Source organism: Oryzias latipes, chromosome 4 (genome assembly GCF_053564925.1).
Source record: "Oryzias latipes strain Hd-rR chromosome 4, Olatipes_Hd-rR_3.1".
Lineage (NCBI taxonomy): Eukaryota > Metazoa > Chordata > Actinopteri > Beloniformes > Adrianichthyidae > Oryzias > Oryzias latipes.
This window is the reverse complement of record NC_136240.1, coordinates 9,679,965-9,740,912: the sequence shown is the minus strand read 5'-3', so window position 1 is coordinate 9,740,912 and position 60,948 is coordinate 9,679,965. Positions and strand designations below refer to the sequence as shown.

The 60,948-nt window shown below is 42.6% G+C and overlaps 6 protein-coding genes and 1 long non-coding RNA gene across 10 annotated transcripts; 1 reads left to right on the top strand and 6 right to left on the bottom strand.

The window, feature by feature from the left end:
• Positions 1–13,310: 13,310 nt before the first annotated feature.
• On the bottom strand, positions 13,311–18,705 carry hsd11b1la (hydroxysteroid (11-beta) dehydrogenase 1-like a). The gene is given in 6 exon segments (NM_001104791.1): positions 13,311–13,696; positions 13,762–13,927; positions 14,199–14,292; positions 14,357–14,560; positions 15,380–15,510; positions 18,536–18,705. Coding segments are annotated over 6 exon segments (858 nt in total). The 5' UTR covers positions 18,618–18,705; the 3' UTR covers positions 13,311–13,515.
• Positions 18,706–18,949: 244 nt separating this feature from the next.
• Positions 18,950–21,302, top strand: micos13 (mitochondrial contact site and cristae organizing system subunit 13). Of its 2 annotated transcripts, none has more exons than XM_004067690.5 (4): positions 18,950–19,123; positions 19,466–19,622; positions 19,790–19,850; positions 20,689–21,302. In XM_004067690.5, exons 1-4 carry the CDS (start codon positions 19,095–19,097, stop codon positions 20,784–20,786), a joined length of 345 nt encoding a protein of 114 aa, XP_004067738.1. In that variant the 5' UTR covers positions 18,950–19,094; the 3' UTR covers positions 20,787–21,302. The 2 variants fall into 2 exon arrangements, with proteins under 2 accessions (XP_004067738.1, XP_011472140.1); XM_011473838.4 differs by having other exon boundaries at positions 18,963–19,123; positions 19,793–19,850.
• LOC100049409 (spindlin protein B) lies at positions 21,139–25,665 on the bottom strand. Of its 3 annotated transcripts, none has more exons than XM_011473284.3 (5): positions 25,526–25,665; positions 25,029–25,071; positions 24,065–24,312; positions 23,749–23,982; positions 21,139–22,464 (listed from the first exon to the last, which is right to left on the bottom strand). In XM_011473284.3, exons 2-5 carry the CDS (start codon positions 25,046–25,048, stop codon positions 22,259–22,261), a joined length of 708 nt encoding a protein of 235 aa, XP_011471586.1. In that variant the 5' UTR covers positions 25,049–25,071; positions 25,526–25,665; the 3' UTR covers positions 21,139–22,258.
• Positions 25,666–28,322: 2,657 nt separating this feature from the next.
• On the bottom strand, positions 28,323–33,870 carry LOC144981187 (hydroxysteroid 11-beta-dehydrogenase 1-like protein). The gene is made up of 6 exons (XM_020701389.3): positions 33,665–33,870; positions 32,345–32,475; positions 31,767–31,970; positions 31,609–31,702; positions 29,303–29,468; positions 28,323–29,189 (listed from the first exon to the last, which is right to left on the bottom strand). Exons 1-6 carry the CDS (start codon positions 33,747–33,749, stop codon positions 29,009–29,011), a joined length of 861 nt encoding a protein of 286 aa, XP_020557048.1. The 5' UTR covers positions 33,750–33,870; the 3' UTR covers positions 28,323–29,008.
• A 2,049-nt stretch (positions 33,871–35,919) lies between these two features.
• LOC101164468 (duodenase-1) lies at positions 35,920–38,620 on the bottom strand. The gene is made up of 5 exons (XM_004067831.5): positions 38,465–38,620; positions 38,239–38,392; positions 37,303–37,432; positions 36,975–37,229; positions 35,920–36,885 (listed from the first exon to the last, which is right to left on the bottom strand). The coding sequence occupies exons 1-5, from the start codon at positions 38,508–38,510 to the stop codon at positions 36,733–36,735; spliced, it is 738 nt and encodes a 245-aa protein (XP_004067879.2). The 5' UTR covers positions 38,511–38,620; the 3' UTR covers positions 35,920–36,732.
• A 3,087-nt stretch (positions 38,621–41,707) lies between these two features.
• Positions 41,708–43,786, bottom strand: LOC101163727 (kallikrein-7). Its single transcript, XM_020702235.3, has 6 exons — positions 43,639–43,786; positions 43,323–43,556; positions 43,110–43,254; positions 42,880–43,012; positions 42,450–42,704; positions 41,708–42,375 (listed from the first exon to the last, which is right to left on the bottom strand). The coding sequence occupies exons 2-6, from the start codon at positions 43,378–43,380 to the stop codon at positions 42,208–42,210; spliced, it is 759 nt and encodes a 252-aa protein (XP_020557894.1). The 5' UTR covers positions 43,381–43,556; positions 43,639–43,786; the 3' UTR covers positions 41,708–42,207.
• A 6,981-nt stretch (positions 43,787–50,767) lies between these two features.
• On the bottom strand, positions 50,768–52,345 carry LOC111947350 (uncharacterized). Its single transcript, XR_013655717.1, has 4 exons — positions 52,168–52,345; positions 51,930–52,077; positions 51,660–51,769; positions 50,768–51,341 (listed from the first exon to the last, which is right to left on the bottom strand). It is a non-coding gene; the product is annotated as an uncharacterized LOC111947350 (long non-coding RNA).
• Positions 52,346–60,948: the final 8,603 nt, after the last annotated feature.

Below are 60,948 nucleotides of genomic sequence, written 5' to 3'. Positions count from 1 at the left end.
GTGTAAACAGTGCCAATCCTCCCCTCACTACTTTAGCGGAGAGATTCCTTCAAGAGCCACATATTTGCACACATAGGCAGGATTTGTTGTTGTGTCGTTTATATTTTTATATTTATTTATCAAATGGTCACCAATGTGTCTGCAGCTCACCGCTCCCCCAGCGGTCAAATGTGGGGAACACATTTCACACACCTAGATGTGTATTAACTAATGGAACTATAACTTTTAATTTTAATACAGAGTTGCTTTTTTTTACCTTTTTTACTAGTGACTCTTTAATTTTATTTCTACATTTATTTTAAATATATATATTTGTGGTGCTGTTTTTTGTTACATTGTAGTAGCTTTTTATTTTTTATTTTTTATTTTGCACCGGTTACTGTTTCCTTATTATTACTGTAGCATGCTATTATTAATTTACATGTTCTGTATTTGATGTGTGTTCAGTTCATGTTGTTGTAATTAGTTAACAAACATTTTTATTTTGCAGAAAGTTTCTGTCCTGTATTAGCTCTGTCCCTTAATGAAGGGTGACTAGTTGTTAAAGACATTCCTTGGGGTCTTTATTTAAAAGTGTGTGTTCCAGGATAAAAGTGACTTAGTGAAGTGTAAGTTTTACACATTTTCTGATCAGCTCCATAACTATCATAGCTGCTACTTTTTAGGGCATTCAGCAGCAGTCTTTGTTACACAATGAACGACAGTTTTATTTATACTCTTGTAATGTAAACTCTACTTCTATTTTTTAAACTTTTTAATGCTACTAATGTGTTTGTGATTTTTTTTTACCTGTTTGTAATAGACAATGGGCTTCTTCCTGCGTTTTTTTAACTTGTCCTTTCCAGAGCTGAGGCCCACAAGTGGTGGTCGGATGTCACTGTTACAGTAGGGGGTTATGCCGCTTTAGACACACCAGGTGCATATTTGTATAAACTCATTTTGTATTTCAGCCTAAACTTTATTTATTTGATTAATTATTTTGACTTGTCTTGTCCAACAGCTGAGCAAACAGAGCTGGAGGCATCTTGTATTGGACATATTTTACTGTTTCAGCATGTGGTTAGGAATATTCTGACACATGAGGTGTATATTTGTATAAACCCCTTTTGTAATTTAGGGTAAACTCAATTTACTGGTGTATTGATTAAAATTGTTGTCAGGGTTATGAATTTTTCTTTAATAAAGATTAGAACCACACAGGAGATGAGAATTTTTTCTAGACTTCTGCAGAAGGAGAATCGGTCTATCACAGCGCGAACTGTACAGAGGAGGTCTGCCTTCCTAGTGCATGGAGCCTCTTTTTATTGAAAACTGAAGGTTGCAGACATGAACGTGGGTCATTTGATCAGAAAAAACAGGAACATCATATTCAGGTCATTGTTTTCTTACTGAAAGATAGAACTGAGACAATCACATTATGGTGATAATAGTGTGTAAGCAAATGATAATAACATAACTCTAACATTTGTATCCGTTTTTTGATTAAATTTGTAGCCAGGAGCCCCCGGACACCCGCATGGTATAGCAGATAGAGGAAATCGGGCAATCACGTGCCAGCCAGACCAGGGTCAGCAGGACCGCCACAGAGGCCCCCGATGCTTAGAGAGCAGGGCGCCACAGGAGCAAAGTAAGCTCCTACCCAGCCAGAAGAATAGCAGCCCCCCCACCCAGCTAGGGCCCCAGCACGGGGCTCTGCCCCTGAGACCAACATGACCAAGAGCTTGTGCAGTTGTATTGCTATAATACATTAAAACAACAAAAATGTCAAAATGAAATTAAAGGGTACAGACATACGCATGCCAAGCATATTTACCTCCTGCACAAATGCAAACATCTTGTTTGCGCAAATGTGAGGAATTCCCTGAGCTCAGGTGACTACATGTTTACTACGGAGGAGGATCATGTCACAGAATCTAAAAAAAAATGTAGATGGGGGGTCCTTCAGCCCCACACCAAGCCAGGTCGTAGTGAAAACTTACACAGCATGTTAGGGTAAGTCAGAGAGTAAGTGTCATGGTGCCTGGCAGTTCTCCTCCCCCTCCCCTTCACCTGAAGATTGGAACCAGCTGTGGACACTCAGCTCATCTACCTCACCGCCTTCTTAAGGAGATCCAGCCCAGCATTCATCGCCAGTCCGTTACCTACCTCGGTTTATTTAGACTCCTCTGTCGTTCTGGCTAAGTCTATGTTCTGACTAGTACTTACCTTGCCTGTCGATCCATCTCCAGGTTCTGCATCCACGAGTGTTCACCTGGAAGATCTTCCTCACGATCCGCAATCGGCTTAAGGCCTGTTCACACCGGGACGAATTTCGCCGGCGATTTTCGCCGACGTTTAACGCCTCGTGACTAAACAAAGGGCACCAATGAGAGTGTGCACACCGACGCGAAAAAACGCTACGCGACAAAGCGTCAAAAAAAAAAAACGCCTCGGGTTCGTTTTTTTTTTTCGACGCGTCGCGTCGAAATCTATTCGACCAATGAGAATGGCGCTTTTGCACACGTGTCTGGAGCTTCTGAAGTTACAGTAAAACACAACTTGGGGGCGCTCAACCACAAAACTGCCTTGCTGAGCACACATACCAGCGAAGAAGATAGACGGCAAGTAGCGTCAACACTGCCGCAAAGAAATAATGACGGACATTCTTAAATATCCCCTTACCAAGTACCAGTTGGAGCTACTGATGCTTGAAATATTCATGTTTTCTTTGTATTATTCTGACAAGCGCGTATATACTTGCTATCTTCTTCTGAGTGAAAAGCGACTTTAAGAAGCGTAAAGTTGCGCAGCGCCACCTTGTGTACAGGAGTATTTCTGTTTACATTAAGCGCCATCTAATGTCAGGGAATGAAATTGCATGTTCGCTCGGCTCACCGTCAGCGAAAATCGCCTGGGTGTGAACACAAAAAACGTGGCGAAAAACGCTGGCGAATAACGCCTGGCGAATATTCGTCCCGGTGTGTACGGGCCTTAAGCCTCACGTCTCGTCACGCTCCATCCTCGCCTCGGCTCCATTTCCCCTCTCGGCGAGACTCGCCCCGCTCCAGCCGCGCCTCGTTTCCTGCTACGAGCCCAAGACTCCACGAGCAGCGGCTATGCTCCAAGCTAACGAATTTTTACTGCTTGAACTTTGGTTTCCTGCCTGGGAAAATTAAAGACTCTCTGTTACACGCTATTTGCCTGAGTTTCTTTCCGGGTTTCAGCATCTGGGTCTGTCTCGTCATACACACCATGACAGTAAGTCCTGTACAAGTTTGCCCATTTTTCACCCGCAGACAGCCCATATCCAGCCACAAGGTTAGTTGTAACTTAAGCTTTACTGACGACTAGAGTGTGGCGTAAGGACGCCGTATGACAGCATCACCTGTGTGTTACCAGTGTGTTCAACTTCCATTATCCTTACAAATACTTCACGTTACACTTACCACACCCACAACAATGGTACATTCCATTTTCATAATGTCCCTTGAGGTAGTTGTCCGAGCTTCAAAGGAACTGAAAGACAGACTTGTGCTCTCCTTAAGATGCAGCCACTCCTCTCTATGACCCTCCACGGACCTGGACAACCAAAAAACCCACAGCACCTGTATGGGTGTACCCTTAGGATGGTTGCATGTGACTATACCCCCCATGACAACAATTACCTTTCTCTTTACATTTGACACGATATTCTTTTTGTATGTTCAGGTTTTAGTCTTCTGTGGCGTCTTTCCTTGAAGGAAAAGCGGATGGCAGCAGTCGCAGTGGCTTTGAAGCCCACCACCCCCATAAACAAGAACATGGCGGCCATATCCAGATGTTGATGTTCTCATTCCTCTGCAAATGTCAGTGGAGCTCTCCTACTAGGACGTAATGAGGAGCAGATAACTCCTCTGCTCCTCCTCAGCCTGGCCTGCTCGGCTCTCACACCGGTGTCTGTTTCCTTTGTGGTCGCTCACAGATGGATTGTGGGATACATTCCTAATTGATGTGTATGATTGCAAACCCAACCTGTTCCGGTTGAGATGTCAGCCCTATTGGGTTTTTCCTGCAGATGCGTGTGGAGGTGTGACTGTGGAGGTGGTCATCGTGGCAGTGTGTTTGTTTTTGAGCAACTGTCTGAAGTGAACCGACCCAAAGGAGCAGAAAGAAGCCCAGATGAGAGCTGCCTCTGTCTGTTCTATTCTCTGAAAATGCTGCTCTGTGATGATCACTCCCACAGGGGCAATACTGCATGTAATCACTTCCATTTGCAGGCTCTTTTACTCTCACTGCAGGTGACACACTGTCTCCCTCTAACTTCTCCTCGCCACAGTGAACTCATCCATCACTTTTCAGCACAGAAACGTCCAAATTGTGGAGGAAATCCTTCCTGTTCAGATGGATGGAAAATCATGATAACGCCTTCCTGACATCACCATGTTTCTAGAGGAATTCCTTTAGGAGTCAAGGTGTCCAGCTTTAATTAGTGTCATGTGCATCGAATCAACATCAAAAACCAGGAAATCAATGTGTGAAATTCATGAATCCAGTTCTTCTGTCCTAATTTTGAGCTCAGTCATCTCATCTTTTCCAACCCCCAGCTGCCAGCCCCCACTCCCTCGCTCTTACTCATCCATCCATCCTTTTTTTTTCCAGACAGACAACAAGTTTTTCCATGGTTGACCTGCAGTTCACCCTGACCTCCACAACATCCCAAACCACAGACAGTCAGGATCCGGGGCACTGCAGCCTGCCTGTGTCCTGGTCCAGAGAGGGGGTCCCACACCGCTGGTGGAGAGTGTCAGCTCTTTCAGCTCTTTCCTACTCTGAACTCATGTGGTCCCACAAACTCCGCAGACATTCCTGCTGCACAAGTAAAGTTAGAGACATCTCCTCTGCTTTTCTCACGACCCCTATTGGACACAGACACATCTCCGCCTGCCTCTGTCATGCAGCAGCAGAAATTAGAGCTGACTTAAGTCAGATGTCACAGGGACCGGTTTGATCAGAGCAGCACCACCTGTTTTTTAATCAATCTTCAGATAAAAAGGATATGCTGCAGCCTGATCAAATGTCTGTAAATAGGGATATCCAAATCCCTGTCCAGGAAGGTTTTTGCAGACCAATTCTTCATCTGATGCCTCAAGGCTTAACTTCCACTGAGCTGCACTCCACTTAACTTCAGCAAATCCCAGAAATCTGGATTTAAAGCCGAAGTCACATGTTTCTCCAGATGACTTCCCACAGGAGGACCCTGAAGTCAGAGGGTGGAGCCCTCACCGGTGGAGCCATGAACCGTGTCAGGCCATGTCAGCTTTCCTTACTTCAATGTAAATAAAGCTGGTCTGGCATGGCTCCACATCAGCACTGCCTCTCTTTGTCAGAGCCAGCTTTCCTCACAGGAAGACCTTTTATAGTCCCACTCCAGTCATCTTCTGATCTGTTCTCAAAATGTTCCCAGTGGTCTTTCAACCCTTGTGTTATCCTAGGCACTTTAACGTTGGGAGTTGGGTCATCTAGACCCAATAGACAGCGCTGAACCTTTTTTCTTCAATGATTTGTGATCTTCACTGGTGTCCATGGATTACATGAAATCTTTCCACCTTTATCCACCTTTGTCATGGTAGGGAGAACACGTCAATGCAAGGGTGGGGTCCTCTAAGATAGCACAAGGGTTAATTATGATGATGTCATTTTCTAGGACAAAGTTTCTGCAGAACAGCAGGTGTTTATTAGAAATTCAACTCTGAGTCATGATCGGCACCTCCCCTACCTGTTTCTGAGAGCTTTCTGTTTACATGCTCTCCTGCCAGCTTACAGCCCCAGGCTAACATTAGCAGTGCAACAAAAATGGCAAGCAATGTTGGAGCTATCCAGCCTTACAGTTTAAATCCAGATTCCAGCTCAGACGAGGAAAAGAAAAACATTCATGGATCTATTTGTCTGCAGGTGGATGCATCAGAATGGGGCGGAGCCGGAAGACTTAGAACTTTGTGTTTTAGTGAGAACCGAATGTTTCCAAACTGACCTCAGGGATCCGCCTTTAACCCTTGTGCTATCTTAGATGACCCCATCCTTACATTGACGTGTTCTCCCTACCATGACAAAGGTGGATAAAGGTGGAAAGATTTCATGTAACTTTAACATTGGGAGTTGGGTCATCTAGACCCACTAGACAGTGCTCTGAACCTTTTTTCTTCAATGATTTCACTGGTGTCCATGGATTACATGAAATCTTTCCACCTTTATCCACCTTTGTCATGGTGGGGAGAACACGTCAATGTAAGGATGGGGTCATCTAAGATAGCACAAGGGTTACAAATGTGTCTCATTCGGTTCAGAAAGTCAAAGACAGATCATCCTCCAACAACATGCTTATCAGCTCCTCCTGGATGATCCATATTCACCAATCATTTCATTTAACTTCTAGAGTCTTCATGCAAGAGGAGGAAGCTCAAATCACTTCATTTGAATTTGTTTCCTCTCTGCTCTGTCTGAGAGCGTTCCCAAAGTCATAACTGTGGTTTCACTGGAGTCCCCATGAAGGTTTAGTGCCACCAAAATGAAGCCGATTCCCAAAATCAGTTTTTGTTTATTACTAACAGGATTTGAAGTCCAACTTTAATTTACAAAACACTTTAGACATTTCTGTCAACCCAAAGTGCAGAACGATTACATGAAATCTGATAAAAAAGAATTTTCCTAAGGAGTGATGGCGGTGTTGGTGCCTTTGGGAAATCCAGTACCCGGGTTCAGCGAATAGCATGAGGCGGATCAGAACACGGTGGGGTGGGGGGGGGCACTGTGGAGCAGCTGAGGCTTCTGCAGAGTCTTTCTATTACAGCTCATACTCATGAAAGAGAAACACAAGCATTCAGTCAGTAAAACACGCAGTATTTCTGAGATTTTTTTTCACTCTCTGCTAAAAATAAAACGTGTTAAAAAAAGACACCCGCTCCAACAAAAGCAAAGTCCAGGTGAAGCTTGGTGAAAGGAGAAGACAGGTGAAAAGTACATTTCTGGCCCCCTGTGGTTGTAAAATGTGGACCAGTTTTGGATTTGTCTGAGATAATTGGAGGATAAACGGGCCGCAGAAATGTCTTGGTTTCCCGTCGGACCTGAAGGTCTGAATCTTCCTTCTCGCTGATGAAACTCAAGGGAACAGGAAAAGGTTGTTCTGAAACCTTTTGGTAACAGAAACGTCAGCTGAAAGACATAAACAACCCAAAACTCAACGGCACCGTTTATTTTTCATGACCCTCCCACTCTGGTTCCTCCCCGCTCCCACTTTCTGCCCCGCTCATCCCAGCGCAGCCCCTCTGCAGAAAGTTCTCTGGAAAGTCATTTTCCATCACCCTTTGACTGTGCGCTGAACTGTAAAGCCACCCCATTGGAAACCAAATAAAAGGATGGGGGGGGGGGGGGGGGGGGCAAGAAGGAGAATTCTAATTCTCTGCAGGCCTTTGGTATTAACCCAAACACCAGAGCTGTCAGCAGTTCAGAGAGGGAGGTGCGAGGGGCAAACATTCAGTGTTAATTGGCACTTTGTAAGCTCTGAGCTCTGCCTTTGTGAGGGGGTGGAGGACAGAGCGTGGAGGGGGGGGGGCTCTCATTCTTGCAGGTTTGATGGCCTTGTTGAGGGTGTTTACGGTTCACTTCTTATCCTTTGTAAATGAAAAAAAAGAAGAACTTGTCTGTCCCACCACACATGCTCTCAGTCACCCCCACCTACTAGAAAGAGGACCAACAAAAGTACAGAGTCCATGGGGGGGGGGTCAATGTTCCACTGGTGTCCACAGAAATGATGAGGAACAGAGAAACACAACCAAAACTTTATGAACACTTTAGTGTCTCAGTGGGATAAAAATGGACTTTTTTGGTTTTTCGTAATGCCACCATTTAAAGAATAAGGAAAGTGTCGTTCATTTACTCAACTTCAGTTCAGATTTGTTCAACGTCATTATAATGAAAATGTGAAAATTAAAAAAAATCATTTATTTATGTTCAAAACATTGAAAATGTTCTGTGCTACTTCAGCTCTAGTACAAAAAAAGTCACTTTTTATAATATTTAGTAAATAACAAAAACTTAATAAACAGTTTGGGAATTGTGTTCTCCACCACACCTCCCACTCCACCGCCCCCGCCCCGTTCATAGAGATACAGCCGAGCGTGAATGTCAGATCGGGAGGTGGAGGATGTAAAAACACAGACTGTCCTCTTTGTGGATCCTCCGCTGTGTTTACGGTTATCAAGAACAATTAGTGAGAGACAAGTTAGCTCACACAAGTACACACACACACACATGTGCACACATACACACACTCCTTATGACTATGGTAACAAGCAGAATTGACAACCACTCAGTGTATCTGAAGGTTGTTGTGGTTTCCAATAATACCTGGAAGGATCACTTAAACTGAACTCGTGCTCGTGCTTAAAGACCCGGTCTGATAAAAAATAGTGTTTTTGGGATTTTTAACATGGTCTGGTGGCATTTTTCTGATGATGGAGGACATTAATGAAGAAAGTTATGATCAAAACTGCATTTTTGAGCATTTCAATATTCAATTGTTGTAAATCAGGAGAGGAGAAAAAAACGCAGTTTAAAAAAGATGCTTTTGTAACATTTTTCTGATGATGGCAGACATTTATGTATAAAATATAGACTTAAATTGCACTCCTAAGTAGTTCTTTATTCTAATCTTTGTGAATCAGGAGCAGATAAAAAATGCTGTTGAAAAAAAATAGCATTTACGAAGTAGAAAAAATGCTGGGCAAGGCCACAACCTCCCTGCTCCGCTCCATTCTGATGCATCCACCTGCAGACAAATAGATCCATCAACGTCTTTGTTTTCCTCGTCTGAGCTGGAATCTGGATTTAAACTGTACGACTGGATTGTTCACCATTTTTGTTGCAGCGCTAATGTTAACCTGGGGGTGTGAGGGGCTGTAAGCTAGTGGGAGAGCATGTAAACAGAGAGCTCTCAACAATGGGAAGGGGCTGGGGTTTGCTTTGCAGAATCTATGTCTTAGAAAATGACAGTTTTATTACATTTTGACTAAAAACAGCAACATCATCATTAGAAAAGCACTGGGAACACTTTGAAAACAAATCAGAAGATGATTGGAGTGGGATGATCAGGTAAAAGTGAATTTAAATGCGTCCAGGTAACGTGCTCTTAAAGTTGAGTCATGGCGTCTGGATGTAAAAATCATTTCACCCCTCAAACTTCATGTTGATGCCGTTGCTATGCTGCTGTCCTCCATCTGGCTGCTTTGCATGAACCTGGACCAGAGCTTAGTGTGGTGGGCTCTTCTTCAGCCTTAAGGCCCGTACACACCGGGACGAATTTCACGCGCTATATTCGCCAACAATTAACGCCTCGTTACTAAACAAAGGGCACCAATGTGAGTGTGCACACCGACCCAAAAAACGCCACGCGTCAAAGCGTCATTTTTTTAAAAACGCCTCGGGTTCGTTTTTTGGGTTTGACGCACCACGTCGAAAACTATACGACCAATGAGAATGGCGCTTTTGCACACGTGTCTGGAGCTTCTGAAGTTACAGTAAAACACAACTTGGGGGCGCTCAAACACAAAACTACCTTTCTGAGCACACATATCAGCGAAGAAGATAGACGCCAAGTACCATCTACACTGCCGCAAAGAAATAATGACGGACATTCTAAAATATCCCCGAAAATGTTCATGATACATTTTCAGCTTTTGTACCAGTCGATAAAACTCATGTTCATGCTCAACCCATGTTCTTCTCTTCTCGTAACTATGGGATGTACCCAAAATCGGCGTCTTTTCCGGCGTCTTTCAACATTCAACAGAACAATAATGTCTTCATCGCTGGAACTGGAGCTGGAGCTACTGGTGCTTGAAATATTCATGTTTTCTTTGTATGATTCTGACAAGCTTGTGAATATTTGCTCTCTTCTTCTGAGTGAAAAGCGAGTTTAAGAAGCGTAAAGTTGCGCAGCGCCACCTTGTGTACAGGAGTATTTCTGTTTTACATTAAGCGCCATCTAACGTCAGGGAATGAAATTGCATGTTCGCTCGGCTCATCGTCAGCGAAAATCGCCTGGGTGTGAACACGAAAAACGTGGCGAAAAACGCTGGCGAATAACGGCTGGCGAATATTCGTCCCGGTGTGTACGGGCGTTTACAGCTGGAACTTTATCAGTGTGAGGCGCGACCCCAGAGTTACCCAGATGTGCATCTGTTGCTTTTTTCTGTTAGCATCGGCAGCATTCTCTCCTCCTCTTCCTCCTCTTCTATATAATGTGCTCCTCGGTTGCTGGAGTTCAGGAAGCAGAGCTTGCAGAGGTATCTTAAGGTGTGACTTCGTGCCAAACATCATTCCTCCTGACCCAAGATCATTGGTTTCGTCACGATTCAGGCTGGGAACCATGTCTTTGTGGGAGGGGGGCAGTCTGACAGGCAGATGTGGGTCTCTTTTGCCTCCTTGTGGTCTTTGGTGGAGTCTGTCTTTGGATTTCATTCGTGGACTCTTTCCTTCTGTCCAACCTGGCATTCCTGGTGATTATTGAAAAACTGAGACTCTGGTAATGTAATCAAAAGCTCTTTTCTCCGTCTTTTGGCGCCACCTTCAGCTGAGACACACAGGCTGCTGCTGTCTTCACCCTTCAGCCTCTTTCTGGCCCCACCTCCTCCTGTGTCAACCCCGTGCTCCTCAGAAAGAACCTGGAGAGGGAGGTCAGGGGTCATCTCCGCCTTCTCTGACACCCACGTGGTCTGTATCTTATGCCCCCCCCTTCCATTTTTGTGATGTTTGTTCAGATGCTCAACTTCAAGGCAGATGACTGAATCAGACACTGCGACAGATCAATGGCTGCTGGCGTAAAGAGGGTAAAAGGATGAAATCTGACCCTTGCCCTGCGATGGAGCGGCACACTGTTCAGGATGAACCCCGCCTTCACCCGACAGTAGCAGGGTTGGCTCCAGCAACCCTGTGACTCTGTAGGGATTCAGCCGTTTCTAAAAATGTTTCTAAAGTGGGCCATTTAGAAGCTCCTTGCATTCAAGCATGTTAATTCTAACTAACCGGAGCTAATTCTAATTTTAACCGGATAATGAGAAATCATGTAATAAAATGGTTACGGTAGAAGAGGGGGGGTTTATATGAGTTCGATTCCTTCCACTGCCTTTCAAGCAATATTTAATTTTATGTCTTATTATCTTTTGTGTATTATTCTTATTTAATTGCTTGAAATAAACCATTTCAAAATCAAAAACATTCTGATGCTGCTTTAGGCTTCAAATGGGTCTTAAATTTCAATAGTCAACTTTTCCTGGACTGGGTTCATTAACTTTTTGACAAAGGTTTGAAGACCCTCATCCTTCTGAAAGGAGACAGACAAGCCCGATAGATAATAGAGCTACTCCAGCAGCTCCAGAACCTCAACTCGTTCTTCAGTTAAGACTTTGAAGTCAGCTATCATTGAAAAGGCCACGCCCTCATCTGGGTGTGGTTTCTTTGTCAGATTTTCAATAAAATGATGATTCTACCCCCTGGTCAGCTATGATGGACATGAAACCTGAAGAACATGAAGAACGGAGGTGGAAGGGGTTTTTGAAGTCTTTTTAGATTGAGTAGGGGCTGACTTGCATGAGTTATAAGCCACCTAGTGGTTACTTTGTGAATGGATTTGGCTCCACTCCTATTCTGGAGCTGCCATGTGTTCACGCTGCATTTCTCTGCTGCTGCTCATTGAACATTTGAAATAAGGTTTTCATGTGTTACTGAATGTTCTGCGCTTTGCTTAGAAACGTTTCCTGTCAGTGGATCTCAGACGGAAGCGCTCCAGCTTCCATCAGTCATCCTTTGTGCTTTGGTGGTCAGCCCAGCGAGACAAACCCTTCAAAACCAAAATGACCAGCAATTGAGAGTTCAACTTTGGTAGTTTTGCTTTGTGGCCTTGATGAATCGTAATGTCGCGCCAGTCCTCTGATGACTTTGATCAAAGACACAAACAGAAGCATCAGATGATAAACTGCTCAGTACATCACCTGACTTGTTGGAGTCACGACTTTCTGAGTTTGTCAGTTTGATCAAAATGAACCCAACCACTGCTTTGATGACCACCGTGAGCTGAAGATCATTCAGAGCTTTAAAGCTCTCATGTAGGTTCGCCTCTTCAGAAGTTCAACTCTGATCCTCTTCTGACCTATTATGATGGACATCCCTGAGTATACACAGAGGAAACAGGCAGAGTGGTGAACGCCGGCATCAAAGCTGCCCATCCCGCGCTGCTGGGGCAGAAGGTGGATGGACTTTGCAGGATAAACATGAACCATCCGTGTGGGGCTGCTGGGTGTTGGTGCGGACTCTCCGCTGATGAAGGAGAGTCCATGGTCTGAAACGTGACGTTCTGCTGTCAGATGCGAAACCGAGGACAGTGATGCTCTTCTGATCCTGAGGTGTTTGGTATCAGGAGCAGCAGACGAGGATTCTGCAAGCGGATGCTCTCAGCTGCGGTTCAATTTTCATAGAGAAACTGCACTTGATGAAGAGTGTAGGAAGCATGGAGATCATGTGAGCAGAGCTTCACGTGCGATGTTGTGTGAGGTGAACATTTTCAGAATGTTGGTTCTGTTTTCCGTGTGTGTGCATTGTTGTTTAGCGTGCTGGAGACACGCCGCTGAGTCCTGAGAGGATCCATCACCCAGCATTTGCAGGACTAATCTGTTGCAGGTGTTCCTGTCTGAGGGCTGCCCTCCTCCCCAGGAGGCCTCAGCACTGGGAACATGTGTGACAAAGAGACAAAAGGAGAAAAAAGAAGAAAATAGACTTTTGCAGATTCTGGTTTTACCAAAGCAATGAGAAATGCTTTAGCTAATCACAAAGCAGAGTCCATTCTCATGAGAGGCCAGCTTCTCCTCTGCTGCTCTAACCGTCACTGACCTGACATGGACACTTCAGACAGGATGCATCTTCCAGGGTGAGCTGCATAAGATGGAGACCACCAGCATGGACCGAGGCACAGACTCCGAAGAAACCCTGAGGTGCCTTTAGGATCCACGCTCAAAAGCTCAAAGGAACCAAAAACAAAAGTTCCTCACAGCAGGAACTGACGCTCCCACTGTGGCCAGCTTTGACAAGACTAACCTCCATGAAAAAATGGAGGGAAAACCAGAAGGGGGTGGGGCATGCTAAAAGGTGGTTGAATAATTTAGTTTGCAGGATAAAGAATACAGGAAATGGATCAGTTATTTATTGTAATACCACTAACAGACGGCACTAAAGTCTTTATGGGTTCAGCTCTGCTGCCCCCTTGTGGAGTCTGTCTTTAACGACAACAAGAAACTGTCCCACAGTTTGACTGCTAACAAAAACGATGGTGTTTTATTGTGCAGATAGCTCTGAACATTTGAACCTCGATGATAAAAAAAAACAAGAGTATGCACAGAGGAACCACAAATGTTTGACAGTAGTCGGTCAACATTGGTCCAAATTTAACAAATGTCCTCCTCTTCAATCAGAGGAGCCGGCAGGTCTGTCCACAGCGCCGCCACGGTGCATTTAGGAGGTCTTGTAGAACTTCTGGATCATGTAATCTGATAAGGAAGGACACCAGTCTTTGGTGAGAGCCATGACCTGCGTGAACCAGGGGTAGAACAGCTCCCTCTGCCTCGTTGCTCCTGTGATGATGATGTTCAGCGCAGCGTCTGTTGCAGGGTAAGCCGACATGTCCGTGAACTCCCTAGAGCACAGGAACAACTTTTTAAGTATTTGAAGTTGATCTCCTCCTCCCCCCCGTGCACATACCTGATTTTCTCCATAGCGGATGCTGTGTCTATGAGCCCCAGGGTGCATATGGAGATGGACACGTTGCTCTTCTTCATCACCAGCTCGTGACGAAGGGACCCGAAGAAGCCATTCAAGGCAAATTTGGTTGAAGTATATGGAGCTACGTAGGGAGTGCTGACTCGACCTGTGAGGAAAGAGTTGACATCTGAGTGAAGCTTTGGAACAGATGGAGGGTTTCTGTGTGTAGATGACAAACGAGCCTTTGGTGACCTTCAGTCCTGCCTCACTGGCTTTGCCTCTATTTATTTAAAAATGGAATAGAACAGTTTTCATTGTGATGGACCGATTACTAAGGAAAATTAAGATCAATGTAAACCTAAAACAGAAATAAAATCAAAATCAGCAACAGGCTGAAAACACCATCCATATATGTTAAATATTTATGCTACATTTACCACATAATGATGACACGACCACCAAAGCTCCTCCGGTCCGCTCCAGGAAGGGCAGAGCTCTCCCCGCCATCTGGACGTAGCTGTGGAAGTTGATCTTCAAACAACACAGAACATCAGGACAGCCCTCGACACCGACACGCCGACGGGATGTGACTTACCTTCATGAGCTGCTGAACCTGTTCGTGATCTCCATCCCACATCCTGAGGTCGATCGACCCAATGTGGTTCAGAACTAGGTAATCCAAGCCTCCCAGCTCCTCCAGAGCAAAATCCACCACTTTGTCAGGGTCTGCATCCGTGCTCATGTCTGCTGCTATGTAGACCGCCTTCTGAGCCCCCAGACTGAGGCACTTCTCCACCACCTGTGAGCCACCGTTAATGAGAATGATCAAACTGTCCAGCGTGGCGCCACGGATCAGGGATCAGATCAACAACTTTGGCTTTTACCAACACCATTATTTTCTGTGACAACACCATCTAAATAACTTATACATGCTTACACCATGGTCTTGGTGAAAACTGGATTCTGATTGGCTGCAGGTGGTCCAATAAAAGGTGACAACGGACAACTTAAAAAGACGTTCCGGTCATGTAGCCTGATTGTTCCTAAACCTCACTTGGTAACTTGAACAACAGAAACTTAGTTTGTTGATTCATATTTATTGATCAGAATTAATGGTGGATGTTTGACTTTATCTTTATCATCTAGTTAAAAACAAGGTTGACGAGGTGAACTTTCCTCTGAACTGATGCTTTGGATCACTGAACATGACCTTTAGTATTTAGACACTTTCCTCTGCAGGTTAGTCCTCATACAGCAGCTGCAGGTTACCATGACAACGTGTTGCATTTGTATCAAATATTCCGCTTCTTGTATAAAACTATTTAAATGTAAAAACAAAAACAGATTAAAGTACTAATATTAGATTCAATAATTCTTTCTTTCAAGAGTGGCCATGGTATACGTAAGAGGGATATGCCCTTCCAGGTGTCCATTATCAGAAACTACTGGATGTTATGGAAGCAAACATCCTCTGCTTCACACTGGAAGTTTCCTGTCTCCAGGTTGTCCGTTAATTTCTGACATCCGAATGCCTTAACGGGCATTACCCCTTACATATATCTATGTCATTTCATTCAAGGACTTGTGACAAGTGACATTTATGGTGAAGGTCACTGACCTGCTGCAGAACTTTCTCCCTCCGGGCTGTAATGACTACCTGGGCTCCAAAGCGGGCGTAATGATAGGCCATCTGCTCCCCGATACCTGTGCTGGCCCCCGTCACCAGAACTCTGGCGCCTCTGATCGACTCTGGAAGGAATTCCTCCAATAATCACATCAATCCGAATTGCTGTACACTTTTTTGCCTAAATATGAGCATGTGTTGATGTAAACATTCATGTGTGCTGCCCTGACAAACCACTCGTCAATTACTTTTTTAACGTGTTGGATTCTTTTGGTCTTGCACAGTGGGTTTCTGACCCAACACACAGTCATGGACATATTCTGGACTTAGCTCTGTCTTTTGGGTTTCTCATCACCTCGGTCAAGACTGTAAATACTGCCTTTTCTGACCATTCAGCGGTTTTATTCGACTTTGTTCTGCCATTCAATGTTGCCCCCAAACCTGCTCCTGTCACATGGGTGCGGGGCCTCGACAAAGGAAAAGCTGCTGAATTTTTGGCTATATTTTCGCTGGAGTGGCCGACTTTATGCTCATCCCCGATTACCACAGATGCTTGAATTGCTGTGCTCTAAAATTTTGAATGAGATTGCCTTGCCATAAAAAAAAACAAGGGACACATCTGAACGCTGGGTCTCTGAGGAAATACGTGGCTTGAGACAAGACTGCAGGACAGAGAGAAAATTGAAGGACAGATTCCAAATTTCCCATGATCTCCTTAGAGACCAACTCTACATCTATGAGGAAGCTGTCACAAAAGCTAGAAGACAATTTTATGCTGATATTATCTCATCTGCTGACGTCCTCTCAGGATTCATTCAATTTTAACCAGGTAGTAGTGAGACCACTGTTGAAAAAACAAATGCTCGATTCTCCTTTTTTTTCAAACCATAGGCCAAATCCAACCCACATTTTTGTGCTCAAGTCCTTGACAACATTCTCTTTAAACAGTTGGTCACTTTCTTAAACGCACATGAAATCCAGGAACCTGTACAGTCAGGGCTCAGGTCTGGCTCTTTAAAACCTTTTTAATGATGTTCTGATGGCAGATGAACTGGTTGTTCATTTATCATTGGATCTATCTGAAGCTTTTGACACAGTTGATCATGAGATCCTAATTGGCCGGTTGGAACAGTGGGCGGGGCTTTCCTGGGAAGCCCTACAGTGGATGTGGTCTTACCTTACCTTAGGTCTTTCTGCATTAGAATGGGTCCTCACTCATCCAAGTGTGACCCCCTGAAATGGGGGGTCCCTCAAGGGTCGGTTTTTGGCCCGTTGTTATTTTCTATTTACTTGCTGCCACTGGGAATGCTGTTCCGGTAGCAAGAGGGGAACTTTCACCTTTATGTTTACGACTGTCAAGTTTATGTCCCTGTATGTAAGGGACCTGACCGCACAATTAACTTAATAATTGACTGCCTTGCTGAAGATAGGTCGTGGCCTAAATGAAAGCAAAATATGTAATTGTGTTTACCCCTAGTGGGGGAAAAGATCATGGTGTTGGTTTCCTTTCTCTTGCCCCTTTTGAACAGTCTGTGGTCACAAACCTGAGTGTGAAACTTGATGCAGCTCTGAAGCTTCACCTCCAAATAAAGGTTGTGATCAGGTCCTGCTTTATTCAGATGTGACGTCTGGCTAGGATTAAGTCTTCTTATCAAAAACTAACCTTGAAATGGTCACCCATGCTTTGGTTTGGTCTAGTCTAAATTATTGCAGTTCTTTATATTCTGCCTTAGCCAAGGCATTAATAGCCTGCAGCTGGTTCAAAATGCAGCAGCCAAATTTATTTGTGGGGCAAAGTAGTTTGACCACATAACACCGATCTTGGCCTCTTCGAACTGGCTGCCAGTGAAATACTTGCTTTTCATTAAAATGTTGGTCTCTTGCAGGTATGGCTCCTTCTTACCTCTCCAGTCTTCTTTTAAAATATTCCCCTCCAAAGTCCTTACGTTCCCCTCACCAGTTTGTGTTAATGGTTCCCAGAACCAAAAGTAACTTTCGGGGGGACGGTGGGTTTTCTGTGTTGGATCCTAAACTATGGAATCAGTTGCCACCGGCAATTAGAGAGGTCACGCTATAGATGACTTTAAAAAAAGAACTTTTCTCCATTTCAGCGCTTTAGCATCAGCCTAACCCTGGTTTTAATCTCTCTTAAATTGGTTTTATGCTTTTTATTCTTTTCTATTTATGTCCCTACAGGGATTTAATTTGGTTTTGTGCTTTTAATTGTTTTTTGTTTTGTTCTCCATGTGTACAGCACTTTGGGTCTCCTTGGCTAGTGGTGGAAGGTTCTTTATAAACAAATGATGATGATGATCTAAAAAAACATTTATGTTACCCTGAACTGACTGATAACAACTGGTCCTTATATGTGTGATAACACAGAAGTGTACAAAGATCCAACCGCAGTCATGCGGCGTTTATAATTGCCCCATGAAGAGATAGCGGCTCACAGAACCTCCTATAGTATCAGAACACGTTTCAACCTGTGACCCTGAGCTCTGATTGAGCGCTGCTGGAGTTTGTTACAGTTGTTAAGGATGGTGATATTACCAGAGGATAGCATGAAAACTGACTGATCAGCTTTTCTGCATGAAAGCTGCGCTCGCTGAGGTCAGGCCTCTCAGCCACTGAAGCAGATTCTAACCGTTTACCTGGTTTCCACTCCCACTTTTCCCAGAGGGAATAGTAAACCCTCAGCAACATTATTGTGCATAGGTAAATTAATTCAGTGCAGAAATGTTCACAATTTCATCCTATTTATATATGTTTGAGCTGACTATTTAGAGCAAAGGGGAAAAAACCGGAATAGTCAGCTCAATATGCAAGTAAAGACATGAACCTGTGGCCCCATTCGCCAATAAGCAAAGGTAATGTTATCTTTATGATCCTCGTTATGTTGCCATGGCACACAAATCTGTGAATGGTAGATAACTCCAAATTAATGATAGCAACAGGAAACATTCAATGAGTATTAAAAATTAATTAAAATAAGCATACAAAGAAACCCAACTGCGAAAAATGACTGATCATTTCTGCAAAATGCGGTTTTAGGAACACATGCACGCCCCAGAAGGTCCACTAACATCCACCCTGAGCCTCAAACCCTTAAATAATAAGACTGACTAAAAAATGAAACAGATTTCTGCTCACCTGGATCAAAAGTGGGTGAAGTCCACTTGACAGCTAAAAAAACTACACATAAACTGACTATCAAGACTTTAGTAAAAGCCATTTTGGAAAAAGCAGCAACTGGTCTGACTGCTGGGTTTTGTGGAATTGTGCTGATCTGTGGTTATACAACGGCTGCATTTGGCAACACTGCTCTCAGACAAGTTCAGGGAGGTCCCATGGAAAAAAGTACATCTGTTAAACGCCCCATTTCACTGTTTTTCTTGCGATTTGGGCGTGAACTTCACATTAGACACACCCCTTTGAAAAATCATTTTTCATTTTTAGATATAATTTTTAAACATTTTTATTTAAAAAGTATTTACCTGTGATTTAAAAAGTTAAATAAAATAAAGCATTAGAAAGTGAGGCAGAACGAATGTGTTGCTCTGCAGCGGAACTAAGTTTCCAAGATCCAACTTTATTAACACAGCTGTGGTTGACAGGACAAGAATCCGGCTTGTCCTTCAGTGCAGCTGCTAGGTTTGACTTCTTTCAGGTCACAGTCGTGGCTTCGGGATAGTTCGGTTACCCGTGGATCATGGCGACAAAGCTTTTGCCTGTAGTGAAGTTAGTTCATTTTTACTTTACAAATGTTCGGAGAAGTGATGCTAAATGCGGGATTAGCCGACTAGCTAGCTAATCAAACTAGCTAGCAAAGCTAACAAATGTTCTTTGCCTGTTTAGCTAACTCTAATATAAACTATGTGTTCTGTATCTGTATCCACAAAACTGAATGTTAATTTACTCATTTATAATTTACTCATTTGTACTCAGCGCGTCTTGAGAAGTTTCTAAAGTCCTTTAGTTTCTCTGTCAAACCAACGTTTTAAAATGTTTACTTGTGTTATCATCTCTGTCTCAACGATCTTTGATGACCTGCGTTTCATGATGGACTCTGATTACCTGCAGACTCGCGACCAAGGTGGGCATAGCGGGAGGGGCTGTGTATGTGGCCTATGACTCCGGGCTGCTGGGGGGCAGCGAACAAGGTTCTGAGGCCCTACAGAAGGCCAGAGCCGCTGTCCCCCCCGCCATTGAGGAGTGGATGAAGTACTTCGGTCTTCAGGTACAAACAAACTAGGTTTGAGTGAGAGGTCTTTGGGTTTGTTTGGTCTTTGGTGACTTCTCCTGGGGTTAAAGAGGACCGTTATAGATCTGCACATTAATGCATCCCTTAAGTTTCACTGGTCCCATTAACTAATACACAACCTCCTCTTTTTATTTCTCTGTCAGCAGACTCAGCTTCCAACCATCCCTAACGTTGAATTTTCTCCGGTCCAGGCGTGGAACTCTGGTAAGAGCTGACGGACATTTTTGGGTTTTCCTCTATAAGAGAAACAGTTTGTCATTTCACTGCTGAGTTTGTGCCTCTGTGTTTGCAGGGGGTCTACAGATTTGCTCAAGTGAAATTTAAGGATTTTAAAATTTAAGACCCTATATGCACAAAAATAGAAACAGAGAGTTGGGAGTCTGTGGTTTCTTGCTCTACACGTGATTCCATTGCTATGATCCTTGCTATGTAAAGTTTAAATGTCTTTCAGCAAACCGCAGAGTTTGCTTCATAAAGATTTCCACTTATAAGTTTAACCACTACGACTAATCCCTATTTCCAAGACACACACTGCTGAGCACGAGCTAATAAGCTAGCAGAGGTGAAACGATTTACCACCAGTTAATAACCTTATGACACAGCGCATCCCAGAAATGTTCTTTTTTTTTTGGGTGACAGGTCACATCAGTCGATGAGAAATTTAAAACCTGTTCGTAAGAATTTAGCTGAAGAGACTGATGATGGGAAGTGGGGGAAGGCTTACCAAAAGTCCCGCCCACAACTCAAAGGGGAATTTCAAATGAGCTCCTGCAGAAACTGTCCTGGAAAATGACAGGTTTTTAGACTAAAAATGGCAATAAGAACACTGGGAACGCTTTGAAAAGAGATCAACAGATGATCCGAGTGGGACCTTAAGACAATTTAATGCTTTACAAGACTTTATTGTAGTTCAACAAAACATGAGACTTTTTAAGGATCTGCAGCCACCTGGGTTTGTGTGCACGTCTTCAATCAGCTTTCGCCTTCAGTTTTCCTTAAATTTGTCTTGTGAGACCTGAAAACCGTTTCTTTTTAATTGCAGGAGTGCGGTGGACGATTTCCAGACTTTCTGAAGCTCCAACAAAAGCGAGTGAAATGACGACTCAGGGGTTTCAGTTTGTGAAAGACCTCCTCAAGTGAACCCCCCCGGTATCAGTTTTACTTTTGCACTCAACAGCTCACTTTGGAGAGGTTCAGCCTCGTTCCTCCCCAAGTGGAAGGTTATGGTAACACATTACTACTCCTAAATCAGCCCTAGAAAAGCAGTTGTTTATGAAGAGGCATGTAATGAAGACTGAGCTTATTGTAAGGAAATGAAGTATTTAAAGAACCTCTTCTTTGCTGTAAACCAACTCATTTTACCCACCAAGCAAGGTTTTTTCTCAGTCTAAATGTCCAAAAGTTGTAAATATTCTAGTTGACCTTTTCATGCCTTCTTTAGTGTCTCATGTTCAAGTTCTGGTCATGACAATGTCTATAAAAAAAACACCAATCATATGCACAAAAACTTTATTTGTTCCATAACATTGACACGAAACACAGGAAACCAAAGCGTCAGTTGAGCATCCGAACCTCCAGGGCTCCCCAGCTCTGATGTTTAGTGTCTGTTTTAAATCTCGTTATTTCCACATGTAGAAATAAAGTTTCCTAACTTCAGGCACGGTTTCACTGTTTCATGCAACTTTAACGGAGAAATCCAGAACCGAAGAGCTAAAGAACTGCGGTTTCATCACATTAAGTTTGATGAAATCACTTCTGCAAGCAAATATAAGAGTACAAGACGAGAATTCCTGTGGCGGTTACAATAGTCTGTTAGCTGGAAGTCCACATGTTTACTACAGATGTTGTTATGATCATACAGAGAATGTACACACCAGCAGAACTATCTCCTCTTCATTTAAAGCATTTTGCAGTTTTTTAAAACAAAAAAAGTATATTCTAGGAAACGAGTTCCTCCTTTACTTGAATCTGAATATGTAAACGTTACACAATAAAGTGCTCCTCACAACACAACAGTGAGAGAATACAATGGATAAGGATGCATTTCCCATCAAACCAACGGCTGCACAGCTTTCCTGACGGGGTCAGTGTCGCTGTTGAGGGAGGGGGACTAAAGAGCGGCTGTCAGGGGCAACGAACTGATTCCAACAGGCCAGAAGGCACTTTGATGATGTGGGGGTGTTCACATTCAAACGCAAGGCTGCTGTCTTCATCCAGACGGGTTTCTAGTCCGTGATACCTCCGACACGGGAGTGTTGGCGAGAAGCTCAGCAAAGCAGACATCGCTAAACGCAGCTGGGAATGTCGCAACTAAATATGGAGCAACGGGTTGGAAAACATGCATCTGACGACAATTACCATCTATCAATGCCATTCTAGGGGGCTGCTCTCTGGGGAGGGGTCAAGGCCTTTATTCGGAGTTCGTGTCTTTTCAAAAGCCACAAAGTGCAGATTTGATTCAATTAACGACTCGTGAAAAGAAATAAAAAGAACCCAACTCCAACTGAAAACGGCGAACTGTGCTGCCAACACAGCTGAGCATCTCTTCTTAAACAGAAAGACGGATGGGACGACAAAAAGCAAACAAGGTGCGATAAAAGTGTCCATCACGTTCAGTTGGTTTTGACCAGGTCATAAACATGAATGTGAAAGTCATCGTCATATTTGATGTAGTACACGGAGGGCTTGGCTGGCACCTGATAAATGACCAAGCCCGTCCTCTTCACCCCTTTGTCGGTGACGTACTCCACCTGCTTCCCCACCAGACTCTCCGTCTCCTCCCCTGGTTTTCTGTCTGCAGGCAGCAGGTGCTTGTTTTCTGAGAAATGACAAAGACGGTGAGAAAAACGCTCCTCAAACGGTTTTGTGGCACCAAACATCCGTTTGTTTCCCTTTTGTGAGGATGAAATGCAGGGAGATCGTCAAGGAGTTGACAGACCTGTTTTGAATCGCACTGGAAAACAGGAAGTGATGCAATTCTGTCTGTGTGGAAACGTTTCGGAATCTATTCTATGAAAGTCTATTTTTGAAAGGACTTGTGGAAATAAATACTTCACTTCAAAGATATTCTAATTTTTGGAAGGTTCTGTAATTACGTGATTCATTTGTAACCGTTAGTGATCATTAGGGCTGTAACAGTACACTAAAATCTCAATTCGATTCGGTACATTTTCAGTGGTTTTTTGGTACAAAAAAGGCAGAACAAAATGACTTGCAAAGTGCATTTATTGGTTTTACATAAAAATATATAAAATGGACCTATGTAGGTTATCTGCTATATAAAATAATACAACTATTAGCTGTCAGGAAACAAAAACTTTGGATAATTAACACTGGCCTGGAAAAAACAAACATTTTAACTTGCACTTTTTTTTTCTTGTACACCCGACTGTTACAGTCAGGTGATGCAGTTTTAGGTGCGTTAGTAGATTACATGTTACTGTGGCATACGCTATGTCTGTATAATAATGTCGACACACAGCATTCGACTTTTCCAATCGTCTTTCCCCTTCATGCTGACAACAAAGTTGAAGCCTTCCCACACAGGAGAGCGTAAGGAGATGGGGGGGGGTCCTCAATCTCTGGCCTCACGTCTGCATTAGCCATATGTTGACATGCTTACTGTCACCTCCGTTACCGAATGGCGTCTTGGCGGAAACTCACGGTTAACAGTAGTTCTGCCTCGGTGCAGAGTGAAGACATTTGGGGGGGAAAAAAAAGTACCAAAACGGTACAAAAGTGAACCGAACCAAAATTGGCGTACCGAAACGTTCGATACAACTACGTGTACCGTTACAACCCTTACTTATAAGATCTAGATACAGTCAAAATCAGAAAATAACCTTATTTTAAAAAAACAACGAACTATTTGAAGCCCCTCCCAGCCTTTTTTTTCTGGATTTTTTGGAGTCAACATTTCTTAACTTTTATTCTTTTTTTTGTTTGTTTCTGACAACAACCCATCTGTAACATGACAACTAAATTCATCTGCTTTGTCTGCTGAGATTCTAAAACAAAAACCCAAGCAGACTGATTTCTTCACAGTTCATAGAAGGATTGGATCAGAACTTTCAGAACAGGTTCTTCCGGTTCTGCGACGTACCTGCTTCAGGTAGGATCCTCAGGTCCCCTTCAGCGTAGTCGTCCCATAGCTGATACATGTACAGAACAGGGTCCTTCTCGTACGTTATATAGTACCAGTTGGTCATGACTGGAGCTCTGGAGAGCACCATGCCTCTCCACTCGTTTTTTTCTCCATCCTCCTTCTCGAACAGATGCTCCACAGCTTTGCCCACCAGCTCTTCTGCCCCTAGGGGCATCTTGACTTTGTTATTTACTGTGGAGACATTTGAAGCTTCAGACGGCGGATAACACCAAACCTTCCAGTCGTGGGAGAGGAAAAGCTTCTGCCGACTCACCAACTTGCTCTGGTAAGACCTGCAGGTTGGAAACCCTTTCATCTTTGAAGAGCTCGATGCCGTAGACGCAGTCGAAACCGTCGTACTTCACCATAAAGAGCGACGGGCTGACGCTCAGCCTGTCCAGCACGGTTCCTTTCCACTTGCTGTGGTTCCCGCGTTCTCGCCAGTTATGCTGGATCCGCAGGCCCAGGATGCAGTTTGGGTCCAGAGGTGGCGTCTCGCTCAGTTCCCCGCTGCTGCGCTTTCTGCACAAGCGAGGCCGGAACGCAGATGAGCGATTCAATAGAAGAACAGAGTTCTACTACTTTGTTTTAGCGTTCTCTAGACTGTTCTCTGGTCACGTGATCAGACCCTTATTCTAATCTGATGGATCCAACATGTCTCATGGTTCCTTCTCAAGAACCTTGAGTGGCAAAGGATCCATCCATCATCCAGGCCAGGAAGATTTGATCTTCCTGGCCTGGACATCTTGGACCTTTCAACAGATTTGGAACATGAACCCATAACCTGTGAGGATCCTGGGGGTCCCACCACCGCCCCCTGTGGTTATGGGTAAATTGCAGCTGTCAAAGGCAGTGAATATATTAACCAGGATCTATTGATCAATCTAGAACCTTTAAATGAATTAAGTCCTACCAATTTTGCACCCTCACCTTCTTTTTTTTTTAGATTGTGTTACTTAAACTTAACTTCTAAGACCTAAAATTACATGTTACATGTCAGCCTTGGATGTGGGAAATGTATTTAATAATATTCTCTAAAAGTTATTTGTTCGAAGTAACCTCTAAAAGTTTGTAATGTGCATTTATTTTTGTGAAATTACATTTTAAATGTAAATATTTATATTTGAGGTGGATTTCTGCACCGTTTACGTCATAGATTCTGACCGGACAACAGTATAAACTCAGTGAAGCAGTGTAAGCTTCATGAAGCCCCTGAAGCAGCATCGTGTCGGACATACCTGCCCCTTTTCTTGGACATGCCTGCAGGAGTTCACCGGTTCACTACAGGAGGAAACGGGAGAAAACGTCACAGCTTACGTCAGCGTGGGACTGACAGCACAAACGACCAATCAGCGACAGACATCGACGTCATCATAGACGGTGAGAATGCAGAGGTCACAGGTATTTACGGTTACCGTAAACAGTCAGACTGTCGTTACTCCGGCGCTGAGATAAATGTCCGGCTGAGGTAAAGAAACCCCAAATGTACCGCTTAGATTAGTGACACTGCAACTTTCTCATTTAAAAATAAAACCATGGATAACCTGAGCGGGAGCCCGCTCTTCCTGGACTAAATTAATCCCACTAAAGCAGATTATTATTATCTGTCTGGTTTACCTTGAATTTTAGCTCACACAAACAAAGGGGGTTAAACATGTCCGCCACAGGCGGAGGACGAACACGACAGGTTCCTACAAGTTCGGACGTTCCTCCGGAGAGAACAAAGTTCATTTACCTTCAGTCTGAGCTCATCTTCCCGCTCTCCGGTGTGTCGGTGGACAAATGTTGCCGCACCGCAAACCGCCGCTGGAAATCTCGCGAAACCAGCGGAAAAGACATGACTTCGGTTACCATAGAACTACACTTCCCAGTAGGCCATTGGTTGCCATGGCTGTTGGAACAGACGTACTCAGGCGCGCAGTGATTTATGGGTATTGGTGTCTTGTTTGACTACACAATTTTATTTTATTTTTAAATCACAGTTTTATGAGTTTTCTTGATTTTGGGTGATAAATTTAGGAAAATTAGAACATCAGACTATGTTTTACACTTAAATTCACAGAATTATTTATAGTTACAATAATCAAAATACAAATAATTTGAATATAAAGACAGGTCACAATTATTAACCAACACTTTACAAAATTACCAGAGAGAGAACATTATGGATCAGATTAAATTGAAAAATAATAACACCTAAATTATACCAGACTGTCATATAAGTGCAGATGTAAACTAGTTCAAAAATGTAGCTAATAATCATGAGAATTCCAGCAGAGGTCGCCATAGCTTTATAATTTCCCTTAACATTTAATTAAGAAACAGTAAAACAATTGAAAAGTATTACTGTTACCCATAAATAATTACCAGTAATATAAATATGACAGGCCGGTGACCTCTCCAAGGTGTACCCCACTCTACAGTAGCTGGGACAGGCTCTGGCAAACCTGTGACCCCAAAAGGGATGGAGCAGGTTCAGAAAATGGATGAATGGATATATAAAGGTGCATTAGAACCTCAAATAAACAGAGTGGTTGTAGATAAAAAGCTGCACGACGTGACAGCAGATTCAGAGGAATTCCACATTTCTAAAAGACCAAAGGAGAGTGATTGTGATGAGCCAACCAGGAAAAAACTAGAACTTTTATCAGGATGAATAGGACCAATGTTTGAAAACTGAAACTAGACTGAGGCTGGTCAGCAGACGGAACCAGACATGTTCTAAACTCGCTGATAGACAACTGATCGACACCAGTAGGCAACTAACCTGGGAAACTTTAAAGTCTCTCTACAATGAAAATCATGTTTTTTGAGTTTTTGACTCATGTGTGGCATTTTTCTTATGAAAGAGAACAAAGGGAATTTTATAAAATCATTTCATGTTTGCATTTCTGAGTATTTCCCCTTTTAAATCACTGTCGTTCAAAAACAATACTAAATTGCGCCACACCGCTCAAATCATGCTGCTGTCAGACCTTTGTGCCATGCCCACAACTTCACAGGACTTCAGATCATGTCTGTACCATTGACTTAACATTGAAAATGGCGCCTCTGCCGCACCACTTAACACTTCCTCTGGGTCCGTGTGGCCAAGAAAAAAGTTCAACGCTGGCTGCACGTATTTGGAAAATTACAAATAGTCCCTTTCTTTGTGGCATTTAATGTATTTGCTGTTCAAGGTAATTCAACAATCTCCATCTGCTAGCATCACATCAGTTCTGAGCCACAGCCAGTGCTGCTCGCTGCTGCAATGTAGACTAAATTATAATGTTATTTAAAGCATTTTTCATGGACTTATCAAAGTTCTTTTTGGTGTGTTATTTTATTATTTTGTTATTTCATTATTTTGTGTTATTTTATTGTTCAAAAAGTATCACTTTGGTACAAAAAATGCCACTTTCCAGCGTTTCTTTATCACAGAAGAGAAACTTTGGACAACAGAGACTGTCAGTCGGTGTTATGTGAGGCCCCCTCCCCCCTTTTTGTGTGATGTTTTTGCACATCTTGCAGATAGGGGGCCTCGAGGGAGGAGCTAGTCAGCTACACACCAACGGCCACGCCCATTTAGAGGAGATTTTAGAAACGGAGGGTTCAGATAAACATGAAATATGGCTTTTTAAGGCATTTAGGTTGTATTTTGGTTAAAAACCTCGTAATCACAATTAAAACACCACGTATTTATTAAGAAAAATGCTGTGGGGGACTTTAATGTCCCGCTTCAATGAAAATTGTGTTTTTGGTGTTTTTAAACATTTTCTTGTATTTTCCTGATGATGGACGACATAGATAAAGAAAATCAAGAGTCAAACTGGATCACAATTCTTTATAAACAATTTATGAACTGTGTCAAATGTTTTGGGTTGTAGTGTGTTGTGTTTGCTGTGTGTTTTTTTTTTTTTTTTTTTTTTTTGACAAGTCTTTATTGTGACTTCAAAGTAAGCTATTGGCCCAAGAGTAAAGTATTTTGTATGTTTAGTTCATATTTTGTAAACTGTGTTTGGTGAAATTGGTCTAATTTATCAGAAAGTGTGTTTTAGCACAAGAAAACTCAGACCACTGAGAAGAACGCTCAGAAAATGGATCAAAAGATTATTGGAATTACTGAATTCCGGGATTCATCCCATCCAGACTCTGGATCTTTAATTTGAAAATCCAGAAAGACATTTTTGGAACCACTAAACAACAGTCAGTTCTTGGTCCAAACCTTCCGACCCGTCTCTGGTCTAACAGTTGAAGTCCATGTTCTGGTTTTTTGGTGGCTCTTGAAGCCATGAACCCTAAAAGAGATCCATTCCTTATGAATCTTCCCCAAATTCTAGAGCAGGTTCCTTAATTTCTACTGGACTTTAGTCATGTCTGTTGTGTTCCTCTTTGCATGTTTCTGCTGCTGAACTATGCAGGGAGGCTTGATGCAGCAGCAGCAGCTGTCACTGTGTGATACAGACTGACAGAACATTTAGATCTTCTGGAAACTCATGCACAGCAGGTATCCTGAAATGGAAATCTGAGAAAAAACACGTGACATTATCATTGAACTTTTGAACAATGTTTTATTTTTCTGCAGTTTTCTGAATTTTGTGGATCAATCAGCTTTAAGTTCTTATATCAATATATAAAGGATAACTTGAAATGCACCCAAGCACACTGAGAAAGCTAGATAAAGTGTTTGATTTTTTTTTTACTGAATAAAGTTAGTGAAATTATTTTACTTTTAGATGTTTTAAGAAATTGAAGCATAACTAGGCGGCAAAGATCACATCTTTCCTCATAAAAACAAACACAACCAAACACAAAGGCTGATTGTTGCTTTAGTAACAACTTACAAGAAACTGTAACTCTTTACTTTTTCCAAAGCAAGGTGATTATAAAAAGGTGTTTTTCCTCCAATAGGTTCAACATAACAGAATGTATCTGACTAAAGGATGGAGGAACAGAAAAAGCATCACATTCTTTCCACAGAGGAAGACTGTCGGAGCAACTTTCGGCCAGAAAGAAATGACCTCTTTTATTCAAAATGACTTTTTCTAATCAGATTGCCCATTTTTAATAACTAAGCAAAGATTGGGATTATTTCTGACAAACATTAAAATCTGAGCAAATAAACTCACACAAAAACATAGAAATAATACGATGTTGGAGAGAGGACCAGCTTTAACAGATGTCCTCCTCTTCAATCTGAGGAGCAGGCAGGTCTGTCCACAGTGCCGCCACGGTGCAGTTAGGAGTTCTTGCAGAACTTCTGGATCATGTAATCTGATAAGGAAGGACACCAGTCTTTGGTGAGAGCCATGACCTGCGTGAACCAGGGGTAGAAGAGCTCCCTCTGCCTCGTTGCTCCTGTGATGATGATGTTCAGCGCGGCGTCTGCTGCAGGGTAAGCCGGCATGTCCGTGAACTCCCTGGAGCACAGGAACAGGAAAACAAGGATTTAAGGTCCTTCTCCTTTCCACACACTCATATCTATGTTTACATGGAAGAAAGGATTTTTATATTTTTTCACAGACTGACCAACCTGACGTGCTTCATAGCGGATGCTGTGTCTATGAGCCCCAGGGTGCATATGGAGATGGACACGTTGCTCCTCTTCATCACCAGCTCGTGACGAAGGGACCCGAAGAAGCCATTCAAGGCAAATTTGGTTGAAGTATATGGAGCCACGCAGGGAGTGTTGACTCGACCTGTGAGGAAACCAGAGGCGTGTCCAGGACAACAACCTGGTTCACTATCAGGAGATCAAATTCCAGGAAGAAGATGTCAGAGTCCTTTCCTTGTCTTAACCAACACACAGTTGGAAAATGATTAAGCTAAATCTAAAATGTAGCTGAAGTCCCACTCCGATCGTCTTCTAATCTGTTTTTTTAAATGTTCCCGTGGTCTTTTAATGATGATTATGCCATTTCTAGATGAAATCAAAAACCTGTTGTTTGCTAGGACATAGTTTCTGCAGAGCGGCAGGAGTTGATCAGAAATTCACTGCCGAGTTGTGGAAATGACTGTTGGCACAGAACAACCCAGCCCCCCTTCCCTTCCTTATTGTTGAGAGCTCTTTGTTTACAGTTTCTCCCCCTAGCTTACAGCCCTTCACACCCCAGCCTAACATTAGCAATGCATCAAAAATGGCAGCAATATTGTACCTATCCAGCTATATATGTATACCAGGGGTTGGCAACCTGAACCTCTCAAAGAGCCATTTGGATCAGTTTCCCACTGAGATGAAAGCACAGGGAGCCGCAACAGTAGGGGTGTTAGAAAAAATGTTTTTGCAGATATATCATGATAGTTCATTTGGAAATACTTGTATTGACTCAAAATGCTGTCAAGATATTTATTTAATTACTTTTAATTAATTTTATTCATTATGAGCGTGATGTTTCCTTTGATCTTTTGTCCATTTTCCACAACCTTGAACAGACTTTTCCATCTGTCAAACACCAGAGTTAAGATGAATTAGATTATGGAAACAAATTCATTTTGATGCAGACTCCTTTCTATTTTTTCATTTTTTCTTTATATCCAGTGAACTCAATAAATTATATTAATTTTATGGACGATAACTATGTTTTATTAGGAAGCAGCTGTTAGTTTGTTGCAGGCCTGGAATCATAAGCGGTGAGTCTAAGCCCCGCCCCCACCTCTCTACCTGTTTCTTGTTTTTCCCCGTGTGCACGCTGGTCACAGGAGGGGTGCTCCAGTGTGTTCTACACAGACAGTGCAACATACGGTCATTGTAGCAGCAAGGTGACAGGATAGAAGGGGCAGCCTAACGCTAATTTACTTAAATTTATGCGGAAATGGGTGGTTTTACTCTGGGGGGGGGTTTGGGGCGCTCATGTGTCTCCTATGAGATCGCCACTGACTGTCTTTCCAGAAAAGCGTTCCATGCCATAACAGACTCTGGTCTGCGTTCACAGCTGCAGACACGCCCCCTCTGCGCGTTCACGCTGCTGTCTTCCTCCTGCCCACTCACTCTGACGGTGTTAACCCTTGTGCTATCCTACGTCCCCCCACTTACATTTACTTGTTCTCCCTACCATGACAAAAGTGGATAAAGGTGGAAAGATTTCATGTAATCCATGGACACCAGTGAAGATCACAAATCATTGAAGAAAAAAGGTTAAGAGCACTGTCTAGTGGGTCTAGATGACCCAACTCCCAATGGTAAAGTGCCTAGGATTGCACAAGGGTTACAGGAACCACGACAATCTTAGAACATGATAGATATTTTACGAAAACACAGAGAGCCGCAACACAGGCATGAAAGAGCTGTTCGGTTGCTGACCCCTGATATATACAGTATCTAGATCTAGATCAAGATTTCAGCTCAGATGAGGAAAACATAGACTTTCATGGATCTATTTATCTGCAAGTGGATGCATCAGAATGGGGCGGAGCACGGAGACTGGCCCCGCCAAGCGTATTTTCTATGTTACAAATACGATTTAAAAAAAACATTTTTTCGATTTACAACAATTTGAATAAAGAAATATTCAGAAATTCAATTTTGGGCTCAAGTTTCTTTATAAATTTCCTCCATCAGAAAAATACCACTATAACATGATAACAACTCTAAAAAACACAGTATTTATCAGAGTGGGACTTTAATTACTGTGCATGTTTGGATTTCATCTTTTTTTGGCGCCAGATTCTGCAGGTATCCGTAAACATCTAAACAACAAAAAGGTCAGAGAAAAAGTCAATACAGAAACGAATCAAAAGAATCCTCTTCTGAGTGTGTATTGTAAGAAATTTAATGAAGAAACATTTCATATTCAATAGAGTTCTTTGGTTAAATATCGGCATGCAGGCAAACACGCCTACCGCCAACGGATGACACGACCACCAAAGCTCCTCCGGTCCGCTCCAGGAAGGGCAGAGCTCTCCCCGCCATCTGGACGTAGCTGTGGAAGTTGATCTTCAAACAACAGAGAACATCAGGGCAGCCCTCGACACCGACACGCCGACAGGATGTGACTTACCTTCATGAGCTGCTGAACCTGTTCGTGATCTCCATCCCACATCCGGATGTAGCTCGGCCCAATGTGGTTCAGAACTAGGTAATCCAAGCCTCCCAGCTCCTCCAGAGCAAAATCCACCACTCTGTCAGGGTCTGCATCCGTGCTCATGTCTGCTGCTATGTAGACCGCCTTCTGAGCCCCCAGACTGAGGCACTTCTCCACCACCTGTGAGCCACCGTTACTGAGAATGATCAAACTGTCCAGCGTGGCGCCACGGATCAGGGATCAGTCTGATGTGTCCTTTGCTTATAAACCAATTTATAAAGATTCTGCAAAATTCACTTTGAACCAAGTCAACCAATCAGACGGGGAGCTCATGATGCATAGTGCACAGAGTTGAAGAAAAAAACAAGTGGTCAATCTAAGCAGCAAAAGAGTCAACCATTTGTGGCTTCACTTTCATTTTATTTGTGTTAATTACAACACAGAAAAACAATCGATCTGTGAGACAGGAAGATTGAAATCTGCATTTGTTTTAATGAGTTTAGTACAGTGAAAGTGCAGTTGTGTTTGTGTTACCTGTAATAAAGGTCACTGACCTGCTGCAGAACTTTCTCCCTCCGGGCTGTAATGACTACCTGGGCTCCAAAGCGGGCGTAGTGATAGGCCATCTGCTCCCCGATACCTGAGCTGGCCCCCGTCACCAGAACTCTGGCGCCTCTGAGCGACTCTGGAAGGAATTCATCTGTTCACTCTTTCTTTCATTTACAGGCGCTTATATTCAAATCCTAAGGAGTCTGACAGCTCCTGACTGCTGGTCTGGGGGGCTGTAGACTGGGATAAAGGGTGCAGGAAGGAGGGGCTACTGAGGTCACCGCCCTGCTGGATGTTGGATGTTATGGCACAAGAAGCCAGTGCGGAGATGTGGACAGTGGTCTGCCAGAAGCAGAAATTAGACGTGAAGCAGATCTGCAGAGCTTTGATTTTGCAGCTGGTGGTCATATCAGATGACTGCAGGGATCTCAGAGCCGACAAGAGTCTGAAGGAAACACAAGTAGAGATCTGATGTTTACGACAGCGCTGCATGCAGAGCAGTGGGAGGAGGAGATGTTTTCAAGTGGTAACCCTTAACCTCCATGGGACCAACAATGAAGAAGCTCTGCAGCATGAAGGTCTGAAGGGAGGAAGAACAGAGCTGGAATCTGACTCCTGCTCACAGAGTTACTTTATTCAGGAATAAAATTGAATACCAAATGCAGACAAAGATGGAAGCCCCCGATTATCTATTACCTAACAGCTTTTATAGACTGGGGATGGGTCTCTCAGCACATTGTCTACTCCTTTATTACCATCATTACAAGTCTGTTCTGCCAGACCCTTTATGGACATTTAGCTGTATATTCTCTATCTTCTCATTTTCTCTTCTTGGAAAAAATTTGGCCCAAAACACAGATGAACCATTGAGTTCACTTTTAGGTCTTATCATCGGATGTTCTTGCAGGTTCTCCGGGTAAGAAAGGAGGTGATTTAGCTTGTTTTTCGGTCATCTTTAACTCGGTGAAAGATGAAGATGATTCTATCAGAGATGTAGAGGAGATGTCTCATGGAAAGGACTGGAGGTACTGAGCATCTTCAGCATCTTCGCACTTTTTCAGTTCATCTGTCTCTGCAGAAACGGATGAACTGAACAGTGAATACTGGATTTTTGAAAGGCGATGGTGATGAATGATTTACTTTTGAGCGACCACCGATGTCTCAGTTACTCTTCTTATCTCTGTCCTGCATCACATGGTGTTATACACTATGTGATGCAGGACAGATGCAATACGCACATGCATACACACATGCAATACACACATGCAATACACACATAAGAAAAGGAACAAATCAAACATTCAAACAAATATTTGACAACATACCTGGATCAAAAGTGGGTGAAGTCCACTGCAAAGCCAGATAGATGACGCACAAACTGACCATCAGGACTTTTGCTAATGATGTCATTTTGAAAAGTTAAGTTAGTAAAAGTTAGGCTGTATGTTTGAGAGCTTCCAGAAGTGTCTGCTGAACTTTTACTGTTCTAGTCTGGAGCAGATTTGAGGAGACGCCTTGCGATGAACTGCTATTTACGTCTCTGTAAAATATTTGTAGGTTTTAATGATGGGGGGGTGGTTTGGAAAAGCCACAAAAGGTATCAGGTCAAAGATAAAACTTCAGGACAGTTTGCTGGTTTTATTGCCACCAACATAGTAGTAAAATTTAAACCATAACTCAGAACAATATTGAAACCCTTTTGCCTTTGTCCCAAATGCCCTAACAGGTGAAAATGGATGGTCAGCAGGTAAAAATGGTGAAAAACGCTGGTGACCAGTTTCAGTGGTAGACCCCTCAGGGAACCCGTAGAGAGAAAACGTTCATGCGCATGTTTTTCTACATCCATGGGGATGTAGGTGAGACGCAGGCGTTTCCTACGAATGCATTAACATTTTATCTCTATGGGTTGACTGAGCGCTCTACAACCTTGATATTTTGTATGGGTCACCTGCGTCCCCCTTACAGGTCTGACCCTTTTTCTTCACAGACGACCCGGATGCACCTGTGAGGACCGCTGGGACTAAAACTTATGAAATGGAACATCTAATAGAAAAAGACGAGTTAAAGAATTCGGTAGAGTCATAGATAACTCAGATCTAAACATCCTAATGATGATATTTCTGATCAAGCAATATTCCGAGTGGCATCAGCGATGAGAGCCAATGGGCATGATGGAGTCTCTGGGGGAAAAACAGCCGCACTGAGAGTAAACTGAGGGTTTTGGTTTTTCCGTGTGAGCCTGACACCTCTGAACATGAAGTCAATCATAAGTTGTTCACGTGTCTTTGTTGCTCAGTTAGATCTCTCCAATGTTCATGCTGCACTTATTGTTGGTTGCGGTGAGGAAGTGCCTTGTTGAAGCTTGACTGGGGGATCCGTTATTCTGCACCCTACAGATGAAAGTTTGTACAGTGTTGCAAAAAAATCAAATGCACACATTTTCTAAACTCCAACCTCAGCTTTAATAAATGCAGACACAACATGGCCAGAAGGCAGCGCTGCAGTTGTCACTTCACACAACACCAACTTTTGGCAATAAAAGTTTCAATCAAATATTTATTGTGATTTTTAGACAAAAAAAATACATTAAAACCCCCCTTAAAAAGTCTGGTCTATTGGCCTTCATTGTACTGCTGCCATGTGACACCTCTGGAAGTTAACCACACACTAGTGTGGCTCCACTGGTGTGTGGATGTGCATTAATGTCCCGGTGATGGTCGGAGGCATCGTAGGCGCGAACTGGCAGCCATGCCTCTGTCATCACTAAGTATGAATGAGGAGTGAATAAATAATGGACACAATGTAAACACTTTGAGCATCTGGAAAAGCACAGATAAATATAATCCATTATTATTATTATTATTATTATTATTTAACCAATCACAAGAGACTATGCGATCAGGGGGGTGGGGTTTAAACTGATGGAATGCTGAAGATAAAGAAAATACTGTTGAACAGAATGATGAGGCCTCAGGAGGACTCCAAGGATGGAGATGTCCTAAACTGTCCACAAATGTTAACGGTGACGGGTTGAGCAACCTGCAGGAAATGATATCTGACCATCACTAGATTAGATAAGATAAAACTTTATTGATGTGTTTGGCAAGATACCAAACATTTCCACCAACAGCAGAACTCTGCAAAGACTAGATCCCAAAATAGCAATGGAAGAAAATATGTTAAAAAAAGATTTTAAGAATTAGGAAGAGAATAATAGTGAACAGTTTTTAGAGGAGCACCAGTATCCTCCTGCAGCCATTCTGATCCATCTTTAGGGAAAGCATTTATTTTAATAAACCCCTAACACCTATTGATGCAAATTTTGATGAAACTACATCTTCTCCTTAGTTTAGCATCTACATGGAAGAAAAAAACATATGTGATTTTATTTTGTTCATTGCTATAAATTCCTAACTTTTTTTTAAAGTGGTGTCTTGTTTTTCTGTAACTCATGGTTTCATCTTTTTGCTTTAATTTTTTGCAAATAATTGCTCTGAATGACAAAATGTTATCAAAAAACTGTTCACAAACTGTTTATTGAATGCATGGTTGAGGCAGAAAAAAAACAAAGAAAAAAAAGTAATTTTAAGATGACATTATTTATTCTGTACCGGAGTCACAGGTCAGACATGAGGGAGGTGACGAGGACTTTGTAGGTTCTGATCCAGACTCTCCATCTCAATGGTTTACACAGATCATGATGGGTTTCTTTCAGACAGACAAACAGCACCTCCCACGACCCCAAAAAAACGATGCAAAAAGTTAAATATAACAAATAAATCAAATAACAATAAAAGCTACAACAAGGAAAGCTAGATTTGTTTATGTACAACCTTTGATGCAGGTTATTTATACATAGAGGTTAACATTATGGTGACCAAGAGATGGTTCTACACCTCCTACACACATTTAAAACAATATATTTGTTATTGTAGGAACCCAGAAAGATATCTTTTTAAACTAGTTAAAGAAACATTTAGGTCATATGAGCCTTATCAAATATAACTAATCAAAAATTGTGTATTCAATTACAGTTTATAGATTTGTGTAGAAAATGTTTGTATTTGGAAACAAAACATCTTTTTGAGCTGTTCTGTGCAGCAAGTTTCATGATATTTAAGCATAAAGATGCAAAAATCTTCTGAAACTCAAAATGATCTTGATGACGAGGAGCATCAGGAGCATTTACAGATTAAAGGGATGAAGTTTAAGGCTAAACAATAGAAATGAATGAAGGTGTTAAAAAAATGACAAAACTGGCTCAAAGTTTGACCACAAAGAGTGAACAGAACCAAAGTGATTGAAGTAGAAAGTAAAAATGCAAAACGGAGAAACCAACATCAATATTTTAGGAATTGTTGTGCATTAACAGGACTAAACAATCTTCTTTATTCTAGTTGTTGTTGAACTGGGTTATGATCCAAGACCTGAAGGAGGAGATCCGGGTGTAGACGTCAGGGGTGCTGGGATCTCCACATCGACGCCCAGAAAAAGACACAATGCCCGCTGCCTCTCCGTCACAAATCATTGGGCCGCCAGAATCCCCCTTTAAAGACAAACATCCCAGCCGGTAGATGAATTGAAAGATGCTTCAATGAAGCCACAATGTTCACATCAAGACCGAGTTCCTCTTACCGAGCAGAAGCCCTGAAAGCTGCGGGCCCCAACACCACAAACCATCGACCTCAGGACACGAACGTTTCCCCATCTCTGTCTGCATGTCCTCTGAGCCAGAATGGTGACATCAACTTCCTGCAGCCGGTTTGCTATGGTCCTGTTGTCCCCGATGTCCCCCCAGCCAGCTGTAATGCACTGGCTCGCTGGTCCCACTGTTCCTGACTTCAGAGGAATGACCTGCACCTCTGGAGTCAGCCGAGCTCTGCCATCAAGCTGACGAGCAGAGAAGGTCATCATTTTCACATCAGAATGTAAAGAAGGGATGGACTGAACCTGAAGGTCTCACCTTCAGAAGCATGATGTCGTTGGACAGCTCATTGTAGTTTGGATGTGGAATGGATCTGAGAACCCTGAAGGTCTGCCTCGATGGCTCATTCTCTTGCAACAAGTCTGCCCCGAGCACAACGGTGAAAGGTCTAGAAACAGGACCACAGTGTAAACTGCATGAGCTTCTGCTGCTTTATCTATGACCTGCAGAAGGCCATAGAAAAATGTGCACGAACATTTTCTCCATACGGGTTCACTGAGCGGTCTGCCATCCTGATATTTGGTCACCTGCGTACCGCAACACCTTTCACTTGCAGATGCACGTAAGAACAACTGGGACCAAGGCCTTCAAAATAAATCCCTTTCTGGAACATTTAGTTGCTTTTTCCTTTTTAAACTCATGGACATTATATACTTTTTGTTTTCTGCCTCATATCTTCTGACCATTTGAATATTAATTATTTACAAAGAAACTTCAACAAAAGCCTGGAATGAATCCACAGTAATTAGACTGTAATGATGCAACAGAGCCAACGCTAAATCTCTCATTGATGTGTACTTTAGAACCATCCAGTGCCTGAGTGAAACATTTCAGTTATTGGAAACCGTTGAGTTCTGTTCATTGGGATTTCTAAGTCCAAACTGCAGAACTCCACATACAGGCTAACATGTTGTTTTGCTCCAAATTCTTATTCTCTACTTGATGCATAATCACCACAATAAGTGGCATTCCCTTCTTACCATGTTTTTGCTCTAAATATGGTAAACAAGGACACTAAAGGATCACAAAAATACAAATGTAGCTGCAATCATTATTTTTGAAACAATGATTAAATGTGGAGCACATGTATGAGTCGCTGAAATGTTTCCGTCGCCTTTAGCCACGTAAACTGAGGATCCGACACTCATGAGGATTCATCATGAAACAAAAGCATTACCTGCTGCTGAAACTTACATGGGCAAGTCACAGTGAGCCGCAGTCAGCACAAAGTCCTCCCTGACCAGCGCCCCCCCACAGATGTGCTGACCCCTGACCTGCAGCGATGCCATGTAAGGGCGTGAGTGGGGGGCTGCATCTCTGCCTCCGACAATATGGGAACCAGCAGCCCCTAAAACACAAAACACCAAACGGTCAACGGAGGCTCTGCAGCAAAGGTTAGCACAGGTGCAGTCTGGCTTACCCCCCATGAAGAAAAGCAGCACAAACATGACGGCCATCGTCTCCATCCACAGCCACACTCCTCCACGGCTTTATATCTGCAGACGAAAGACGTCTTCCTTTTCTGGCATTTCTTGCTTCATCAGATTTGGCAACATTTCTCTGTTAAGGATTTACAAAACAGGCTTTCATCATTTTTGGTACTGATGGTTTTATGGCTTCAGTGATTCAGAAAGAGGACTGTAACGCTCACTAAGTGTAGCTAAGGTTTCTGACAAAAATAAGTGAACGAGTTCGCCTTTCAGGAAGGCAGACTCTACAGTATTTCGCTTCGGTTCCCCCCCCCCCCCCCCAGGTACGAGCCAGGACCCCCCAAGGGAGACCCGCTCCACACTCCAGGCAGCCACCCACCTGGCCCACGGTTGGTCCAGGGAGGAGCAAGGCAGGGGCCAGCCACCCCCACCCCGGAGGGGAGCACCCCGGGGAAATGGGGGGCCCACAAGGGGTGTTGTAAACATGGCCCGACCAGGCTCGGCCACTGTTGGAAGTTTGGCGGGGCCCAGGGGCAAGGACACCCCCCCGGCTCAGGTGTAATGTGAACACCCCCCCCCCCCAGGCGGAGAAAGTACCGCCGGGCCCAGGAGACCGGCACCCAGGAGACACGGCAGCCGACACCAAGGGACCGAACCCCCCACCAGGGAAGGGGTAGGGGACAGATGGTCCTAGGTCACACCTTCCTTGCAAAATGTGTGTGCGTGTATGTGTGTTTGTGAGGGTGTGTGTGTGCATGTGTGTGTGTTTTATGTTGGAGTGTTTATTTTGAGGGGCGAAGGGTGTGTGTACTAAGGGGGGTGCAGTTAAAATTGGCGGGTAGGGCACTGAGGGGACATCAACTGATTACTCACAGTGATGTCCCCTCACCCTCCCCACCAAGGGGCCCTAAATGTCTGAGGTGCGGTTAAAATTGGCAGGTAGGGTGCTAGGAGGACATCCGCTGCTTGCTGGCAGTGATGTCCAAGCACCCCCCCCCCCTACCAAGGGCCCTACATTTCTAAGGTGCAAACAAAACCGAAAGAGGGGGGGCCCACTCCATACGGCAACCATGGGAGGGGTACCACTGGCAAGTAGCTCTCCCCCCAAGGCGCATCGCAGGCTAAACCCCCCACCCCTTCACCCTAATATGAGGTTATATGAGGAAGGGGGTAGGTTGGGGACAGCTGGTAGACTGTCCCCCCGGTCGTCAAACAGGGCAAGTCTTCCGTTTTGTGTCGTGGTTGTGGCCGACAATAACCATTTAAGATACATTAAGGGCTTCACATTTGAAAACGGCCATTTCCGATTTTTCGCTACGTCCAGACAGACGTTACAATACATTTTCACAAATCTAAAATATTTTTGAACTGAATAACAAAGGAAAAGGCATTTTCTATTCACAGAAAGATGTCTTCCAAAGGTTAACCGAGTGAGAAAAAAAGTTTTGTTTAACAATAAACTCAGAAAAACACGAGATTGTTCCAGAACTGCAGTAAGGTTTGTGTTTTTGTGAGTTTCAGTGTGTATTCATGTGTGTGTGTGTGTTTGATCTGAACTGAATAAGAGGTATGCATGTTGCTTCATGTTGTTTCTCGTTTCTGATTTGCATCACAGTCGTGTTGAAAGAGTTTTGTTGGGACAGAATGAGTTGTGTAAAACTGCTGTGTGCTCACACATGAACCAAAGCCCTCAAAGAAGTTCTCATGGATGCAGCAGAATATAATATTTACTACGAAAGTATTTAGGATAATGATTCTGTTGAGTTAAAGACCCAACCCAGTGAAAATGTCTTTTTGGGTTTCTAACATGTTTTCGTAGCTTTTTTCTGATGATGAAGAACATTTATGAATACAATTTAGACTAAAATTGCACTCCTAAGGAGTTCTTTATTCTAATCTTTGTGAATAAGGAGCAGATGAAGAATTGCAGTTTGAAAAATATCATAATTGTGATGTAGAAAATACTCTGGGCGGGGCCACAAGCTCCCTGCTCTGCCCCATTCTGATGCATCCACCTGCAGACAAACATATCGATAAACGTCTGAGCTGGAATCTGGATCTAAACTGAACGGCTGGAGAGCCACAATATTGATGCCATTTTTGTTGCACCCATAATGTTAGGTTGGGGGTGTCTGCTCTGCAGAAACTAGGTCCTAGAAAACCACACAAGTTTTTAGATTTTGGCTAAAAAATAACATCAAAATAATGAGAGGTTTGACTCTGTTTGCTATAAATCAAAGGGAAGCTAACCCATGTGACAAACTACTTAATCAGTGTGCGCTCCCCACCCCACCCCAACATCACAAACCCTCAGTTGCCACAAAGTACTCCTGAGTTACACTTGTAGACTTCTGAGGTCAAAGGTCAAGCAAATTCTCCAAATATAATGTGATCCTTGTTATGTTTGTAGATTGCACATTTGTATTACCTTTACTTTTTTCTAAGAATAGAAAGTAAGAGACACAAGCAAATGGAGAATGTCAAAGTCATGTATCAAACTACAGGTGTGAAAATGGATGGAGGTCAGCTGCTGCGGTGATGCAAACACAAAGAACAACATGAACTCTAGCAGGATGATAGAAAAGCAAGATAAGCCAAAGGTCAAAGGGAAATGCCACGTTAACCCTTGTGCTATCTTAGATGACCCTTACTTTGATGTGTTATTCCTACCATGACAAAGGTGGATAAAGGTGGAAAGATTTCACCAGTGAAGATTACAAATCATTGAAGGAAAAGGGTTCAGAGCACTGTCTAGTTGGGTCAAGATTACCCAACTCCCAATGTTAAAGTGCCGAGGATAGCACAAGGGTTAAAGAGGAGTTCTCCACTGAGCGACGTATGAAGAGTTGTCTCATCTTCAAGCTGCCAGCTAACTTTACTCAGGTGTCCTAATGACATCAATGCCCCCATCTGCATTAAGGAGATGACAGCAGAAGAAGTGCAACAAAACTATCACAGTTAGCAGTTTTTGACTGGGGGTGGATGCTCGGCCTCAGACTTTAACCCATTTGGCAAGAGTCTGATGAGTTTAACTGACGATCAGAGAAGTCTGGTGAGCGCACACGCTGGCTTTATTTTAGAAATGTCCCCCTACAGTAAGTTATCTTCCTCCAGAGTTTTGTTTTACGTCATTAAAATGTCACTGTGAAAACCTCCTCCCTGAGTATGAGGACTTACAGAGCAGGTTGTGTGTCTTCTTGTAGGTTCTGGAGGGTCACAGTGAGAGGGACTCATTTTGTCTACAGTTTTATTGACATGAGGCTGTTTTACAAATGTGTTCCTGCAGATTTTCCTGAATATTTCCAGAAAGGCCAAAGAGAAACTTGTGGGACATCATTAAGAACCAGGACGTTCTACTGAAAAAAAGAAAGAAAACCTTTGTAGCAGCCGTGGTTCCATTGCATCCCAGATGACAGTGGTTCCGAATCCGGTTAGGGTTTGAAAAAAAAAACGGTTTTGTTTTCTGCAGGACGTTTTTTCCTCTTGAACAGTTAAAAAGAAAGGTCAGGCTTTGTGCATCTTCATTTTCAATCTTTTTAAATGTGGACTCCATGTCTACAACTGTTAGAAATCTTTAGTACATCAAACAGCTGATACTTGGAATGACTTACAAACAGTAAAATCATGTTTTTACTGGTTAATAGTAATGGTTAATAGTTAATCAAAAATTTGGATTATTTTAAATGACACCAGAAAAACCGCCTCTGCTAGAGTTAAACTTTGTTTCAAAGGTTCACATTGGGCACGTTTTCTTCATGATGATGTTATTGATCCACTGAATATATTCTCTGATGTCCGTGTAGACGTTGGGCACATCAGGGTATTTGCAGTTGTAGTTTTTGTTAAAAGAGACAATGCCAACAGCTTTGCCGTTGCACACCAGAGGACCACCAGAATCCCCCTGTAAAGAGCAGACATCATCAAACACTCAATTAATCTGTCAAATTTACAAACTGTGTTACTGAGAAAACTGACCTGACAGAATCCTTTGTCTGTATACTTTCCACCTGCACAGATCATATTGGGGAGAAGGCCGCCCCAGATCTTCTGGCAGTCATTGTGATCTATGATGGACACATTCACCACCCTCAGGTCATCCACAGAGACGTCAGTTCTCTCCGTCTTCCCCCATCCAGCCACAGAGCACTCCTGATTGTATCTCAAGTTCATGTTCTTTTCTGCCAGTGGAATTGTTTTAATGTTCTCTCCCATGGTAGCATTTTCGGCCAACTGCAACACAGACATTTTTGGTTTTAACTCCTCGGACGATGAAAAGCGTTCAGTGATAATTTAATTGGAAGAATCCATAGCACAGGTGGGTCTAGCTAGCAGAAATAAGAAAAGCTCAAAACCATTAGCATGTTATTAACAGCAGAACCTCTTGATTACCTAAATGTATACTTACTTTAAGGAGCATTATGTCATAACCATTTCCAACATCACTGTAAGCTCTGTGCTTGCATTGGTTGCTTATTTTAATTTTCTTGGCATTGCTGTTCTTCCAGTTGTGTCCTCCCAGAATGACGTGCTTCAAACCTCTGAAGGATTAGGAATTGGACAGTTATTTATAGTTTTATAAGTCAGAAGCTGATTGACAGGCCTTGATGAGATGATTTGTGAAGTCTAATTCCTCACTTGTCACAGTGAGCAGCCGTGACCACAAAGTCCTCGCTGATGAGGAAGCCTCCACACACGTGACCGTTTTTGTTCTGGACGGACACCATGAACTGCATGGAACCTTCTGGAGCAAGTTTCCCATTGATGATGACACTTCCTTGAACTGTACAATGAAATCAGGTTGCTGTTTATCCATCTGTTTCAGAATTACAAATAAATTCCATTTCTTACCATGTGATGCAGCACAAATCAGAGCGTGGAAAAGCAGAAACTGTCCCAGAGCCTTCATGGTGTCAGGAAATCACACTTAAGCTTCAGAGAGTCTCTGTCTGACAGATATTTATACATGGACTGCCCTTTGCTTTAATCAGAGGCCAATCATCTTTTATCTGATCTACACGTCAGACCACATCCTTTTTGCAGCGTGTTTGCAGCTTGTTTCATTTTTTATCATTTGCTGAAAATCTTCAGTATCAACAGAAAACAGTCTGTAGTTAGTGAAGAACCTTATCAGAAAATCAGGTTGTAAGATGTTATCGCTTCTTACCGAACATGTAGGCGTTTTGATCTGTGAAAGCCTCAGAGTGTGAAACTTTAGACCGTCACATGTGGACTGATGTCATGTATTCCAAATGAGTCACTTTCTGCTTCACGATCAGTTCAGAATGATGCAGCTCGTCTCGTCCTTCAAGAGATGATAGAATACAAGACAGGATACGCTCTGTTTTTTCACTGACTTCCTCTGCGTTTCAGTAGAACATGTCGTGTTGGTGGAACATAGACTGTTTCTCCAAAACATCTTTGATCTCCTTCAGAAATGTTCTTCTTTCAAAGTTCAAGACACTTTTAACCAAATGAGGTCAATTAAAGCGCCATTTTTTTATGATTTGGACACCGCTAAGTTAGAGCCATATATTGTCAGTAAGCAGTAATTGTCATTGTTTCTATGGCGACCATTGTCACCAATCAAGAGTGAGCTTATTGGAAGGTCACACCCCTAAGACTTGAAAATTGGCTGCATGAGATTTGTCAAACCTTTGTTTGACCACGTTGGACGTGGGGGCCAGCAGGCTCCACCTACTTTTATTGAGGCATCTGATTGGTCAGTTTAAAATTTGAATTATTTTTACTACAGAAAAAATATCATGAAAAAAAAGGATTATTAAGAAAATGTTAAAAAGGTATCCGATCATAAATGGTTATTCTGACCAATAGAATGTCTGAGTAACAGTTTATTTCTCTATAGAAGTCTATGGGATTCTAAACATACTTCCTTTTTGAACCCCCAGGGGGGCGGGGTCACTCACTGCGGTTCTTATATGCAGTCATTTGTCACTAGCTGTCTTAACTGGGGTGTGATGCTGCTTAAAGGACTGCATTTTTGTGAACAAGCGCACAGAACTACACACTCTTCTAGCCACACACACAAACATGAAGTAGTTTGACTACACAAGATCGGATCATTCTGCAGAGAAACGGATTTTTAATTTTGTTTGATATCCCTTGTTTGTTGATAAGTGTGAAATAGATGAAGATGCATTCGTACTTCTGAAGACAAAGGCTTGTAGGTCTTAGAGGAAAAGTAAAACATCATCTGTATAAGGAAATAGTCTACAATGATGTGTTTTGAATTAATTATATGAATTCTATGATTCACTTGCAAAAAGAACAAGGTCATTGGTTCCATGCAAACCAGAGTTCACCTGTTTATTGAACTCCAAACAAATTGTCCAAAGACACAAACTCATGTTTGGACCAAAAAGTCTTTTTCCACAAAACACACGAACAACTAACATGAACTGTGGTGACCATGTTGACAGTTTTTGGCGTGAGCACATGGAGGCAGGTATTCTGAAGTCTGCTAACCTCGACGCACCAAGATGCATGTTGGTGTCACAATACTGGCTTATGTCAATGATCAGATGGGATTATCCATCAACCTGCATCAGCAATTAATGACAACACTCAGCATGTTTTCTACTGTACCTCATCAACAGGAGCTGCAACCAAACAGGGCAAACGTATTTGCTGCTTTAAAAATAGGTCAACATGATAAAGCAGCAAACTTGCCATCTTGTTTTGTCTGAACGGGTTAAAAGTTTCACAGATGAAAAAACCACAGTTTTCGTATTTCTGTGCCACAACAGATGAGATGGTGACTGATAAGGGTTTGGTTTTCCATCACCGAAAATGCTCTGATCATGTTCTCAACAGCATGAGTACACCACAGAGTTGCTCACAGCTTATTTTGGGCGTCGTGCCGTAGTTAAGCACCTCCTACGAACAGTTCCACATTAGTTTTATCCACAATTCACTGTAAATTTTGGTTTGAAATGCAGAGACGTCTGCATAAAAACCAAAGGCTGCAACACTTTTACACTCCACCAATGGAACAGATCCATACTAACAACACTTTTACAGCATCAAGGAGATGGAACCAGAGCTAAGTTCTTGTCATGGACCAGAAAAGGGAGCCCCTTATCCACAACTTCCAAAGTCCCTTAATTTAACTCAGAAGTTGAATTAAGCTTAATTCAAGCTCTGAAGGATATTATTTTTTAATCTTTACACATAATTTTAAACCTTTTGCAGATGTTTTCTTTCGCAGAGAAAAGCAGCTATATTGTGAAGGTATGATCAAATTGACCAACAACTGGAAATTGTAACAAACAGGAGGGACACTGACTGTGGGACAGGATGCCCCCTGCTGGTTAGTACAGGACTGGTTTGGTTCATCGAGAGAATAACTTTGGCGTCAGAAAACGATCAGCTCCTCAACGTCTCTTCTGATCATTTTGTTCAAAATGCATTCTAAAACCTCTACCTGAATGCATCTGAGCAGAGGTGGTCCTGACTAATTTGATGCCCTTTATTAATCAAATAAGTTTAATATACTTGTATAATTAAACTACAATTAAGATGTAGCATGTACGTTATTTTACTTAATACACATCAATTTGTTTATTTTTTTTAGGCTGACTGGTACTGGTATAAATTACTACATTTTTCTGTTCTCTTTTTTTCTATTTAAGCTGAATAGAACCCTGAATTATGAATCAATCAACTCAGGTCATTTCCTTGGGCATCATGAATGAACATCAATGGAAACTAAAGGACATTTTCTTCTGTTTTTGTGCTCAAGTGCCACATAAAACTGAACAAAAAAAGACAAACACTTGAGTACATTGCATCTGACGCTTTGACTGTAAGTGAGAACGGCAGAAGAGCTTGCTGGTAGACGAAATCCACCAAAAAGCTAATTAACAAGAGTGGTCTGAATAAGTGGAAACCTTCATAATTCCAATGTTGCTCCAGATTTTACTCCTCAAACAGTAAATTTGGTCTCACTTGGCAACGAGTGTTTATTTTGGACACAAACTGCATTCCTTTATCCTTGGACTGTTTTTCTCTTTTCTCCTTTTCTTACTGAACACTGGATGTTTTCTTTGATCTTTTCTCCATTTTCCACAACCTTGAATAGACTGTCTGTCAAACATCAAAACAGCAAAATGGGTAAAATGATGGAAACAACTTCACTTTGATGTAGACTCTATTTATTTTTCTGTCACTTAGCGAAAAATCCAGTAAACCTAATGAAATATAGTAATTTTAAATATTAAAAGTCTTTATTGTATGTGGGGTCGCACAGACAGCGCAAAATACTGTCATTACAGCGATAGCCCTTGTGCTATCCTATGGGGTCAAGATGACCATTAACGTGTTCTTCCTACCATGACAAAGGTGGATAAAGGTGGAGAGGATTTCATGTAATCCACAGACACCAGTAAAGATCACAAATCATTGCAGAAAAAGGGTTCAGCGCTCTGTCTTGGAGGGTCTAGATGACCCCACTTTCAATGTTAAAGTGCCTAGGATAGCACAAGGGTTAATGGGGGCGCCCTATAATGCAAGTTTCATTAATATTACTTGGAAATGAGCAGTTTTGGTCTGTCCAACTGCAGGGTGCTCGCTCCCTACAAGATTGCGTCCTTGGCGACTGCCCACATAACCCATAGAAAAAACCTCAGCTGCATCTGAGCCATTTATCAATAAATCTGACATTGCTTGTTTTTGAACATTGCTTTTTAACAAGAAGAAGGATCATTTATCTCCACATCAGACCGCATCCTGTTTTCTGCAGAATTGCACATTTGCAGCTTCTTCAGTTCTAACTGCCCTCAGTTTAACCTTCATCTTGTTCAGGGACTGTAGTTTGACTTTATTCAACAAATGCTTTGATTTTGTGATTTACTGAAATAATTATCACATTCATGAAACTGAAGCTGTCCATGTTTGTGTAAATGAGTTTGGTCTTTTCTTTTGTTCTCTGTTATTCTAACTCTTGTTCCTGTTAGTGATGCAGTTTCCCAGTAGTTTGCATTGATGACGCAGGTACCAAGGTTAAAATGATTTTATTACAAAACGTTAAAACCAATTAAAAATAAACCTGTTTAAAAAACATGCACAAAACAGATTCAGTTCGATGAGGACCAGAAGAGGGGAAGTGGAGGCTCCCAGAGAACAAAATAAAATCTCACCCCACACACTTGTGAGCCCTTCACCCAAGGACATGTCACTCCAAACCGGGGCAAAGCCTCCACCTAAAACTCAGGACAGACACCTGAGTCCTCAGCACTGAGGGAGGGGGAAACAAAGGTGGATTAACACAATAAAATGCACAGTTAAAATACAGAATTGTATAAAAATTCTTAAAAAAACACTAAAAAGAACTCTCGTGAGAGCAAATCCGCCTGTAGGGTGCTGCTCGATGAAGAGAGTGTGGCCGAGCTTTTGTTTTCGTGGGTGATGAGGGAGGATTCAGGCGTGATGCCCCGTTAAGTCCTCCTTTGCTCAGGCTTTATGGCAGCTGAAGAGCACCCGGACCCGGCAGAACCTGGTCAGAGTCCACATTGATTCTGGACACGAGTAGTGACAGTGCCATAAAAATGCTTAAGATCCAATATATAAAAAGCAGCAGCTGTTCGGCGGGCGGGAGTGTCAGAGAGTCCCTGGCAATGCAAGAACAAAACATTACAAAAATAAAAACAGCTTAAGGCAAGCGCAGTACTTGACCTTCACCAGCTTACCAGACAGACTGTTCATCACCTGTGAGGCGCGTTTAAATGCAGAGGCTGTATTTGGCTCAAAATCTGTGCCTGCAGTTGTCATCCGGAGCTGAAACAGTATGCAAGTATGAGGCAGCGAACTAACTCCTGTAATCAGCCTACCACCACTACATTACCTGTGAGGCTAACCGGAGGTGTGCAACAAGAAGTGGGCAGTTCCAAATGCTGCCCATGACCAAGTGAGGGCTTCTTGGCCTTTCATAGCGCCCCATGAGGCCACTGCCTGTCATTATCCTCCCCACTGCACCTGAGCCAATTAATCCTGCCACAAATGCACATACCAAAATTCAGGTGGCCCAACAGCGACAAAATCTTATTCCAAAGATTGAATAAACAATGTGCTGCACAAATACGAGGGATGACATACTGGGCAGAGAGGCACACATCAATGAACCATCCAGATTCATGGTAGAAAAGAAGTCCGGACGGGTGGAGGACCATACGTCTTAGATAAAACGGAAAACCCAGATTCCAAAATGGGCTGCAACCACAGAGATGCAAAAGACCGGGGATAAAGGAGGAAAATCGAACACGAGAAATCATCAATAATATGCAAATGAAGGGGAGCCCATAGGATTACACAAAGTCCGGCACAGGGCTTCTGACAATGCAGTCGAAATTATGAGGACTGTTACGACAGCCGAAAGGTAAACCGATAAACAACACTTTGAGCGCCAACTAACGGCAAGAAGAAACCACTGGGAGGTATGGAGAGGCAGAACAGTGAGAACATCAGCAATATCAGCCTTTTCCAGCCACACATTGCGCTCGGAGGAATTAATCATGGGGATGGCATGGTCAGCCGAAGTGCAAAAAACAAACAAATTCGGAAGGCACACGAGGAATTAGGCCGCTGATGCCCAGAATGGATGAACTACGAGGCGCCGACAGGTCTAATAAAAGTCACGTCAAACCTGAATACTTCCGAGAGGCCACCCTTAGGGGCTGATTCGAAAACAGGGCCCCGGAAATATCCCATCACATAGCCCCCACAACCAGCCAGAAACCCCTAAACCAACCAGAGAGAGAAAATAATGAAATATCTGTTAGGTTGAGAAGACGAGGCAGCATACAAAACTGACTCATTCACAAGTGTGTCTGATGTTAGTTCCCCGAAGGACTGGACTCTCTGGGGCACACAGAGCGGGGTGACTGCCCACACACCAGCCTGCCCCAAGGGAGGAAGGGTGGAGCAGAACCAGACGCTGAGCACGCTGCTCGTACCCCCTAACACACAGCCCACAATGGCACTGTCATCTGAGAACTTCTGCAGGTGACAGTGGTGGGAGTCGTAGGTGAAGTCTGATGTGTACAGGGTGAACAAGAATAGGGAGAGCACAGTCCCTTGAGGTGCCCCCGTGCTGCAGACCACCACATCAGACACACTCACGCTGCCTCACAAACTGTGGTCTGTCTGTGAGGTAGTTGATGGTCCAAGCAGTTAGATGTTGGTCCACGCCTGGAACCTCCAGCTTCCTCCTCAGCAGTGATGGCTGGATGGTGTTGAAAGCACTGGAGAAATAAAAGAAAACATGACTCTCACAGTGCTCCCAGGGTCTCCAGGTGAGACAGGGCCCGATGCTGCAGGTAGATGATGGCGTCTTCCACCCCAATGCCTGGTCGATATGCAAACTGCAGCTGGTCAAGCGCTGAGCTCACCTGGGTGCGGAGGGGCCGAGGATGATCCTCTCCATAGCCTTCATTAAGTGGGAGGTTAAGGCAACAGTTCTGAAGTTGTTCAGTTCCGTAGAACGAGGTACTTTTGTAACCGGAACCAGGCAGGAAGTCCTTCAGAGGACTGGTACCTTCTCCAGTCCTTGGCTCATATTAAATATGAACAGCCCCACCTCACAGAGCTGGTCTGCACACTCCCTGAGGATCCCAGAGCTTATGTTGTCAGGGCCTGTTGCCTTCCTGGCCTTTGTTTTCCAGTTGTAGAAGCTGGAGTTGGAGGAAGGGCAGAGTGGACTGCTTGGTGCTGAGGTGTGAACAGCTGCAGCTGGGAGGAGACGCCTGAGCTGGAAAGGTGTGAAGAGGGGGCTGTCTGGATAGACACTGGGGGCTGGGCAGAGTCAAATCTGCTAAAGAACAGATTCAGTTCATTTGCCAGGCTTGCACTGCAAAAATTGACTGTCTAAATACAAGAAATTTAGACTTATTTTTAGATTATATTGTCTTAAAACAAGTGAAATTATCTGCCAGTGGGGTAAGATAATTTCACTTGATAAGATATCTTAAAATAAGAAAAAATATCTTGGCTTTTAGAAAGAGAGAAACAACTCAAAATTAGTAGTAAAATACTCATTTCAAGCACTATTTTTTAGGTAAAAAAGTCTCAAAACTAGTTTATAAATTCTTCTTTGACAGTTGTTTATTACTCACTTTGAGTAAAAAGACCCTAAAACTAGATAACCGTAAGAAGATATGCTTTTAATTCAAGAGTTATTATACTAGAATTAAGACTTATTGCTAGCTGAATTAAAGCTAGTATTGTGTAATTACTAGCTTTTGTAGCTCAAACCAAGACAAGAAAAATACAAGCATACAGGATTAGTATACTTAACAATATTTATTTATATTGCTTTTTTCAAAATTGCTTTGAATACACTGTTAACATAGAATACTTCTGCTTCTACAAATACAAAGAACTGCTTGAAGCATTTCAACATAAAATTTAACATAGGTTTACAGCTAAATCTTAATGAACGCTGATGCAGGCCATACAAGTAAATAATCTGAGGTTAAGAGAAATAAGAAAAAGAGTGTCTCTGGTTAACATCACCAAACAAGGCATTCATTTCTCACCGTGAGAGCTCTACCACTCAGTAAAAACGTTTCACTCTGCCAAAACTTTTTTTATGAACTTGTGGTGTCCCGCTCGTGAATATTGTCCTTCAATATTTCTGTCTGACTGACAAAGTAGGGTTGCCACAAACTTGGGATGGGTAAGATGGAAGGTGTAGTGGTAAGCCAACAGATAAAACAACCTATGGCCAAGATCTTCTTTGGCAAAGGTGGTGATGGGAGTTTCTCCACTTGCCACGAGACAGCAAGACCCATCAAAGAGCAACACCGGGCTGGAGAAAGATCTCTTCTCCAGGTATTTGGCAGGATCATCTGTTGGCTAAAGATAAAAATAATTAGGGTAAAACAGTTTATGTTGTAACTTTTACTAAAAATGTTTTGTTAGTAATAATGAAACATCACTAGGGTCGTATTTACCATTTTGAAAATTAATATAATTTTTGTAGATGCTTGTATTTAGGCTTTTTAGGTGTCATTAACACCATTTTGCATATCTAGTGGCAGAAAAAAAAACAGAAATAAATGCTGGGATCCTCCCATTATTCCTTCCAGTCTCTACCCACAGTTATTACAGACCATCAGAGACAAACAAAAATCAAGCACAAAATCAAAGTTTCAAATGGGAACAAAAACTCACCTCTAGAACATGCAGCAATGCTTCACTAGCATGTGCCAGTTTCTTAAGGGGTGAAGTTGGAGATGGGAAAAGCGTTGGGAGTGCTCTGAAGAGTGCAACGTTGTGTTCAACTAAAATAGAACAATATAATAGAATAACTCAGTTATTAACTTCATTTTCAGCTTAATGTTGAGTTTACATTAAATTGAATATCAGTTTGCATAATAACAACGCAATTCTGACCAACACCTCTGAAAACATTATGCAAAAAAAGACAATAAAATGAGTTACCTCCACTTAAGTTCATGGGAGGCTTCAACACTTTTTTCCAAACTCTGTAAAACTGCACTAGTGAGCAGAAGTCTTCCCATCTGTCCTGTACTTGACATCTGAATTTGCCGTTTCCCATATCCTGGATCCACCGCAGCTCCTCCATCACCTAAAACACAAGTAACATACAAAAATGCCTCCTTTGTAAAGATGGGCGGTGGGGGGAACAACCAATCAAAAACACAAGTAAATTGCTTACATGATGAAGCTCCTTGAAACATGGATATGCCTCCAGAATCTTTGTAGGTCTATCATCTTCTTTTAGGACATCACTTTCAATGAAGGCTTTTCTTGACTGAAATCCGAGGTCAAGGATCTGGCAGACAGCATCTTGGTTTGGTTTTGGTTCTCTATACATCTATCGAGGCTATCCGTTTCTGCCAAAATGAAAAATAAAAATCAGTGAAGATATCAGACATATTCTGAATTATACAATGGGTTTAAGCCGACATGAACTGTTATACTTCCATTATTTATTAGAGCAACATAAATGAGAAAGCATCTTACACTGCTGTATATAAAAGCTTGTTTACAATGTAAATGTAAACAACAATAGCTGTAATGTCTCAATATCAACAATATCAATGTCACAATATCAATATCCAATGGTATAAGGATAATTAAGGTAGGTCAAAAAAATAAGAAAAGGTAAAGCATTTTAAGTGATCACATAGAGGGCATAATTTTATTCCTGAAGGAAACAGCAAAACAACATATTGGCGATCTGAATCAAAGATACGAGTTCTTAGTGTCATAACCTTCTCATAACTTGTCTAATCCAAGTAAGGGAGGTATCATTGCAAAGCTAGTCAGAGAACTACATGAATTAAGGTTGATATCAAATCCATTTTTACTTCATTATCAACAAATAATAAGTAATTACGAATATAACCAAAAAGATTGTACAGTTCAATTAAGCTAAACAGATGCTGTGAGGCAGAGTAAACACTGAAATCTTCTTCAAGGCATATATAATGTTTATAAAATGATCCATTTAGCTGACCAAAAAAACCTTTGGAAACAGATATCCTATTTACACTATTTTCCTTTTACATTTTAACTTTTCAAGTTAATAAATAAGAGAGATTCCAGACTCGTTTCCTGGGTTTGAACTATCATGTGGCTCTATGTGTAAAAATACTTTGAAGTACTTTTAAAAGTCATTATTGATTTTAATAAATAAATAAAACAATAATAAAACTGCTGTTTTATTTATTTATTATTTTATACCACAATCCAATAGTATTTCATTAAGCTACGGTTGCTCCTTTATGTTTGTAGACATTGGTTGCAGCCGATCAGTTTACTCAAAACCAGTCACATGACCTCATGTCCCAGCATTCACTTCTTGGACGGAGCCTTGCAAACGGGGGGAGTCACGCCCGCTGTGTTTGGCAGAAAGAGTTCCGCCGGAAGCGCTGCTCAGCGCGCGTGCCTAGAACAGCACCTGCTCGCTTTTGATTACTGATTAAATTTCCGGGAGGTGAAGATAACTACAACAAAAAATATTAGCCTGCATGTATAGTACGCACCGATCTAGTGACGCTCATTCATAAAACGGAGAAAACACTGCAGCCCCGCGTTCCTCTAAATGGAAGAAATTCTGGTGGCTAAGCTAGGTCATACGAACATGCCTAGAAGAGACGGAATGCCGCTCTGCTACTGGCTGCCTCGTCACACTTGACGACTAGCTTGGATACCTAGCTGTCATTAGGCTTCGGGGAACAATGTTTGTTCACATTGAGTGAAGTAATAATATTTAATAAAATAAAAATAGTCTCAGAAAAACTTACCGAACTGGCTATCAGAAGGGTCTGGTTCAAAGTGGCTGCTGCTTTTCCCTCTCTTTCCAACCGTCAGGACAGGCGCAACCAAATGACTTGAGGGGGGTGGGGGTGAGAGGGTTACCGCAAAACATGTACCTTTGTCCACAAAGTTGTATGATGTAATTAGAAGATATTATACACACTACTTTAAAACTCACCTCTATTATTGTTGTATGGTAATACTAGGGAAAATAAATTTTGTGTTATTTATGAAACCCTCCCGTCCCCCCATTCCCTTCTTAGCTGATATTGACCGCAGGAGGAAAAGGAGTACCGTATGTTCATGTTATTTCAGACTTTGAGATAGTCCAGATTGTTTTTGCACCCGTTTTACCAATGCAGAGCGTATAAAGACTTACAAATCTGATTGAACAGCATCTGAAACGATTTAAGCCATTGTTTCCTTAGAAAACTGTAATTCCTAAGCAACACTGCCTTTGCATCTCCCTGTTAAAATTATTTATCTTGGTTGTTTAGACATATGTGTATTATGTTTGAGTCAAAGCCCATTTTTTAAACAATGGTCATCTAAACTAAACTTCAGAAATGTCTGTTAATCACTTGTCAACCATAATCAGCTTTTTGAATGCTGTCAAAATGATATCAGCACAGAGCATCCCATATATTTTTACATGAGAAGGAGTTGGGCCTTGTCTCAGAAATAATTAATTTGGAACACATTACAGGAAAGATTGGAAGGTTTTGTGACAGTTGTGTTCTGTTACTGATTTGCACAAGGGTTATCCCTTTTTCTATCTATCTTAGATGACCCCCCCCCCCCCCCTTCCATTGACATGTTCTCCCTACCATGACAAAGGTGGAAAGATTTCATGTAATCCATGGACACCAGTGAAGATCAAAAATCATTGAAGAAAAAAGGTTCAGAGCACTGTCTAGTGGGTCTAGATGACCCAACTCCTAATGTTAAAGTGCCTAGGATAGCACAAGGGTTACAGAACAGGTATAGCAATATTACTTTTCTTAACCGCTTTGTTGCTGTTGCAGTGTTCAAGTCCACATGTTACTAGGTCTTGAAACAAGTCTTTACAGCTAAAAGTGGTCACAAAATAAAAATTCAAGCCTCTGCGAGTAATTTATCTTGTTGTACATGTAAAATGACTAATTTTAGCCTTTATAAAACTAAGTAAGAAATAAAAGACTAATAATCTTGTAACAAGATTAATAATCTAATGAATTCTTCTCTTGCATAGTAAATTATTCTTAAAACAAGTTTTAAATGATTATTGGACTAAATTTAAGATTATAATTCTAGGTTAGAAACTTCATTTTTGCAGTGTGGTCACCTGTGACCTGGCGACCATGATGGGTTTCTTTCAGACAGACAAACAGGACCCACCCCACTACCTGCCACTCCACCCAAAGGGCAAAAAAAAAAAAAAAAACTGATACAAAAAGTATGTCAGGGATGGCCCGTTTGACATGGCGCTTCGGCGCGCGGTTCACCTTCATGAAACAGAGTGTTTCGGCACAATGTTTCGGGGCGTGTGTCCACCAGCGCAGATCCCGTGGTGGATGACGTATGATGCGCCAAATGCTTCGTTTGGTCGAACCACGCTTCAGATGTCACTTGTGTTTCGAACAGTTGGGCGCGCTATTCTCTAGAAATGCAAAATGAATCATAAACGTTTCCCGACCAGTTCCATTGTTTCCCCTGTATTGGAATCATCCTCAGTTCATTGCACTTTACCATGGCTCCTATTGAAAACGTTCTGTGGCTCAGGATCATTTAAACTTGTTTTTTCCTAATAAAACAATACACTATGAACGTTGTGTTTAAAAAAAAAACTGCAATTATTGTATAATGGCATGTCATTATCTTACGAAAAGAGATAGCTCAGTGGAACTTAAATCTAGAGGTCCTAGGTTTGAATCTAGCACTATACTTTTTTTTTTGCATTTATTTTTTTCTTCATGTGATGTGTATTTTGCTGTGTCAAGCACTTCTCACAGAAAACGTCACATTTTGTGTTGTTTTACATTTTTTTTATCATCATTAACAAAATTGTTCTGTTTTACATTTTTTCATCATCATTTCCACATTGAAGTGTTACAAGGAGAAACATATGTTGAAATACAACCAGTCTGCCACCAGATGCCGCTGTTCTGTGTGGTTTTGAAGCCCTGAATGAGTGGTTCATTTTTCCAGCACAATTACAAGAACCCTAATGAGGCTTTATGGGGCTTCTATTCCGATCCCTAATATTTTTTATTGTAGGAACCCAGAACGATGTCTTTTTAAATCAAACTAGTTAAAGAAACTTTCAGGTCATATGAGCCATATCAAATATATCTACGCCACATGCCGGGCTATAGAGGTACTTTTTTCTTTTCTCCTTCTGTTTATTTGTTACATGTTTATTTCAACATTATTGTTTATGTACTTCTTCTTCCACTTTCGGCTTCTCCCATCAGGGGTCGCCACAGCGAACAAGTCGCATGGTAAATTTGGCAATGTTTTACGCCGGATGCACTTCCTGACGCAACCTTCTCTAACCGGGCTTGGAACCGGCAGAGGTAGAGAAGGGAACAGGGAGCAGCCTGGAGTTGAACCTGGGTTTCACGGACGGAAGGCGCTGCAAACCAGCACGAGCTAAACTGGCTCCCCTCATTATTGTTTATGTACTGATGATTAAAAACTACACAGTGAGTTTACATAAAGATACTTTTGTATTAACAGATGAGGCGTTTTATTACAAAGACAGAAAGCAGCGACCATCGTATTCATGCTCTGCTGTAAACGGTGCAATGCGGGGAGCGTGGCATATTGTGAGGCATTTGGCGCTGCTGGCTCCGTATTGATCAGTATTGATGGGGAACGACGACTACTAATTTAGTGCTCCGTCCTCCGAACACACAATATATTTCACGCACACACCTCCGCTCCGTGCTCACACCCCCATCTCCACCTGCACGCGCCCCTCCCTCGTGGCACGCGCCGCTCAGCACAAACACACACTCCGCAACAGTATAAAGCGCGTGCCTCACAGCTTCCTTGATGAGCTCGTATTTATCGGGCGAGAACTGCAGAGCTTATAGCAGGAGGAGAAACGCGGGGCGGCTTTAATAAACTCCGGTTGCTGGACTTCTACCGGGGACATGATGTGCCGCGGGGAGAAAAAGACGTTCTGAAGGCAGAGTTTGCGCTGAGTGCATTTAAACTCGCGTCTGCAGTGACGTATGTGTCAGAGGATGTCCGATTGGCCATTCTGCATGTCAATCAAGTCCCGTACTTTTCGGTGAGGATTTTGATTGGCTGGTGGATTTTCAAGAAGCACTCTCTTCCCCTTCAATCTCCCCCACGTCCCCGAAGATGACCGGTCGATCGCGACCGACGCAACGAGCTCCCCTGCTCTGAAACACACATCACCGCACACGGGAGTCCAAAACACCGGCGCAAACTCTCCGTCACCAGAAAGCTGCTCCCCGTTCCGCGCCACGCCAAGCCCCCGGCAGAAAATCACTCCAGACCCGGAGTGTTTATTGAAGCCGCCCCACGTGTCTCCTCCTGCTATCAGCTCCACAGCCCTCGCCCGACAAACACGAGCCCACCAAGGAAGCTGTTTTTTACGTGGCACGTGCCTCGCACGGAGCCAGCAGCGCCTTTGAAATGCCATGAAAAATGAACAAACTAAAATAAATTTGAATTTTTATAAAATACTCATTATTTTCCAAAGTCACAGGGAGCCACAACAGAAGGATGAAAGAGCCACATGTGGCTCTGGAGCCATGGGTTGCCGACCCCTGGTCTAGATGACCCAACTTCCCATGTTAATGTGCCTAGGATTGCACAAGGGTTACGAAGGAGCATAAAGCTGCAGCGGAACGCGAGAGCAGCTTTCCCCTCCTTCCGGCAGTAACACGACAACAATGTGGAAATAACAGGGCTGGATGAAAAAACATACCAGTAAAAGAGAGCATGGTGACTTAAAAGCGCCCGCGGCACGCGCCTATGCCTCGGCGCAGTGCGTGCGCCAGAAGTTTCCTTCCACAACAGTGAAGGAAACTTCTGGCACGCAGCAGACCGGCTTTTCCAAACCCGTTGGTGATGGTGGATTTTTTTACACTGCTTTTAACGATTGCTTTTAACTTGAAAGCTGGGTCACATTGTAGTGGCAGTCACGTGCACGTTTTGTCTAAAGGCACCAAAGGATTGTGGGATGCGGCTGGGCATGGGTGTTTCTTTTATTGCACCATGATTTAAGTGTCTAACAACTGAAGTCACGTCCATGCTGATGTGTGTGTGTCAAAGCAATCACATTAGTGACTGGACATAGAATTATGCATACATTCTGAAGCTGCTGAAGAGCTCCTGACAACCATTAAATAAAAGCATAAATTAGCTGCACCATTAAATATGCTGCAGGGTCAAAAGATGGTGAGAAAAGTAGCAGCTTATAGTCCAAACAATACGGTAGTCAAAAATGAAATATTAGATTACAGTTTATAGATTTGTGTAAAAAAATTTTTTATTTGCAAACAAAACTCACTGCACTCACTGAGTGCAGCAGGTTTTGTGATATTTAAGCATAAAGTTGCAAAAATCTTCTGAAACTCTAAACGATCTTGACGACGATGAGCATCAGGAGCATTTACAGATTAAAGGGATGACAACAGAAATGAATGGAGGTGTTAAAAAATGACAAAACTGGCTCAAACTTTGACCACAAAGAGTGAACAGACCTAAGGTAATTGAAGTAGAAAGTAAAAATGCAAAACAGAGAAACCAACAAAATTATTTTAGGAATCTGTGTGCATTAACAGGCCAAAAGAATCTGCGTCCCCTTACAATGCCAGCTCATCTTCCAACAGGCTCCCAGGTATTCTCAGTCGGACCACAGTAAGATCACCCTAATTGCTAATTCGCTTCGTAATAAGGCTATGCTCTGGGCCCAAGCCTTCCTCTCATCTAACCCCATATTTCACCTTCCCTTCACTCGTTTCATTGAAGAATTCAAGCTCGTTTTCAACCAACCACAAAAAGAAGAAGCCACACGTCATTTGCTTTGTCTAAAGCAGGGGTCTCAAACTAGATTTACCTGGGGGCCACAGAAGGCAGGGTCTAGCTGTGGGAGGGCCGCAACTTCAAAGCACACGCAACTTCTGAGTGTCTGAGAGACAATAAATTTGTATGGAACATATACTATACTATTAACTATACTCTATTATTAACTGTTTTCTGTACAAAATGTACTTATAAAAATCCCCTTTAAAAAAAAATTAAATACGTAAGTAAAAAAAATAATAAGTAAATAAATCAGTAATACGTTTCTGTTAATTTCGTCTTCTATATCTGCTGTTTTCTTATTTAAACGTCCTTATTAACACAGTTCAGTTAACACTGTTGCATTATAACTATTAAACATAAAAGAAGACTTAAATTCTACAGTTCTGTAACCTCCATCAATGGTTCTTCTGAACACGGCTTCTCTTGTCTTCTTCTTACTGCTGGACTCTTGGCACCACTTCCTCCCAAACAGCTGAGACCCTCAGTGTGATTGATGATGATTGTCTGTACATCTGGACTGGACTTGGACTTATTGAAATTAAAGGTGGAGAAGTCAGAGAGTATGTGTTCCCAATTTTGAGTCTGTGTTGAATGTTTTTTTTTAAAATGTTTACTTTTTAAAACACAAATCAGTAAAGGAGAAACAAAATTCAGTAACCATTTTTGGATTTTCTTTCTTGTGACCTTTTGCACATTTAAACCCCGGTCAGAAGCATATTAAAACTAAATTAAATGTTAAGGACAACTCCAGCTTCCCCTTCTCCTTCAGTCTCGCTGCACACACACACACACAAACACACACACCCCGTGCGCCTGCAGCCGTCTGGTCTACCCATCAATCCAGGTGCGGCGCTGGTTCATGTCAAACACGTCTATCGTTGGATTTTCCACACATGTTTTAACTGTGTCTAAGACTAAATCTTGTTGTTGCTCGCACGTGTTTAATGTTAAAGCCCTGTTAGCTGTCATGCATGTAGGTGTGGGACATTAATTCTCCTCAGCGACCAATCTCCCGCAGGAGCGGTGTGCTGCAGTAACAGCCTGCACAACACCGCCGCGCGCCTAAAGGCCCGTACACACCGGGACGAATATTCGCCAGCCGTTATTCGCCAGCGTTTTTCGCCACGTTTTTTGTGTTCACACCCAGGCGATTTTCGCTGACGGTGAGCCGAGCGAACATGCAATTTCATTCCCTGACATTAGATGGCGCTTAATGTAAACAGAAATACTCCTGTACACAAGGTGGCGCTGCGCAACTTTACGCTTCTTAAAGTCGCTTTTCACTCAGAAGAAGAGAGCAAGTATTTACGCGCTTGTCAGAATAATACAAAGAAAACATGAATATTTCAAGCATCAGTAGCTCCAACTGGTACTTGGTAAAGGGATATTTTAGAATGTCCGTCATTATTTCTTCGCGGCAGTGTAGACGCTACTTGGCGTCTATCTTCTTCGCTGGTATGTGTGCTCAGCAAGGCAGTTTTGTGTTTGAGCGCCCCCAAGTTGTGTTTTACTGTAACTTCAGAAGCTCCAGACACGTGTGCAAAAGCGCCATTCTCATTGGTCGAACCCGAGGCGTTTTTTTTTTTGACGCTTTGGTACGTGGCGTTTTTTCGCGTCGGTGTGCACACTCTCATTGGTGCCCTTTGTTTAGTCACGAGGCGTTAAACGTCGGCGAAAATCGCCGGCAAAATTCGTCCCGGTGTGAACAGGCCTTAACTGTAACCATTACCCTCCTCCGGGTCTGTGCGGCCCAGAGAAAGGTTCAGCACGGACTGCATGTATTTAGAAAATTATGAGCGAATAAACACGTTCTAAAAAGGAAAGTATGTGGTACATGTGGTTTGGCGAGGGGGCTGCCAGGTTTCCTGCCTTAAATGTTCCCCTGCTTTCAAGCCCGCTCAATGTCACGCCCCCAAGAGTCATATGCCCCACTGTGATTGGTTGGTTCGTCAGCTCCGTGTACGTCACTGAAAAAGTGTCATTCATACAAACTGGCGGGATGCATTAACATTTAACTCTCATATTAAGACAGGGGCCGCAATATATCATCTTGGGAGCCGCAAATAGCCCGCGTGCCTCAAGTTTGAGACCCCTGGTCTAAAGCAATGTAACAGATTCTTAAGTGATC

What these genes read in the sequence shown, in the direction of transcription:
- micos13 (XM_004067690.5), top strand. Translation starts at nt 19,095, where the DNA reads ATGGCGACAAAGCTTTTGCCTGTAGTGAA. An exon ending in AAGCTTTTGCCTGTAGTGAA is followed by an intron (nt 19,124 to 19,465) that starts GTTAGTTCATTT and finishes GATTACCTGCAG; the next exon opens with ACTCGCGACCAAGGTGGGCA. An exon ending in TGAAGTACTTCGGTCTTCAG is followed by an intron (nt 19,623 to 19,789) that starts GTACAAACAAAC and finishes TTTCTCTGTCAG; the next exon opens with CAGACTCAGCTTCCAACCAT.
- LOC101164468 (XM_004067831.5), bottom strand. Translation starts at nt 38,510, where the DNA reads ATGGAGACGATGGCCGTCATGTTTGTGCTGCTTTTCTTCATGGGGG. An exon ending in GCTGCTTTTCTTCATGGGGG is followed by an intron (nt 38,393 to 38,464) that starts GTAAGCCAGACT and finishes TTTGTGTTTTAG; the next exon opens with GGGCTGCTGGTTCCCATATT. An exon ending in GCTTTCAGGGCTTCTGCTCG is followed by an intron (nt 36,886 to 36,974) that starts GTAAGAGGAACT and finishes TTGTCTTTAAAG; the next exon opens with GGGGATTCTGGCGGCCCAAT.
- LOC100049409 (XM_011473284.3), bottom strand. Translation starts at nt 25,048, where the DNA reads ATGTCCAAGAAAAGGGGCAG. An exon ending in ATGTCCAAGAAAAGGGGCAG is followed by an intron (nt 24,313 to 25,028) that starts GTATGTCCGACA and finishes TCGCTTGTGCAG; the next exon opens with AAAGCGCAGCAGCGGGGAAC. An exon ending in GGTCTTACCAGAGCAAGTTG is followed by an intron (nt 23,983 to 24,064) that starts GTGAGTCGGCAG and finishes ATGTCTCCACAG; the next exon opens with TAAATAACAAAGTCAAGATG.
- LOC101163727 (XM_020702235.3), bottom strand. Translation starts at nt 43,380, where the DNA reads ATGAAGGCTCTGGGACAGTTTCTGCTTTTCCACGCTCTGATTTGTGCT. An exon ending in GATTTGTGCTGCATCACATG is followed by an intron (nt 43,255 to 43,322) that starts GTAAGAAATGGA and finishes TTCATTGTACAG; the next exon opens with TTCAAGGAAGTGTCATCATC. An exon ending in ACGGCTGCTCACTGTGACAA is followed by an intron (nt 43,013 to 43,109) that starts GTGAGGAATTAG and finishes CTAATCCTTCAG; the next exon opens with AGGTTTGAAGCACGTCATTC.
- LOC144981187 (XM_020701389.3), bottom strand. Translation starts at nt 33,749, where the DNA reads ATGACATCATTAGCAAAAGTCCTGATGGTCAGTTTGTGCGTCATCTAT. An exon ending in GGGAGAAAGTTCTGCAGCAG is followed by an intron (nt 31,971 to 32,344) that starts GTCAGTGACCTT and finishes GGTGGCTCACAG; the next exon opens with GTGGTGGAGAAGTGCCTCAG. An exon ending in AGGTTCAGCAGCTCATGAAG is followed by an intron (nt 31,703 to 31,766) that starts GTAAGTCACATC and finishes TGTTGTTTGAAG; the next exon opens with ATCAACTTCCACAGCTACGT.